At 44.0% G+C, this 72,089-nt stretch overlaps 1 protein-coding gene across 1 annotated transcript; it reads left to right on the top strand.

The window, feature by feature from the left end:
* The first annotated feature begins 15,386 nt into the window (after positions 1–15,386).
* On the top strand, positions 15,387–26,470 carry C1QL2 (complement C1q like 2). The gene is made up of 3 exons (XM_061612958.1): positions 15,387–15,409; positions 15,845–16,681; positions 25,145–26,470. Exons 2-3 carry the CDS (start codon positions 15,968–15,970, stop codon positions 25,322–25,324), a joined length of 894 nt encoding a protein of 297 aa, XP_061468942.1. The 5' UTR covers positions 15,387–15,409; positions 15,845–15,967; the 3' UTR covers positions 25,325–26,470.
* The last annotated feature ends 45,619 nt before the right edge of the window (positions 26,471–72,089 follow it).

The following is a 72,089-nucleotide window of genomic DNA, read 5'->3' as shown; positions in this document are numbered from 1 at the left end:
CCTTTTTTAAAAAAAGATGTTTTTAAAGTTTTTAAAAATGTTTTTAACGTCGTTTTGTTTTAATGTATTTTAAGGTCTTTTTATGATGTTTTAAAGTGTTTTTAGTGTTTCTGTTTGCCGCCCTGGGCTCCTGCTGGAAGAAAGGGCGGGGTATAAATAAAATAATAAATAAATAAATAAATAAATAAGAAAATGGTAAGTGCATGGATACATAATAAGCCAACATAAACACTCCCATTAGTGCAAATATATAGCCCCAGAACCTTTACATTTTCCATATGGAGCCTCTGCACCTAATGCCAATTGTGACCTTACACTGCATAATGTTTTGTATCTTGTTCCCCAGTCTCCTGGCTTTGAGACACCAAGAAGGAAAGAAGGAGTGGCTGCCACCTTGTACTGGAGTTTGATGGCTCTCAGGAAAGGCACTCTATGTGTCCCCCCTTAACATGGAAGAATTCTCAAATGCTCCTGCTGATCTTATTAGGTACTTTGTGCAGAAACAGAACAGTGGCTGCTTTGGTGTTGTGGCCCTGACAAACACCTGGCCTCATCCAGTTCTGTGGGAGCTTGATGCCCACAGGGGAAACAAGTAATGTCAAGAGTCCAAGCCAAGAAGATAGCATAAAAGACCTTGGACAGCTCCCAAGAAACTCAGCTAAGACAACTACAGGAGACATGGTTTCTGCAGGTAGCAAAAAACCCTATTGAAGCCTTATGGAGGCTGACCAGGCCTGAAGTGCAGTGGGCTCCACCTCTCTGGAGGAATCGGCAAGCTGGTTAAAGGGGCCTTACCTTCTTTCATAGTATTTGGCTTCTGCAAGGCTGAGGAGACAGAGGTAGTGAGTCAGAGAGTGGTGGCAGGGTTTTGTCTTCTGGCTGTGAGTGCTCAGAATAGGATATTGGTTGTTCCACTCCAAGGAAGCAGTCTGAACTTCATCCTCATCTGATCTTCCACCAAACAGTGCAAGGTCCCTGGGTACTCTAAAGTTTTCAGAGATGCAGAGTCTGCATTCTGAGATCAAACAAGAGGAGACAGTTGTACACCACTAGGCCTCCCTCTGAATGTCCCTAAATTTTCATATTAGCACTTTCTGGTGAGTAAACATGCCAGTCAAGATCCTGTACAGTACCAGAAAACCACACAATTTTATGGAAAGAAATCCTACTGACATTCTTCTAAGGCACCTGGAGTTCTTTAAACTGTGCTGTTACTGTATATGCCCAGTTTATGCCAGAGTAAGATTAATAAATCCACTTTTAACCCTTTCCTTTCTTTTCAAAGTACACTATCCTTTCCCACCAAAGTAGTTTTTTGGGCTTGTAGTATTTAATATCTTTTAATCAGTGCATGAATTATGTGTGGAAAGGCAGAGGGGCTCTGCATGAAATCCACAAGACCTATCCCCAGACATCCCAGATTTTAGTCAAAGCACGGTCCCCTTCCTGTAGCTTTCTGTACCAGTAGTTAAGGAGGGGCACCATGAAATGTAAGGGGGCAGCTCCACTCCAGGCATTCAGCAGAAAGTCTGAGCAAGGAAGAGCAATAAGAGTTGAAGAAAGGTATTTGGGTGTGGTGGAGCTGCTTTACCAAGCTGGCAGGGATTTGGAGGGCTGGATAAGAATTTTATTTATTTTTATTTTCTTACATTTATATCCTGCCTTTCTTTCATCAAGGAACCCAAGGCAGCATACATGTGGTTCCCAGGTGGTCTCCCATCCAGCCAACCTGACCAGACTCAGACCTCCTTAGGTTCAGCAAGGTGGTGGCCTCATGAGCCTATGATGATGATTTATCATTATCATTTCCTTACATTTCTATGCCACCTTTCTTCTATCATGGAACCCAAGGCTCCATATATATGTTTCCCAGGAGGCTGTCCATTCAGGCACTGACCAAAACCAAAATCAGCTAGGTGATGACCTCACATGCAGAGCTTGGAAAAGTTACTTTTTTGAACTACAACTCCCATCAGCCCCAGCCAGCATGGCCACTGGATTGGGCTGGTGGGAGTTGTAGTTCAAAAAAGTAACTTTTCCAAGCTCTGCTCACATGCCTTCACACCATACAGAGGAACCAGAGTTTGTCTAGTTTGGCCGTGCCTTGCTCTTCAGCCATAGTTTGCTGTTTGCTCCTGCCTCCAAGCCTGTGGAGCTTGGTCCATTAGGGCAAATGAGGCACTGCCCACCAATGTCTGTCTGTCTTCAGCCAGCCCCCACCTGCCTGCCTTCTTACTTACAACCAGTTGGGCGGTGGTTCTACCTGTCATTGGCTCTGGTTTCACCTACTGGTTGACTCCTTGCTTTCTGCCCCACTAGTCCCAATGGGCATCAGCCAGCACTGCTCCTAGATGACCTTGTTCTTCAGTCCTGACTACTTCTGGTTCCAAGGTTCTGGCTCATCTCAGGCTGTTGCCTATAGCCCAGCCCTATCAATTAATTGGCTAATATGATAAGAAAGAATAATCATAATCATAATTACATTTATATATCACCTTCCATACAAAGAACAAGGAACTCAAGATGACGGGCCAAGTTCAAGGTTCTAGTTTTGGTGTACAAAGCCCTAAACAACTCGGGACCAGGATACCAGAAAGACCGTCTTACTCCTTATATACCCAGTTGATCACTGCACTCTGCAGGTGAGGGTCTCTTGCAGATACCATCTTATCAGGAGGTCTGTTATGCACAACATAGGAAACGGACCTTTAGTGTGGCGGCACCTACCCTGTGGAATTCCTTCCCCTTGAATATTAGGCAGGCGCCATCTCTGCTATCTTTTCGGCACCTTTTGAAGACTTTCCTCTTTCAACAAGCCTTTTTAGTTGAGACCTATCCCAGTCTGCATCTGTGTTAGAATTGCTTCTTAATATATGTTTTTAAAATGTTTTTAACCCTTTATTAAAATATGTTTTTAAAGCTTTTTAAAAAATGTTTTTGTTTTGTTTTAATGTATTTTAAGGTCTGTTTTTATGATGTTGTAAAGTGTTTTTAGCATTTCTATTTGCCGCCCTGGGCTCCTGCTGGGAGGAAGGGTGGTATATAAATCAAATAATAAATAAACAAACATCAAACAAACAAATAAATAAATACAAACATGGTTCTCTCCCTCCCGATTTTATCCTCACAATAACCCTGTGAGGTTGGTTAGGCTGAGAGATAGTGACTGACCTAAGGTCACTAAGTGAGCTTCATTGCCAAGTGGGGATTTGAACTCTGGTCTCCCAGGTCCCAGGTTGATATTCTAACCACTATGCTGCAGATTGCTCTTCTGAAGGGAGGAACTCATTTAGGACTTAGAAGAGCTGCACCAAGTGGACAGTACTAAGCTAGGTGGACCAGTGGCTTGACTTGTTATAATATGGCTTTGAAAGTTTGTATGCATTTTAAAAAAAAATCTTTGAAACAATGCATGTAATGTTTTTGTTTCCTGCCCTTGGCTCCTACTGGGAGAAAGGGCGGGATATAAATCAAATAAATAAATAAATAAATAAAATGGGGGAATGAGTGTAAATTCTGATCATGCATGTATGCTGTGTAGTTTATGGTTGATATTTCAAATTTCTGCTGATGAAACCTAGATTAGAATCAAGCCTAAAATATGTTTATTTTTCCTTTCCTGTTTAATGAAATCATATTGATTTTTTCCTCTGAGCTTGCATGGTAGGAGTAAGCCAGAAGGGTAATACTGGTATGCAGCCCATACAACAGAGATTTTTGTTTTTGTTTTAAAGAGAGCATGGTCCACAACATTCAGAGAAGAATACTTGTTTCTGTTTCCTAGTACTCTTCGTCTGTTAAATCAAAAGAAAGTTTTGCTCTATGGAGTGAAACGAATGAGCCCCATTGCCTTTTCTGTTTTGCTGGATAGTGTTGCATATGCTATAAACATTAACAAGAAAGAATCAGCATTCCACAAGAAGATCAGGCATTTTAGCAGAAGAGTTCATTGTGCTGGCATCTGAGAATATGAAATTCCAAACACTTAATACTAGCAGTGAAAGTAAGATTTTATCAGGAGTGATGGGAGTTCTTTTTCCTCTCCAAACCTTTGGGCTGGCTTCCGACAGGAAGAAATTCTCTGAACACAAGGCTGTTTCCAGAATGTTGCTATTTTGAAGGTGGGATTCAACAACAAATCTGCAAAATCTGTTTTACTCAATTAAAGTGGATTGTCTGCTTTTGCACAACAAACCTGCTTCCACCCCGCTTTGACTTTTTGCAGTAAGGAAAGTGATGGGGAAAATTGACATGAAACTGAGCCTTTAGCATTATCAGCCTAGTCCTGTGGAATCTTCTTCCAATAGAGATTCAGCAGGTGCTTTCCATTTTAACCTTTAAACATTTGTTTTCTGTGCTACCAGGCTTATGCAGACAATTAAGAAGACATTTTCTGTAACAGTTAGTTGATCTGTGATTTTAAATTTTATGTGGTTTTTATTGTATATGTATAATTATTGTAAACTGAATTGATATATTTTAATGAAATGGTGGAATACACGTATTTTCATAAATAAATGAATAACATGCACTGGAAAATGTAGGATAACAATTGCTTGATGTGATGCCTTCTAACCTCCCTGCAAACAAATCAGAATGAATGCTCAAGAAAAGGTTATGGCTGCAGACAGTGGTACCATCAGGGCTGGACCTGGGAGGCAGACATCCAGGGCCCCATTAAGTGGAATGAACAGGAGGACGGCTGGTGAGTAAGTGGGGAAAAGGAGTCGCCTTGGGAAGGAGCCATAGCTCAATGGCAGAGCATCTGCCTTGCATGCAAAAGGTCTCAGGTTCAATCCTCAGCATTTCCAGGTAGGGTTGGGAGCGACCCATGCCTGAAACCCTGGAGAGCTGCTGCCAGTCAGTGTAGACAATGCTGATCTAGGTGGATCAATGGTCTGGTTCAGTATAAGACAGTTTCCTATGTTCCTGTGCACTTCGTCATTGTCAATTATCTGTAACACCAACATGGCAACAACATTATTTTTCCTGCAAAAAGAACAATTTCACCGAGTTCTAAAATCTTCCCTGGAAAAACTCACTATCTGACACTTCTCCTGTTGGCTCAGATTGCCCTAATTACAATTTTCCTAAGAGTTTCCATAAAATATACCTCCAAGCCTGTTGCCTTTTATTTTTTATTTGGTGACTGATACAAATAACTGATCCATGTCACTAAAAACTATTCCAGGTGTACATGAGAATAGCATGATCAGATCTGGAATATTATTCCCAGCTCCGGTAGATTTATAAAAAAGACATAATGCAAATCTAGAACTTGCAGGAGAGGGAAAACTGATATGAGACCTTAATTATTCAAAAAGGGCTAGGAAAGGCTGCAGTGCATATGATGTCTTTGGAAAACAGAGATTAAAGGTACCTCTTAGTGAGGCAGGCAAAAATCTGAAGGGAATACAGAGGCCTCATATTATGCAAGGGTATTCAAGCTGGCAACAAATGCCAGAACAAAAAGAAAATTAATTAAATCTTTGGAAGAGCTGATTGACAAAGCAGTTTAAATAAAATATATTTGTAGTCAAGGTTGATCATGTATGGGAAAATGGCCAAGAACAGAACTGAGAGCAGCTAGGAGAAAACACTTATCTATTTTTTTTTCTTCAGAAAAGCATATAAGCTCCACTAAGTAGGTGTAGGATTGCAGGGTAAGGGTGAAATGTTTATATTTTCTCCATAGATTGGTCTTGCTGTATTGTGAGGTTGTATGTGTATGTCTCATCAACTGACCAATAAACTTTTGCAGGTTCTGTTCTTAGCCATGTGTGTGTTTGTTATTAAGGCTGTAATCTTATATGCAATCCTTACCTGAGAGTAAGTCCCACTGAACTCAGTGGAACTTATTTATGAGTGTAGGATTGCATACTAAAAGTTGCTGTCACTGACAGCTGCATATGCAGCTTGTTATTACAGTTAAAAAACAATTTAGTACATGAAATTATTAGAGGAATGACTCTTTTGGTATTCTTTTGTTGTTGGTGTTAATATCCCAGTGTATCCCTAGACTCTAAACACAAGATATAGTTAGAGAAAAAAGCAGATTTTAGGCTATATGTGTTCTCCAGTTCCTGGTAAAGTCCTGTCGTAACTTCTTTCAAATAATTTCCACTGAGGACAGGTTTATTGTAAGCGCCTATTCTAAGTACAAGCCCCATATTCCGGTTGTCCAGAGTACAGGTCCCTATAATGACATTAATAAAGGAAATGAAACAAACAGAGCCAGAATGGAATTGACATGCTTTATCACAATTCAGCAACTTAATTTTAAAAAGCAACTTAATTTTCCATATTTCCATAGCAACTGGAGCTAACTTGAGGATCACTTCAACAGGGACATTATGGAGATAATCTCCTGGGGGAGGAATGAGAGTGAGTTTGGTACTGTGGATAGGGAGCTGTGCTCAGGCTATGGAGAGCCAGGTTCATCCCCTGCCCAGCTAAAAAGCATGCATAGCCTGGGAATAAGCCCCACTGAACTCAGTAGGACTTACTTCTGAGTAAACATGAAGAGGATTACACTGCATACAAATATGACATAACCCTTGCATGTGCTGCCTATTTTCTCCACTAGAGAAAAATAGCATATTTTTGTCCCACAGATCCCAGCAATAAATAAATAAATAAATAAATAAAAATAGCATGGTTTGGTCCGCAATTTAGGGACAAACTGCCTTTTGCAGAATTTGTTCTGAAATCAGGTCATATTTATTTATTTATTTATTTGTTTGTTTATTTTATTGCATTTGTATATTGCCCCATAGCTGAAGCTCTCTGGGCGGTTTACAACAATTAAAAACATTAAAAACAAATAGATGCTCCATAGGCAAAGAGTAGAGAAAGAAGGTAGAAGATATAGGGAGAAAAAAAAACAGATTTTAGGAGATATGTATTCTCCAATGCATATCTGTCACATTTATGTGCTTCTTGAACTAAATATTGATTTGAGTGCACTTTACATCAAACCCTAAACTTATCCAGATCTACAAGCTTTTGCTGCCCACCTTTGATGATGTACGGACCTTTATTTAGCAGTGCTGGAAAAAAGAAATCAAAGCAATTAGCAAATTGATTTCTTTTCAGCACAGAAATGGAGGCAAATTGAAATGTGCCCTGATAATCATAATTAATAATCACCTCCTTCTTGCATCTTGTGAATCAATTGTCAATCAATCAAATATATTGTAGTGATTCCCAAAGTTTGGGTCATGGGAAGCCTAGAAAGTTTGTCAAACATCACCCACTTCTGTTCATTTATAAGTCAGAGTGACAGAAATAGAAATAAGTCAGAATAATAGAAATAGCATTTCAAAATGGCAGAACTGAGTACAGAATGACACTGAACAATCAAAGCACTTGTTCAAATCACTTTGAATAATTATAATATCTAAACAACAAATGCGTATTAGAAATCCTCGGGTATGGTCTGAAGGCCACTGTGTAACTCAAGGTAAGCAAATCTGGGGCTGGTCTGTGCATGGATGGGTGACCACTTGAGAATCACATGTATGGTCGCTTGGGCTCCACGATAGAAGTAAGGTGGAAAATAAATGTAATAAAATAAATTGTGTGCCACACTGCTATGCGTTTTTGGACTGGGAGGTCTCCTCCATCTGATCCTTTGCTCTGTGATCGCTATATCTCTTTAACATACTGCATATATGCAGTTCACAATGCATATTTGTCACTTGATGGCTGCGACTGTGTTAAATCCAAGGCTTACAGATGACAAGTGTGTAGAGATCAAGACATGCATGTCTGAATTAACATGAAGATTTTTAGCCTTCAGATATATCAAGTGACAGTGCAGCTTCTTAACCACCGGCAGGAAGAACTGAGATCCAAATGCCTCTAACGAATATCACTGCAGAAGAATCCATTTGTATATATTTTCAGAGATCAACATTGACAGAATCTGAGCCATTTCAAGAGGCCTCCAAGCTGAATGCTACTCTTACTTCTACCTGAGATATACTATATTTAAGCTTATAGGATATGTATAAAAGAATAGCTAGATAGTGGCAGTGGTAAATCTACAATTTCCTCTTTTTCCCCATGTGTAAAATCCAGGTAAGATCTGTGGGTGAAATTTCACATTTCCTTAACATTACCACCAGCTCCTAAACTGGAGCATGTGAATGGTATTTGCAGGGGCAGTCGGTGCATGGGAGTGAAGTGCTTTAAACCTTCCCATGGCTACTAATGCTTCCCTGCAAATCCTCCAGTTGTTATTCCTCCTAGACAGACTTATTTCAGAACCTGGAGCTCAGGTTGGGAAGAAAGCAAATTTAAATGGCCTGCCCAAGAGGTCTTCTGTATCTTTAAAAGTTGTGCAGAGGGAAGGGAGAATTCCTCCTTGTGGTTTTTCTCAGTACAGGGTTGTAAGAACACCTGCACTTGGCTGACTTTCTCTTCTCCTGAAGATACAGGATCAGTCTCAGGCCATGAACCTAGCAACCCTAACACACACACACACGACTTCCAAACACCCACAAGCATCTCACTCTCCTCACCAAACCCCTATGCAATACCCCCAATGCCTCCAGGTGTTGGCGCACACTAAAGCTTCCTCTTCTCTCCCCCCCCCCGTCTCCAAGATGTCTCCTGTGCAGATGGTGCGGTACCGATGCTGAGGTCTGGTGGAGGTACCCCAGGTTGTTGCTTCACAACTCATGCAGGCTGCTGCCCACTCCTTTGATAGTCACTCAGGTGCTCCCCCCCATTTATCAGCAAGCTTTCCATACACACACACACACACACACACACACACACGGCGTAGGGTTACCAACCGTACTCTTTTAAGAGTACATGTACTCTTTTTAAGATGGTGCAACAGCATACTCTTACTTTTCACTTATCGAAGCCAAATGTACTCTTTTTGAAATGACAAAATGATGGTAACCCTACACACGGGTCACCAAGCTTGCCACCCTCTATGGATAGCTTTCCCCTGACGGGTTGTGAAGCTTCCCCGCAATGGGTCGCGAACCTTCTTGGTTTGGAGGCCTCGCGGTAACGATTCTGAGGCTTTCTGGAGGTGCCTCAGCCTCCTAGGCCGCCACCTCCTGCTGTTCCACTGCCCAGGTAATCATGCTGTAGTTTGCAGCGCCACGGGTCGTAGCGCTACCTACTTGTGGTGCTGTGAACTGCAATGTGACACATTCAGGGCTTACAAATACACACACACACTAGGGGCTTTGCCCCTGCATGCTTCATGCTTCAACAGGGACTCTCTTTCTCACACACGCACCACAGAGCTGCCACTCCATCTCAACTGCTTACCTGCCTCCTGCGTTGTTGCTGCTGCATGTCCACCTGTTCCCATGCTTGCTTGCCTGCTCACTCTTGTTCACCCTCCCCACACTCGCTTGCCTTCCCTGCACTTGCTTGCCCACCCCTATGCTCACTTGCCGGCCCCCATTCTTGCTTCTCTCACTCCATTTCCTTGCTTGCCTGCTGTCCTGCCACACACACACACTTAATATATATATATATATATATAAAAGACAGTTTTGAAAGCAACAAACAGAACTTCACTCATATATATATTATATATATATATATTAAAAATGCAAAATAGTTTGGAAAAGGGGTAAGTTTGAACAAAGCAATGGTGTGGTGAGGTGTTGACGTGGATTCATCATCATGTGTTTCCTTGCTGCTAACCACTTCCTTAGCTAATCCAGATGTGTGTTTACCATTGCAAAGACGGAATGCCTTTCTGGAACCCCTAAGGAGAAACAGCAGCTTAGAGTGACTATTTGGAAAAGAAGAACAGCTTGTAGGTAGGGAAGCTTCCCCTTCCCTGCCACGTTGCCACCAAAATGGCCCTCTCCAGAAGTGGCCTTTGAAGCTTTGTTATATTTGAATATAAATTGCAGTTTGCCCCGAATGTGCTGTTGAACAGAAATGAATCAATACTTTTGTGGTATTTCCACAGTCAAGGCACACACGTTTTGGCCAAAACCAGCCAAAAAGTGGCTTGCAACAACGATAAAACAGAGAGGGGGAAAAAAAGAATATGAGACACATCAACCTCCTCAAAGCTTGACTCTTTGTTCCTGTGCTTTGTGTCCTTCCCTCCCCAGACCCCTGGTGGTGGAGGCAAAAGGAAACAAAAATTAAAGCAGACATGGCACTGGGATGGGCAGAGAGGCTGAAGCTGTTTTGCCTGGCCGGTGCCCTGATATGGATGCGAATTACCCCCTTCTGGTAATCAGATTGATCATTTGTTGTGTGTGTGTTGTGTGCACATATCCTGTGTATTTGTGAGTGAGTGTGAAGTGGCCACACCTACCACTGGCATGTTCCCCCCCCCAAGGATTGGCAAATGGTGAATGGCAACTTTGGACCAAAAGCGTTTAGCCACCCCATCCAAACGCAAGGCCAGTGGCTCAGGTGCACTAAGTAAATATTAGGTAGGGTGCCTCCTCAGAGGGCTGATAATGCTTCTGCCTCCTCTCTAAATGTAATCAGGTTACAATGGATATTCATTGTGAGCCAAGAGGGTCACTTGGGTGGTTCTTAAGAAATAGTTGACGGGGTAACTGTAAGTGTGAGCAGCTCTTATGGTCACTCCACACCATACATTTGAAGCACATTGAATCCACAATTAAAGCACATGTCTTCCCCCTAAGAAACCTGGGAATTGTCATTTGTTAAGGGTAGTGGGGATTGTAGCCCTGTGAGGAATACATTACAGTTCCTGGGAGTCTTTGGGGGAAGCCAAGCACTTCAAACATAAATGTATGGTGTGGACATGATCTATTCTCCTGAGAGCATCTGAGTCTCAAGTGAAAGGGTATTTGGGAGAAAGGTGTGCTTGTCTTCACATTGGTAACATGGCCATTACTTCCCTTCGCACTAGGTCCAGAAGTGGTGGTAGAGGAAGCATGAGTCACTTTTGCTTTTCCTACAGCTGCAGAATGTCTGGCAAGCGCTCTCTCTCTCTCTCTCTCTCTCTCTCTCTCTCTCTCTCTCTCTCTCTCTCTCTCTCTCTCTCTGTGTGTGTGTGTGCGTGTGTGTGTGTGTGTGTGTGTGTGTGTGTGTGTATTGATGGTGAATACTAGTGGTGTCAGACTGAGAGCTGGACAGGAGCAGTTTAATGGATCCAGGAGTATTGCTGAAGACTACCTTAAGAGTCATGGTAAAGGTACCAAATATCTCCTTTGTTAAGGGCTTGAGTGCTGTTGTTTTTTAAAATGCTTCTAAGAGATTTTGCAACTGATTGGCAGATCAACCTGTTCCCCCTCCAGCAGTGGCTAATGGAAACGCTTTGATCTGGTGACTAGTGTTTATAGCCTAAAAAAACAAACACTCCAGCTGCTCCTACCAGGTTTTACAGTAAAAAGGGGCAGGGTTTGACTAGCTTCCTGTGCCCGTTTTTAGAAAAGAGAGGTGGAGATGCACTGGAACCGGCAGAACAGTGAGTGTGTTTCTACCCTCAATGTCAACAGGTGAAGAGAGAAGGGAGTTTTTGAATCAGCCACTGTTGAAACAAAGCTTCGACACAGATAGCTGAGTTTGAGCCCCCTGAGATCTGATGTGAGAGCAGTGTACCTTGGCTGCCTATTGAAGTCAGTGGTGGGCAACATGTCCATATGTGGACCTAGGCCTAATTTTATGCTGTTGTCAAAAGGGGGATGTGATGTGGAGGAAAGGGGTTGCAGAAAGAGAGAGAGCGAGGGATAGGAGTGCCCTGCCCATTTTTGGCTTTGACCCCACCCACCATTTGTTCCAGCCCCACCCTCTGCCTTCATCGCAAAACCTCCACCTAGGCTCAACCTGTATATTTGTAAATGAATGCAAATACTACAAAATGCTGCTAAGTCTCCAGCTGACGTCCTTTCAAAAAGAACTGAACCCTGGTAAGTGCTACTACAGTCCTGGAACTTCTCAAGAAGTGGGAAAACACAGCAGCATCTATCAGTCATGGCCCCTCACCTGTTTCCAGCGTTTCTGCACAGCTTTCCTTTTCTAAAAATGATGTAAGGCAGGAAACCAAACTGTGAATACAGATTTTAAAATAAGTAAAATGTTTTCAAAATAAACCTTGGACCTTTTCATTGTAATTTTAATTTAACACATCACAAACGTGTGTGTGTATCACAATTATCAGAAATTGCCTGCTGTAAAAGGAGCTTTACTACTCCCTTATAGGAGGAGGAGTTTGTTTATCTGAGCTTGGTGGTGTGTAAGCTGTGGGCACACCTTCCTATGCACTACAGCAGCTATAACTGCTGCCTAATAACTTCTGTGGTCCTTACCTGTGTGTGCCTGCTTTCAGCCAGAGCTGGCAATGACTTCATGAGGTTGTTGTGAGGGCAAGACTGTAAAGCATTTGGCAAACTGAAAAATGCTAAAGAAATGACAGGTGTTTGTACCTCTCCTCCCTTCGCTTATTTGCTTCATCACCAGGTGTTTATGTTGTTATGGAAATATATATATATATGCAAAGATCCTCAGCGGTCTGAGCTGCGTGTGTGCCAGTGTGTGTATTTACCTAAATATCAGGCTTTTAGTTCACTGAGACTTAAAACTTAGTAAAGTAAGAAAAGCTCTTTTGTTTATAGAAATACATAGTAGATAGGAAAGGCATACCTAATTCTAACTAACTAAGTTGGAGGCGCAATGCCCAGACGTGGGTATTGCCCTTATGGCTCAGGGGAGAGGGAAAAGACAGAGATGTGTCCTCTCCCCTCAGATAGCCAAAGAAGAAGACAAAGGCAGGAAGACCAGCTCAGCTTCCTGAGCATGCCAGTTTACAACGGAAGGAAGTTAGGCAGAGAAGAGCACGGATAAAGGTAGGCAAGCCTAGCCAGCTGGTGGACCCTCAACTCTATCTTCCTTCTGGAATACAAACAAAAGAACCCAAACAGGAGTTGCTCTTGCCCCCACTTCCAACATACAGTATGTTAAGCCTGGTTCTAGACAGAGACTTCATGAACAGAGTGAGCCCCATCAAGTGCGTAAATATGAGCAGAAATGTCGGAAGTTAGTTTTATAAGCAGATTGTTTCTCATCACTCTGTTAAGTGGCAATATAGCCAGAATAGTTTTTGGCTTTTGAGGCTGGGGACAGGGTTACACTCCTGAAGAGTTGTACACCCACAGAACACTTTACTGAGCTAGCAGCTGGATATCTCACATTTTGGACCATTAATTGTGGCAGTGAGGAAGACCCAGGACCATTATCTGGGCAGGAAGGTAAGTCTGAGGGAGAAGACACCACGAAACTTTAAAAGAGGACTGGCACAAATGCATTTTTGTCATCCATTTCCATGATCATCCGCATACACACATGCAAATGCACGGGGAAACAAAGCATGGAGCCATTTCACACATGTGTTGTCCATCAAGTTATGACTAGGAAGGCAGCATCAGGTGATGACTAGCAAAGAGAAATGGACCATCCTCCCTAGCCACCAAGTGATCATGTGTAGAGAAATTGAGTGATGTGTAGAGAAATTGAGTGACCTGCATTTCAGTGCAGACCAGCCCTATTGTGAGAAGTATACTTGGCAGCAATGCCTGCAATTGCACCCTTTCTTATTGGAGCTGCTGCAGCTGTGGAAAGTGGCTGTAAAGTGAACCAGCTGCTGCTTGACATGATACATTTCAATGGCATATGAGGGGATGATTTGGAGGGGGAAAATTAACAGCATAAAACAATAGGGTGGGAAGGAACAGGACATCTTCTTGCTAGTTCAGCAATCTCAGATGGGCTTCTTTATACACAAATATTCCTAACGCTGTCTTTTATCCTATGATCCAGAAGACACAAGTAAAAAGCAAATTCCCAATGAACTTTGACTTAGGAAAACTCCCACCACAATTAACGTGTCTCTCTTTAAGGTGTCACAGAACTCTTTGGCTGCGATGGATATTTACTTGGGAGTTTACCTCATTTCGTGTGTAACCTGAGCTCCCTGCAGGAAAAGCAGGATATAAATGCAATAAAGAAATAAGGTAGGTCAACATTCACAGGGCTGAGCTATGGTCACTGAAGTAGAGCATGAAGAAAGATGTCTGGCAAGGAAGTGTGCAAGAGGCCAGATCCCATAGATGCTTCCTTGGAAGGCAAGGGGACTTGCTCCCAGGCAAGTCTTGCGCCAAGCAGAGACTAATCTAATTTACAGAGCAATCCTATGTGTGTCTACTCAGAGGTAAGAGAATTCAGTGGAACTGACCCACAGATAAGTGTGTGTAGGAGTGCAGGAAGTCAGGTCCCATTGAACTCTGCCTAGGATTGTTCTGTAAGTCTTAGAACTCTCATTTTAGGACATTTACGAACCAACATCATATCCAGCGCTTCGTCTGTCGTTCCTCTCCCCTCTGTTTTGCATAACAGCCAGCCGGAAGAAGAACTCTGGGGAACTCAAAAGCTTGCTCGCTACCTTGTGACGTTTTAGTCGTTCCAAATCACGGTATCGCCCTGCTGCGGTTTTTAAGACTCCCAGGCAAGCGCGCATCCAGTCGCACCCTTCCTCCATCCAGTCCGTCCCACCTACGGGAGGCATCAGGCCAGCAAGCCATACCTGGGACAGAGGCGCACAAATAAAGCCAGCGGAAGAAAATTAGGCAGAGGTTGCGCGACGTAGCCCATGTGTGAATGCAGGGGAAGAGGGAAGGTAGAGCTGAATACCAGAGGCGAGGGATAGCCGGGAGATAAATGCATAGCTAAATAAATAGAAAGAAAAAGGTCTGCGAGGGATGAAACTGACTACGGTAAGAAGAGAGGAGGCACACGAAGCCAGGCTGTCCGTCCATGTATTCCCGTTCAACTCTGGGGCCAGGAGTAGTTGGAGGGGAAATTGACCGGCTTGGCAATAGTGATCCAGTGGCCTCGCTTCTCCTTCTTTTCCCTCTTCATCCCGGGCTGTGCAGCCAGCTCGCCAATACTGCCGCCCGTCTCTCCTCCAAGAGGCCTCATCGCCTAGTGGTCAGACTCGGGGCTGCCCCTTGACAACGACCTTGCCTTCGCCCTTCCCTCCACGCTGCTGGACAGGTGTGGGCAAAGGAGGACCCCGGCCGGGCGCCGAGTGGTTCCTGCCTGGGCCGACCACCGCTCTCGCATATACCTTCTGGCTTGCTTTGCCGTCAGGGGAGATCCAAGAGAATTGCCCTCTGCAAAGGGGGAGCGGGAACTTCCTGGGGGGGGCAAAACAGCTGATTCTTCTCGAAGCAGGAGGGAAGGAAGGGGCTGGGGTGGGAATAGGTCCCGGACGCGTTGCAAAACGGGGGAGGAGGAGGAGGAGGAGGATCAAGACATTTGGGGCGACAGTTACTCCACCTGTCGGCGCGACGCCTGCTGAAGAGCTGCGCTGGCCTCCGGTCTGCTGGAGGTGAAGCGCCGCGGGCTCGGAGCGGAGGATGTTCGAGGGAGAGCGCTAGTGAGTGTGCGTTTGTGTGAACGGCCGGTGAACCCCCCGGGAGCAGGGGCGGGGGTTGTCAAGCGCGGCATCGATGGGGGTGATGATAAGGACAGGGAAGAGGGGTGCTGTGGGTGGGCAGAAAGGAGAGGGAGAAAGGGGTGGGGTGGAAAGACCGAGGAAGGAAGAGAGCCTGGGTCTCCTTTACGTCAGGCTCCTCCGGGGTCTCCCCTCCTCGCCACGGATGAACAGCACCGTCCCCCCCCTCCTCCTGCTTTCCTTCTCTCTTGGCGTCTTAGTAATGCCACCATGAGGGGCATCAGCGGAGGCAGAGGCTCCCCCGGGCGGAGGCTCCCACCCTGACGGGCTGATCGGAGCCGGCAGGAGGTGGCCTCTCGTTTGCCCCGGGCTGGGGGCCGGCAGCGGCTGACTTCTCTTTCTCCTTGTTCTGCCCCAACGCAGGCAGGCTCGCCGTCGAGAGAAGTCGCCATTACTTCTCCCAGCAAGGAAGACCTGTTGGCGCTCGCTGCCCGGCTCTGGCAGAGGAGGAAGCGGCTGGTGGCCGCCGTCGGGATCGCCCTGGCCATGGGCCTCATCCTGCTCATCGCCGTCCCCATCCTGGTCCAGGTGCCGTCCAAGAGCCAGGCGCACTACGAGATGATGGGCACCTGCCGCATGATCTGCGACCCCTACAGCGCCAGCAACGCCGCCGCCGCCGCCGGACCCTCCAGCCGCCCCGGAGGCACCACCGCCGCCCTCGAAGCTATGCAAGAGCTGAGCGCCAACCCGCCTCCGCCCCCACCGCCCTTCATCCAGGGCCCCAAGGGCGATCCCGGCCGTCCGGGCAAGCCGGGGCCCAGGGGGCCTCCCGGGGAACCGGGCCCCCCGGGTCCTAGAGGGACACCAGGGGAGAGGGGCGATTCGGGCAAGCCGGGGCTGCCGGGGCTGTCGGGGCCCGGGATCGGAGCCCCCGGAACAGCGACGACAGCAGGAGGAGTGGGATCGGGTATGGGCAGCAGCAGCAGCAGCAACCCGCCGCCCGGAGGCGAGGTGACGGGCGCGTTGAGCGCAGCCTTCAGCGGCCCCAAGATCGCCTTCTACGTGGGCCTGAAGAGTCCCCACGAGGGCTACGAGGTGCTCAAGTTCGACGACGTGGTGACCAACCTGGGCAATCACTATGACCCTACCACGGGCAAGTTCACCTGCCAGGTGCGCGGCATCTACTTCTTCACTTACCACATCCTCATGCGGGGCGGTGATGGCACCAGCATGTGGGCGGACCTCTGCAAGAATGGGCAGGTGGGTGCAACAGCAGCGCGCCGGACGTGGAGCCCTTCCCGGTTGGACGGGGGGAGGGGGACGGCGGAGGCGGCAATGGTGGGGTGGTCTGGACTCTGTGGAAAGGGGGTCGTAGTGTGTGCGTATGTGGAGTGGGGATGGGATTCCTTCTGCCTGCTAGATCATAAAACCTAGGCTAGTTAGCTATACTGGATGGACAGGGTTGCTTCTCCTAAGATTTCACCCAGAAGAGATTCGGCTGGGAGAATTCAGCCAAAGGGACGCTGAAACTTGGGGACTTTTAAGGCTCGTTCCTGGGCTAGCTCCCATATCCATGTAGATCATTTGATGGCTGCAGCCTCACAGATCCAGCAATGACAACAAAATGAACTTTCCTATTATCCGATCTCAACTCAAAACATAGTTGTTTTCGGTGGAGTCGGTGTTGAAACATTCGTTCAAGCGGTTCAAGTGAAGGTGTGAAGGAGCCATGGAGATAGCCAAAAGAGGAACTTTGGTCTCAGGAAGGCATCAGAAAATGGAGCTCCCCCTCAAGATCTCACTAAATTAGATAATTTAGCAAAATGGGACACCAAGATGAAGAAATCCTTAAGAGGTGTCTATTAGGGGGTTATTTTGGTCTGAGGGAGAGGGATACATTTCAATAGGGGACTGTAACATCACCTTATCACCTCCCCAAGGGAACCCCAGTGTTGCAGTTAGGTAACTTTAGACTCTGGACAATGGTCTTATGGGGAAGGGGTTCTTTTTAGATTGTAATGGATCATATTCAACTAAGTTCTACGCAGAGTAAGACCCTCTGAAGTTAATGTCCCTACTTAAATGAATTTATTAATTTCAGTTGGTCTACCCTGAGCAAAAAGTAGTAGAATTTCACCCTATGTGTGGGAAACCAGCCCTGGTGCTTTTGGGGGCCCTCCTGCTCATTATGCTGTCAGGGGCCTTGGATTTCTGCCCCAAAGTCCTGCCCAGATGGCAATAAGAATTCTGACGAATTGACCAACTTCCTTCCTGAGATCAAGAGATCTTGACGCTTTAGCAGGTCTTGAGGGAGGAGAAAATGTGGCCAGGAACTTCAGAGGGGTCCAGGAGGAGACCTTGAGACTGTTGAACAGATTCACTTGGGGTCCTCTCTTTAGGCTGGAATGGTCACTAGGGACGGTTCATAGCCCCCTCTTGTGCCCCATTCTTACTAGTGCTTTGCCAAAACTTTGTTCTCCTCTTCACCTTGATGCATGACATCATTTCTAAATGATCCCATAGGCCACACAACACAGACTCTCCAGAGGGTAAACCCCTGGATTCTGTAGTCTCCTCTCCCATCTTTAGGTGAGAGGTGAGCAGGTTATTATTACTAACAAAGGGTACTAAGATTAGGGCATCCTTCCTTAGTCCTCATCAAGGTGAGAGGGTCACTGAGGTTGTGACGCTCTAAGAATAAGCATGGGAATCTAAGGTAGGATTAGATAGGGAACCCATGATCTTCCAGATATTACTGGACTACAAGTCACCTCATCTCTGACCATTGTACTTGCTGGCTGGAGTTGATGGGAGTTGTTACATCTGGAGGGCCACAGCTTTTCCATCCCTGATCTGAGGAATACCCCCCTCCATACATGCTGAAGATGGGGGTGGGGATGCAGAACCAGGAATTTGCTCCATGCAGCAAATCTTGCAGCCCCGAGTATCCTGGTGATATTTCAAAGGGGAGACCTCAAAGCATTCCTAAATGGAAACCATGAGACCAAGAGAACTTCCTTTCATGTCTTCACAAATATGACAGGAAATGTGCATTTGGATATTTGGACAATGCAGCAGGGTGTGTGGGGGAGGTAGTATCTGGAGCCAACAAATGGTTGGCAGAAGAAAGCTTTAGGGTCTCCCTTTCCACAGCATCTTCACCCCAAACAGCCTTCTCCTGTAGTGTCTTTTCCCAAGGAGAAAGAGGGGTGTGTATAGTACATTTTGGTTTTTATTTTTTATTTATTTATTTATTATTTACTTTATATCCCACCCTTCCTCCCAGTAGGAGACCAGGGCGGCAAACAAAAGCACTAAAAACACTTTACAACACATCATAAAAACAGACTTTAAAATATATTTAACCAAAACATCTTTAATTTTTTTAAAAAAGCTTTAAGAACATCTTTTCTTAAAAAAGAAAAGGTTTAAAAACATTTTTAAAATCAATTCCAACACAGACGTAGACTAGGATAAGGTCTCTACTTAAATGGCTTGTTGAAAGAGGAAGGTCTTCAGCAGGTGCCAAAAAGGTAACAGAGATGGTGCCTGTCTAATATTTAAGTGCATTTGTTACGTGCATTGTATGCAATGCAGTGAAACCCTCAGGAAGTCATCTAAGAGAATGTTTATGTGAGATCTTTAGCACTCAGACCCCATTTTGCGGCTGGTGGTGGAGACCCTGAGTGTAAAGAACTCTCTGTTCAAATGGAGGGAGCTGAGTACAGGAATTCACCCAACATGGAGAATCTTGACACACACACACACACCCGACAATTCTCCTTTCTCCTGCTCAAGAGCTCATCCTTGGACACTGAAACCAAGGCTCTCTCTAGTCCCACTGTCCTGAACCTGAGTTTTCCTTTCAATGCTGTGAGGGATGCTTGCTACATGTTGCACCCACCAGCCTTACTTCAAAGAGAGCATCATGGGGTGCTGCATCACAGCCTAGGGACCCTTACCCCAAAGGAGATGGGTGGTAGGCTAACATGTGGGCTAATATATGGTTGCATGTGGAGCGAAGACCTCCCCTTGCATTGCATGTTTGTGAATATAGGAGTCTCTTGGGCTGCTGTGTTTGCTACATGATGGGAACTGTGGCTGGTCCTCTCCTCCAGTTACATGTTCAGGATTTCACATCTAAGAGAGCATGACTCTTGGGGGCCTTAGTCACAGTGAGTCTTGGATCATATAATAGCTATGCTCACCATGCTTATGAGATCCCAAGAGTTAGGGCCAATTTGTGTATGAGTTTTTGTGGTTCCAGCGCATATGAAATAGCCAACAATGGGCAGAACAGGCACCTAAGACAATCCATTTTCATGGAAGTGCTCTTCACATTCGGCTCAGAGTCAGCAAGGCTACAGCACATACTACACTTGCTGTGAGGAGGCTACTGAAAGTGCCCCTTCCATGGTACATAATCCCCATTCTGGCTGCAACATTTAGAACAGGGATAAGGACCTTGTAGCCCTTTGGATGCTGTTGAAATCCAATTCCCATGAGCTCCAGCCAGCATGTTCAATCATTAGGGATGATGGGAACTGTAGACCAACAACATCTAGAAGGCTTCAGGTTTCCTACCCCTCATCTAGAAGTACCTACTGCATGGTTTGCCATCACTATGTTGTGAGTCTTTATGCTTCTGCACCATGTTCCTGGCTAGTGTGTGTAGAGACTCACAAGAAGATGGTAGCAATCCATGTGATAAACTGTTCTAAGTCATTACAGCCATGGTGAGGACCTCTCAGAACTTTGGGGACCATCTCCATGACAAGCAATTATTGAAGTACATGGGCCAGGGCAGAAGGGGTGCATCTCCTTTGCCTATTAGATGGTCCACTTAACTACTGTTTTTAGAAGGGCATGGAGGGATGCTTGGCTAAAATTGGGAAGAATTGGGATGGTTGGGTCTCATATATCACTTTAAGGTCCCCCTAACTTTGAACCCTTCCCTCTTAATTTGAGCATTGGTAGAAAGTATAACCTGCAGTCCTACCTCATGCGATAAGACAGTGAGTGTGGAACATGCATTGGCCCATTTTGTTCAGTGTTATCTGCACTAACTGGCAGCAGGTCTGCAGGGTTTTAGACAGGGGATGTTTGCAGTCCTACCTGGAGATGCTGGGGATTGAACCTGGGATCTTCTGCACAGTAGCAGATGGTGGTGGGGTAGTGATGCTCATCTCACCTCTGTTCAGTAGTTTTGCTACTGCTTATGGTGAGGTAGGAGTGAGATGGCATGAGGTGCAAACATACCATTAGAGCCAATCTAGTGCTCCCATTGGTGCATTTGCACCACACCAACCTCACTGCCTCATCTCTCCCCATCTACCTTCTGGTAAGCAGCAGAACTGCAACTGACAGACTGGAGGTCAGATGAGTGCCACCCCCCCCCCACCGTGTCATTCACGATTGCTTCTGCATGCAAAGCAGATCCTCTGTTACTGAACTATGGCTCCTATCCATAGTCACCACCATCCCAGTGAGACAGGGGAGTCCCGGTCTCTCATGCTGAGAAGGAGAATTCAGCATTCTCTTCCTCTGTACCCAGAAAGAGAACCCAAGACTGTACATTTGACCACCGTTTCTAGTGTGTGGGAATGGTAACTCAAGTTTGGAACTTTATCAGACCTTAGGTTTAGGTGCCTAATCTGTTTTTAATGGAGGCCTGGATCCTGCCAATCAAGGCTCTGTAAAGCTTTGCCGTAGCACTCTGAGATCTCCAGTCTGATTACCTTGGTCCAGGACCCAGATTCTGAGATGAAGCTGAGGGAAAGGAGACATTGTCATCTAGAAGGGAGGGGAACCCTTCATCTGGTATTCTTAATCCAAGATCTGCCACAGTCTGAAAGGGGGACAATCCCTGTGTCACTAAACAACTTCTCCTGAAGTCAAAACAGACACCTACAATCTGGGATCTTCAGCTGGAAGCTTGATGCCCCCCCCCAACTCACCGCCTGGAACGTTTTGCCTTTATGCTTTTCTCTTTGGTATCTTCTCCCAGTCCACACTGAAGCTGGACAGCCTAATTTCTAGCACCCCTAATGCTTCCTGGCTGCCTTTACCACTTGCTAGTACGGCGGCCTTTATTTTCAGAAGCATTTGTGGTTCTTTGGCTTCTTGATTTCCTCCTTCTCTGTGAAATGCCAGCTCCTTCAACAGGGAGGGTTGGTCCATCTGCCAAACTTGAGCAAAGGGGGAGTATGCTTCCAAGATCCAAGAACAGCAGCAACAAAATGATCCCTCTTATTCCTTACACCCAGTAGTGCAGCTAGAGTTGGGGCCAAAGTTGAGGACCGCATCGTGCAGGGTCCTCCCAAATGACCACCCACAGAATGGCAGATGATGGAGGCAGTGGCTAACAGGCACTGCATCAGGACCTGGACTGGCTTGGGCCTAACAGGGCCCATTGGGGCTGACATTGCTCATCATGGCTACCTTTGTTGCTTCTTAGTTTTAAAAACATTTTATAGCTGGGGGCTGGACATCTGTATGGTTACAGATGCTTTTTTTAAAAAATGCATATTTTAATGCAATTTATTTGGTGCTTATTCCCAAGTAAATGCATTTACCATCAGCGCAGCAGATGCAAAACCCCATTTTATTCCTGAAGTCATAATAGTGTTGTGATCGAAATGTGCCCTGATAAATAAAACAATAAATAAAACAATAACACAATAACATCATCATAAAACCAAACACTACCTTAAAATACCTGCTGGAACAAGAAAATCTTAGTTACACACCTTAAATTCAACAAGGAGGGTGCCTGCCTAATCTCAGTTGGAAGGGAGTTCCACAGGCTTGGGACCACAACAGTTTCTAGTTGTTATGAGCTATGCCTCGGGGCCATGGAGGACCTCCAACAGAGACTCCCGTAAAGGTCTTAGTGATTAGGCTGGCATATAGGGGAACAGGGCAGGCAGTCTTTAAGATGTCCTGGACCCAAGTTATTAAGAGCCTTGTAAATTAATAAAGAACCTTGAACCTGTTCCTGGTTACTTATGGGCAGCCAGTGCAAGCTTTTAAGCACCAGAGTTATGTGTTGCCAGTATTCTGGCCTCATCAACAGTCTAACCATAGCATTTTGCATCAGCTGGAGTTTCTGAATCAGGTGCAAGGGTAGCAAATATTTCTTTTTAAATCAGGGTTCACAAACTGTTTTGCTCTAGAAGAATATAAGGAATGTAGAAGCAGTTGTAAAGCACAGAATGGCACTGGCAGGGGGAGGAAAATGTTAATTGTATTCTTCACAACTGCATGACTATGCATGGCCGTCTAAAGGGAGGGCTGTAAGACTATAACGCGCATGATCTGAAGTTACCTACCTGTGCTACTGTTTACTCCTGCATGTCCTTTCAATAAGGGGGACAGAAAGGAAGATGTGGACATTCTTTCCTGCTCATTTATGCCCCAGGGCATTCCAAACCTGTAGAGGCCATCAGTCTATGTTCAAAACCCACTTTTGATTTACAGACTCCTTTTTCCAGCACCATGGATAGCTCTCTTGAGTCTGCCAGGATCATTGAGAAGGTGCAGGGGCTGTAGCAAAACCAATGAGTGGATTCTGTTCTCAAAATCTTCGGCTTCTCACCTGCTCCCAGTTGCTTGCTGAACCTAACAAACTGCAGCTACTTCAGCCTGTGATCTCACAGAAAGGAATTAGTAGGAAGGAAGGAGGAAGCCTCCTGACCCCAGTAGAGAGGCAGGCCTAGGGAAACATTGCCATCCCTGCACTCTTGTTGGCATAACATTTCTATCTTGGAATTCTTCACACCTGCAAGGCTTATTTGCTTATTACATGTATATCCCATCTTTCTTCCATTGTGGAGCCCAAAGCTGTCTACATGTAGCAAGTGGCTACCCTGACCAGGCTCAGACTGCAAGGTTGGGGCCTCCTATGCCTTCAGACCATACTAATTGCGACCCCTCATTTGGAATGCACTCTTAGCAGCAGCTATCTGAGCAAGGCTACAGCCCATAGAAGGATAGGCATTTGAGGGTGGAGACTTTGTTGATTAGTCTCTTGATTAGTCTCTTCTTTGCTGACACAAAATAGATTGGGCTATAAAGCAAGTATGGGGTGGTGGCGCAAAACAAACCAACCAACAAAAAAAGGAATGCAACTTGGGGAAATGGAACACAAAGAGAAAGAGGGGTGAGGATTTAAAGCATGGAGGAGAAAGCAAAGGAAAGGATATCAAGAAAGGAAAACAGTCATTAATTCACCTAGTGATGTGCTCTGACACATGCTTGACCATTTGTAAGGCTGGCTTACAGCAATGGCAAAAGAGATCAATACAGTGGCCTCGCCTTATCAGTGCTACATTAAAAACATCCTCCATGGGGTAATTGCAAAGGGGCTTTCAATCTTCAGGCTAAGAAAATGTTGTCCTGGGACTGCAGAGCTGGCCCCATCCATCAGCCAGAGGATTATGTAGGTTTCCATTTTTTTGTATCTGTGTGGGGGTGGGCTGGACTGGGCTGGGCTGGGGAGGGGAGGGGGAAGAGAAAGGTTGTTGGGTTTTGTATTGCTATCTGCTGCAAGTCTTCTTGAGAATCATTTCAAGAAAAGTTGAGGTATACATCTTCAAAATAAATAACACATAATAAATCTGTTGAATTGCCTGGAAGCAAGGAAGGAAAAAAGCATCTGGCAGAGAAGGAGAGACTGAATGTCAGAGGAGGATACCATGAAATGCTTTAGGAAGGGCCAAAGAAGCTGGAATGAGAGAGATTGTGGCAGTGAAGGAGAATTGGGAGGTACAGACAGGTGTGAGGGAAAAGACCACAGCCCAGAGGTATTTGGCCGTAGAATGAAATGGCCAGGAAAGTTAGGAGGTCTCCATCAATGATTGAGGGAAAGGGAAAAAAGGAAGAGATGCTGCTGGAAAGTATGGATAAGTCAAGGTAAGAGAATAACAGAAAGTAGGAAAAATGGGATTTCACTGTGATGGGGCAGATATATTATTGAAAAGAGAGTGGAGGTGGGATAAGGTTGTCTTGGAGAAGAACGTCAGTTGGGAGGAAGGGATTGAGGCAAATGGGGTGCATTAGAATGAAGGGTTTAGCATAGGATGATCTGACAGGTTCATATGAAGGGGTGGTAATAGGTAGGCATGGCCCTCCTCCCCTGAGAAATGCCACTGGTCTTATAGGCACTCTTTTGGCTTTCCTCAAACTTTCTTAGATGTTTTATCTGAGGAGGTACAACCAAATTTGCCTTGATGGGATGTGTGGAACTTTTGAGTCTTACTGAAACGGTCTTGTTGGCATTCCTTAGACATTTCCCAGGTATTTTGCCATGGGAGGCAGGAACACACACATTTGCTTCAAATCCAACCTTTAGGAGTCATTTTTGTGTGGCACATAGAAAGGAAGGTGAAGATTGGTGGAGTTTTAGTGAGAGAGTAGGGAGGTGTGCATTTGGTATGAAGGGGACAGGAAAATAGTTTTGCTTCTTTTGCCATTTGAGCCTACCTTTCCATTCTAAATCACACTCAAGGCAGCTTACAAATAAAAATATTGATCCATCTGCTGATCTTGAGCATTGGAAAGGGAAGGGAACTTGCATGAGAGGGAGAAGTTGTGTGTGTGTGTGTGTGAGAGAGAGAGAGGGAGAGAGAGGGAGAGAGAGGGAGAGAGAGAAGGCTTGGGGTAGACTATGGAAGCTGCAAGGATCTGAATCCATATCCCCTCTTGGCATGATGTGCTTTGCAGGTGCGGGCAAGTGCCATTGCTCAGGACGCAGACCAGAATTACGACTACGCCAGCAACAGTGTGGTGCTGCACCTGGACTCAGGGGATGAGGTGTATGTCAAACTGGATGGAGGCAAAGCCCATGGAGGCAACAACAATAAGTACAGCACTTTCTCTGGCTTTCTTTTATACCCCGATTGATGAAGTCAAGCATACCAAGACATGGCCCATCATTGCCTCGTCCCCTTGCCATGCCTTTCCTAAGGTCTGCTGTTCAGGTCACTTTAAACTTCATTCTAAACAAACTCTTATGTTTCATTGATTGAAGTGTCAGAGAGAAACAGTCAGCTTCTTCCTTCAAGCCATTGGCGTGTACTATCTTCTGTTGTGTCTGGTTGTTCATTACACTATGAGATGAGCAGGGCTAAAAGCATTAACTGGTTAATCAGCACCATGAATCAATGGATTCATTTATCACTGATTTTTTAAAAAAAAGTTAAATCCTGTCTGTCTCTGGTGAAAAAGGCGGTCCGATACTGATGGAACCTTTGTTGTCCAATTATCCACTTAACATCCCTCAATTCAGGTTGTAGATTGTAAGGATATTTTCAGAAACAGTATCAGACTTGCCTGTGTTGTTTAGTCATGAGAATATGTAGCCTTCATTAAATAGCCTTGTCTTAAAATGAGTGCTGGGATGTCACAATACCTGATTTTTGCCAATATGTTAGATAAAAATAAAACAAAATTGCATCATATGCAAACACATATTGTTATGCCACCAGTACAATCAAGAAATCTCCAGCTCCAGTTCCCCATTGATTTCTTGGTGCCTGAAGTCCCATTCTATTGTCTAATATGTCAGGATTGAGCCTCCAACCTCCTATGGGCAAAGCAGGTGCTGTGCCATTGACTTCTAATCTTTCCTTTGATTAAACAAGCTGTTAAAAACAAGATGTCCATTGACCCAACAAACTCCTTTAATCAATGAACATTACAGCCATCTGTTTTGAAACCAACCAGACCACTACATGTATATGAAAGATTCCGAGACAAAACCCATTAATACACAACCCAGAATGGATGAGTCTTAGCACTTTATTTCTCTTTATGTATGATTGTTGCTTTTACTGACAGTTTGGAGAATAGGACAGAATTATTGTGACACTGCATTGGCTGTGTGTTATGCTGCTTTGGTATGTAGGGGATTAGAATATAACCATTTTGATTTATATTCTATAAATATATATTTTATTTCTTTATTTCTTCCATCCACCCTTGTGCAATGCAATACTTGTGTGGGTGATGAAGTTGAAAAGTTTAATCTCCTGTCTTAAAAACAAAATGAATGAGCAAAAGGGGAAAAAAAAGAAATATCACATTAAATTATCTTTTCTGATAATGCTTTTCTACTGTGTCTCTCTTCTGATGTTACCTAAGGGAAGGGAGAACAGCTGGTGGATGGGGAGTGGGGATTCTTTTAACTCTTTAGGATATGTGGATTTGTTATATGAAATGCCTTGTCCTCAGTGGTTTTTTGGTAAAGAAATGAGGTGCCAGTCTCATATCTTGATAAAAGTGCAATGGGTGCAAGCACAAAATGGTTGGCATGGGAAGCAAAAAAAGAGGTGGTAGTACTCTGTGCCAGCGAGTATTGTCACAAAGAAGCCTCCCCTTTCTCTTGGTTGGTAGCACAGTGCAGTCTGGATCATATGGGCCAGACTATTAGCAAGATTAGTGAATGGAAGGTCCCACCTTTTTGTTCGGGTGCTGCGGTTTGATCAATCTGACCCTATGTGCTTATGACTGTAGACCTGGTAGAGGGACAAAGAGAGAGAGACCCACTGATGGTGCAGTTGGACTGTACTTCTTGCAGTTTGAGCAAAGGACTAGGGACAGAGCCGTATTTGACATTCATGACTGAAAACCTGGAGGTTTGCTTTTCTGGCTCCCTTGAATGAAAGCAAACTGAGAGACCCATTGGGACAGGGATGGGGACTGTTTTTCAGATTCTGGGAAGCCTTTCTGGTGCCACATGGCATTGATGGGAGCAACCAGAGGCCAAAATGGGTAAAGCAATGAATATCAGTTTTACTTTACAGTAGGCTAGTTTCTACACACACTCACACCTTCATTCTCTATCCAGGCAAGCCAGGGCATTATCTGAATTCGAGGACACATTTCAAGCTAGGCAAATACATTGGTGTGTGTGTGTGTGAGAGAGAGAGAGAGAGAGAGAGAGAGAGGGAGAGAAGCAGGGCTGGTGAGACTTGGGGCCTGGTGAGAGGAGGTTTGGCTAGGCAGGGCTGTGGCCTGGGGAGAGTACCAAGGGCTAGATAGAGAGGTATGGAGGGCCACATTCAGGCCCTGGGCTTGAACCTCCCCACTTCTGCATTAAAAGGAATATGATTGCCTGGCCTCCCTCTGTCTATCCTTCTAATCTGGAGCACAGAATCCCAATAATATGATCTGCAAGGGGGAAATGATGTCCACACCCTCCCAATTTTAGAAAGAATCAAACATTAAGGCTGCAGTCGTGTGCACAATTACTTGCAAGTAAGCCCCATTCATTCCAATGGGACTTACTTCTGAGTTTACACATATAGCATTGCGCTGTATGCCCTCAGAAATCATCCTTTGGGGTCATCTACTAAGTTACTGTACACGTGGATAAATTAGGCATATTGTGCTATTCATCGGCATAAAAAAGAACAAGGGCCACAATCCACCATGACATTCTCCTGTCAGCATTTATTAGTGGATTACAGTTTTCAGGTGATGTATTTTACACAAACTTTGCATGAAAAGGAGCACAAATAGGAGCCTGTTTCGTAAACAATTTAAGTTCTGATGTGGAATTTACTGGTACTTCCTTTTTAAAAAAATTCTCTTACAAGCAGTTTTGTTCTTGCAGGATCTTTGCTGGTAGTCATTGCAGCGTCTGTGTGAAGAATGAAGTGAACACATCTGCTCATGTGCACGTTCAGAGGAAGTGAGAAAAGAAAGGAAACAGAGGCTGACATTGGCTGACAGGCTTCATTGATGGGATGGAGGGGGGGGCAGCACCAAAAAGCAGAGAGAAAAAAGAGAAAGGAGAGAATCTCTCCCCCACAAACAGGTGCTAGGAAACCATTTTATTGTGGTCAGCCCGTTTGATTGTGGCTTACTATAATACACTGTTTTCCTACTATTGCATGTATGTATGCATGCATATATTCCTTCCTCTAAACGGTTACTGACCCTCACAACAGCCCTTTGAGACACACTAGGCTGAGTGACTGACCCAAAGTGACCCAGCAAGCATAATGGGTGACAGGGGAGATTTGAACCTGTGCTTTCTCAGTCCAAGTCCAGCACTTTACCCACTGCACCACACCCTGGCTCTGAAGCACCTGTCCTTTCTCCAATTACCCCCAGTCAAGCCCTGATTCATTCATTGTGTGCGGGATCCAGATGCCTTCCTTCAAGGAAGTGCTTCTTTTGTAGGAATATCATTTTCCCAGACCTCTTTCAAGCTCCCCCCCGATGTATATTTAGGACAATGCCTGTGGCATCAGTGGGACAAGCAACCCATCCGCTCTCTTACTATGCCATTGAGTTGTTTCATTTCATTTTATCATTTGTTGTTCATCTTTTTTTCTTTACTTTTGTTCTCTGCTTGACAAGAGACTTGCAAGTTTGGAGCCTGGTTAGGCACAGGCCAACCTAATGTTTTGATCTTACAATGTCAAAAAGAGCTCCTCCGTTGCTTCCATGTCCCAGAATGCCTCTGTGAAAAACGAAAAATTCTAATCTAAGTATGTCTGGAGGAATGGCCTCCATTATCATCTGGAGACAAGAGCTTAGTACCATAATGCCCTGACTTGGAAACATCAATTTCCTCCCATTTAAAGCACTGGGAGGTATCCAGTTAAATGTTCCCATTAGTGCAAGGAGTTTTAGCTATGCAATGTAACTTCCCTGACCTATCCTCTCCCCGTGCCTCCCCTCCCTCCTAAATGTATTCTGGGTTTTTTCCCCAACTCTCCAGAACAGATTTATGGGGCACATGAGGACAGGAAAAGGTGAGGAAATCCCATGGTACAGCTAAAACTCCTTGCACTAGAGCAGACGTTCCCAAACGGTGGTCTATGGCCCACCAGTGGCCCACGAACTGCATTCAGGTGGTCTGAGGCATGCCTACATTAAATAGTCATACTGATTTTTTAAATTGTATTTTTACTTATTTTATTTCTTGTATGGTATTTTATGGCATTGCCATCTGAATTCTAGGGAATGCAAATTGTAATACACTAAAATGCAATATAAGAAATAAAGAAGCAATGAAAATGCGATTAAAAATCACACAGCACCTAATACAGTGTGTTACGATTGCCACAACAGGCAGAAAAAACCATTAAATGGTCTGCCAAGACCCTGAGCAATGTTCAAGCGGTCTGGGGGGGGGAAGTTTGGGAAGCACTGCACTAGAGGAATTATTTATCTGGTTACCATTCCTTGTTTTATTCAGAGGAAAAGTTCTATATAACTTAAAAGCTTGCAAACGGTTTGGTCCTCAAAAAATTACTATTTTCTTGTGACGTTTGTTATAATGTGTGTGTGTGTATGAGAGAGAGGTGGTGGAAAGGAAGCTTTTCTACCCCCTGCCCTGCTATATCACTCATGCATGGGAGCACTTGTGTGACCCTTCCAAAATATGGCAAGCTGCAGTATGGCTATCTGTGTGCACTTGCAACAACACTCCATTATTTTGTGGATGTTTTCCTTTTAAAATATTTAGTATTGCTGGAGTAAGCAAGTATTGGATGGATGTTTCAAAGAGCAAACACAATCCTCTGCACTGAGGCTATCCCCACATGTATATTATTTGGGGACAGAATATCATCCTTCTGGAACTCAGTGGTGGCTAGGGCTAATATTGCACTAAATATTTTCTTTTAAATGCATGGAAAGCATGTTTTTGTCACCAGCAATTGCCAGATATTTTTCTACATCCTGGCAGGAAAAAAAATTATAATTGCAGAGTTGGCTTGCCATAAGGAGTCTAGCCACCATCACATTATAGCTGGCACCACTATGCTATAGCAGGAGTTGGGGAATGGATCTTGCTGGCAGGCCAGATTACTACCTCCCTATGGACCAAGTTTGACAGGTGAGTGGGGCCAACCACCCATCAATCACCTGAAATCACAATGACATCTGGTGACCCTTTTTTGCCTGCATGACTTGAAAGCAAAAGCAAAGCCTGGGCAAAAGCACAGCCTGCAAAGCACCATCACCTGATTGTTAGGTCTTATAAAGCCCCTTTTAAAGTGTTCCACAAGACCCGATGATCAGCTGATTGTTAGATCTTGCAAAGTGCTCAGCAGTTGTAAGACTGGACAATCAGCTTGGGTTTTGCAAAGCAAAGCCCTGTGCTGACTGGTGGTTCCTGCAATCCTTCTTTTGGCTGAACCAGGGTCTTTACCTGCCCCCCCACCTGACATCATATATCTCATCAGGTGTAGGGCAGGTGGGCATGGCTTGGCCAAAATGGCCTCATGGACCAAACTGGGAGGCCTGGCAGGCTTAATTAGGCCCAGAGGCCACAGGTCTGCTTGGGTACTCAACACCATTCTTATTTCTTCTGTTGCTGCGGCTACTAGCATGGCTGTAGTGATGTTTACCTGCAATCCTTCCTATGTCCATTCATAATGTTCAGAGCATGGTGATGGAGGGAGATGATTAAAAAACGGAGAGGGGGTAAGCCTGACAAAAGCCCTGCAGGGCACTATGCTAAGGGCTATGTGAGTCAGTTCAGAGCCCTTTTGTCAGCCCAGTTCTACATCTTTTCATTTTATTTTATAGTATGGGGCATTTCAGGCCAACCAAATTAGCGCAAAGCAGCTTTCCTAGCCATTAATAGAAGATGCCACTTTTAGCTATTATGTGAAAACCATGGTATGTACTGCATCAATTAAAGCAGCTACAGAGTATTGGATTGCTCACTCCCCCCCCAATTTATATTTGCATCCTCCTCTTTACTCTTCTGAAACTTCAAAATTCAGCTTTCTAAGACTTTGAAATTGGAAGTATGAGATGGTTACTTTTGTCCTGATTCTGATATGGCAAGGTACTAAAATGTGGGCAATTTGTAACTTCAGATCTTAATGTTACATATAAGCATTTGAACAGCTGTGCAAACAATTGAGTCTAAATTCTGTTGTCCAAAATTCAGAATTCCAAATCCATTTCAGCCTTAGTAACACTTGGCAATGAGTTCTTTCACTCAAACATATACTGAAATGGAAAACAGGCTGCATAGACATTTAAAACACATTTAAACATAAGAAGAGCCTGCTAGACCAGGCCAATGACCCATCAAGCCCAGCATCGTGTTCTCACAGTGGCCAACCAGATGCCCATGGGAAGCCTGCAAGGAGGACCTGAGTGCAAGAGGGCTCTCCCCTCCTGCAGTTTCCAGCAACTGATATTTAGAAACATACCACCTCCTCTTTTTAAAGCCATCCAAGTTGGTAGCCATTACTGCCTCCTGTGAGAGCCAATTCCATATGCACCATGTGAAGAAGTGCTTTCTTCTTCTTTCTTGAATCTTGCAGTGGGAAGAATGTTTTTGCACTCAGGTCAGGTCTTGCCTGCATATTTCCAATGGGCATCTGGTTGGCCACTGTTAGAACAGAATACTGGGCTAGATAAGCCACTGGCCTGATGCCGCAGCACTCTTCTTATGTTCCTGGTGAGAAATCTCACTGTATTTCAACAAATTGAATCAATCTCTGAGCACATCAGCTTCCTAATGTTCTGAAGATGGAGCTGGGGGAGCTTTCTTCCTTGCTCCAACTCTTCTGTACTCCTTGACATCCTTTTATGTTATATTAGCAGGGAAGCAGAGACTCTGTTGGATCTGTGTATATGCATAAGGCTTTGAAATGATCCTTTTGCAGGATTCTTCAGTAGGGATGGAGGAAACATATCCCCCTGTCATCCTTTGCATATCTCTGGGCCACATGTGCACATTTCTTTGTTAGAGCGGTGAGTTGTTAGTTTTCCCCAGAGAGATGAAAGACAGATTGCTGCTTGTAGTGTGTATATACTTTTGCTTCCATTAAACAGGTTGTACAGGTTTTTGAGTTTTTATTTCGTCTATGCAAGAATCTTCTCAGGCTGGCCATTTTCACAAATGGGAAACTGATACTGGGAGTGATTTGACCGAGGATGTCCAGTGGGTTTTTCCACTGCTGAGCAGAAAATGAAATTCAGGACTCCTGAGCAGAGAAAGCTGACACTCCATTGTGGGGGCTACACTTCTTAGTGGTCAAGCACACATGGCAATAACATTGTAGAGAGTATGGAACTGGTTACATTTCCTTGAACATGTCCTCTCAGGTTGTTCAGAGAGCCATTGCTATGCACGGATATTTACTTGGGCAAGTTCACAACTTTATGAGTTTCCTTATGCATATGGGAATTTTCACCTATTCCAAGAGTCACACACTTGAGGCCCCAATACGTGGATATCGTACCATCAAATCCACTGCTAAGTGAGAGAAGAATTGGTTTCTGATCCTACTGGGGTTAGACTGCTCTGTCTAATGGAATTGTGTCGCTGATAGATTTTTATTTTCCTGTAAGAGTCTGAGGTTGTATAAATTGCTAGGCCCTGGCCCACACAAGTGATGCTACTTCCTTAAGGACCTGATATGCAAAGGGGGAACTCTCTCTCTCTCTCTCTCTCTCTCTCTCTCACGCACCCCCCGATACCCCGACCCCCCCACGCTCCTGTACCCAACATGCCCTTTCCTCCCAGAGGAAATGGATATGCTCCTAAACACCTGCAGAATGCGTCAACATGCTTAATGATCCTGAGTATCTCCAGAATATGGTTGGAAACCAAGGTTTGAGAGACCCAAATGAAGCATAATTGCTACGGATGTGCAATCCCCACCAGGTTTCTAATCCTTTCTGACTTATTCCTCTCCTCCTTGTGACAAGATGGAGCTTAGGCACAAAGCCCTCAGTTTAAATTTCAAAAAATTAAAATTGACATGTGGCGGCATTACCGGGGAGCTGGGAAGAATTCTAAGGAGGTGCTTTGCACGTTGCCTTATCCTTTTGCATTAAGGAGCAATTTGTACTTCTAACAAAAGACCCAACCGTTCCCCCTTGGCAAAAGGGCAATGAAGATACCTTGCAAGGGAATTGCTGTTCACAATACTTAAACAAATTTGAATCTTAGATTCTCAAATCTGTATTCCCTGGTGGAGCCTGTGCCTTGCAATTCAAATGCACGGCTGGTGGTGAGTGCCTGCCAAGGTGTCAGCGGTTAAGCAGATGATGGATTGATGAGGCAATGGGAAGACACAGGCTTGCGATGGCACTTTGCCCCGACAGTGATCTATGTATCTGCACATTATCAATGTCAGAAAGAGGCTTGAACCACCTTCGCCAGACGTCTCATTTTCAACTTATCGCCCAATGTACTAATTATCAGTCTGGCTTGCACCCCAGGAAAGAAGCAAAAATGCTTATTGTCACTCCCGCAACAGTTTACACAATCAATCTTGTGGCTGCTTGTTGCTTTCCTCCTTTCTCTTCTGAAGCCCTTTGTGATCATATCAGGAATTAGGATGTAGGTGGCTCCCTCTTCATACCTGCTGAAGTGGCAATTATGGCCAGGTCCAGGTCCACATCTGAGTTTTAAAGTCATAGAAAACTAAAGAGGAATGAGTTATGAAGAGCTCAGACGATTTTCCCAATCCCATGCCCATGACTATGTGGAATCCAGTGGCCAAGCCTGCTTTGGGGTTCTTCTGATCCTTTAAAAGAGATTTCTAGCCCATTTTCAAATTGAAACCATGACATCTGGCAACTTGGTGGTTTTTTTAAAAATGAAGCCTAAGAGTCTCAGGTTTTTAAATTCTGCTCCTGATACCAGATGTGAATGACATTGCACACAAAACACATGACTTGGTTGGACTGTGTACTTGGTGTGAAGATATGAATCCTTTTTGCACAATTTGAAAACATGTTGTAATTGTGGGTTTGTTTTTGGTGTTGAAGACTAAAGATCCTGTTTGCAATCTTTGTGTGTGAAGGAGAGAACAGGAAGCATGAGTCCCCCAGATAATATTTGTCGGAAAGCCAACTACTTTCAGAATTTTGTCTGAAAGGAAGCAGTATCCAGTCCAGATATTTCCTATGCACAATTCTGAGATGTAAAATGGATTGATTAGATCTAATCCTGAATGATGAAAAGACCAATGTTTTAGGTGAAATGCCCAGAGTGTGTTGACCTCTTCAAGAAGCACCGCCCTTACTCTGTGCATTTATGAAGATTTGTGCTCATGATGGTATCAGGGCTGTTATACATGACTTCACTTTCAACACTTTTTTCTGCCTGCAGAAGAACATACTGCTTCATTGCCAATCAGCTCATGTCACATAACTTCCTGCTGAAATCCTGTAACTTTTTATACCACAAATGTTCCAGTTGATTTTTTGTTCCACTTTTGTTCCACCGTAGCATAGGAGTGGTCCTCCAGATGGCAATAATGCAATAAAACTGGGGAAGCACCACAGAACAACTAATAAAGTGGAATGATGTGTGGACAATCCAGTATAAACGTACCACAAATACATTATTGTTGTGTAAATTACATGTTGCAGAATACACCCACCCACCCGCACATACACAAAACCCATTCTGAAAGGGCCCACTGTCTGCTGTGCAAGACACAAAAGTGTCTTGCGGCACCTTGAAGTTTAACAGCTTTATTATGGCACAAGCTTTGGTAGACTACAGCCCACTTCATCAGATGCAGGAAGATCATCACTCATGTATCTGATGAAGTGGATTCTTGTCCATGAAAATTCATGCCATAATAAAGCTGTTAGTCTTTAAGGTGGCATAAACCTCTTTGTTATTTTGAGTGCAGTTCAGAGAAGGGTACGTTTTAAATCCCATTGAAATGGATGGGTCATCTGTGCACTAGGACTGCAGTCTTTTAAATGTGGGTGCCCACTAAGGGTTATCTACTCTACTCAGGTGTCTGATGAGGTATCAATTTTTCTGCCTGTTAGAGAAGTATTGCCAAACAATGGAATAAGTTTTGATGCTGGGGCTTGACAACTCTACCTGACTGGACTTAATTCATGGGCATGGAAATATTGTATCAAACCATTTCCCTGGGGTAGACTCTATTTCGTTCTGATCAATATGCTTCCTTCTTTGCAATGATGTGGGTACAAAGGGCATATTCTCCACATTTGGCAGTTAAAAAAAACCTGTCTTCTAACTTCAGGTAAAGCAAACAAAGGGTTTATGGTATGCTAGCAAAAAAGAAGTGTCAACTAAGCAAAGTCACTTCCACAGTGCTGGTGGAATGAGCTCCCAAGGAATTTCCAAAATAATAATAATAATAATAATAATAATAATAATAATAATAAATTTACATTTGTATACCACCCCATAGCCAAAGTTCTCTGGGTGGTTTACAACAATTAAAAACAAATGTACAAATATACAAATTTAAAAACACTTAAATTTTTTTTTAAAAAACACATGCTAAAATGCCTGGGAGAAGAGGGAAGTCTTGACCTAGCGCCGAAAAGATAACAGTGTTGGTGCCAGGCGCACCTCATCAACAAGATCATTCCATAATTTGGGGGCCACCACTGAGAAAGCCCTCTCCCTTGTTGCCATCCTCCGAGCTTCCCTCGGAATAGGCACCCAGAGAAGGGCCTTGGATGTTGAATATGGGTGGGTTTGTGCTGGGAGAGGTGTTCAATCAGGTATTGTGGTCCCAAGCCATGTAAGGCTTTATAAGTTAAAACCAGCACTTTGAATCGAGCTCGGAAACATACAGGCAGCCAGTGCAAGCGGGCCAGAATGGGTTTTATATGTTCAAACCGTCTGGTCCCTGTTACCAATCTGGCCACTGCATTTTGCACAAGCTGCAGTTTCCGAACCGTCTTCAAAGGCAGTCCCATGCAGTGTGCATTGCAGTAATCTAACTTGGAGGTTACCAGAGCATGGACAACTGAAGCCAGGTTATCCCTGTCCAGATAGGGGCGTAGCTGGGCCACCAACCAAAGTTGGTAGAAGACACTCCGTGCCACCGAGGCTACCTGAGCTTCAAGTGAAAGAGATGGTTCTAGGAGAACCCCTAAGCTATAAACCTGCTCCTTCAGGGGGAGTGCAACCCCATCCAGGACAAAACAGTAACTTCAAAAGGTAAGTCCTACCCAGAAAGCACATTCTTGCATTTAGATTATTTAGGATTTGTGCTTCTTCTTTTAAATGATCACACAGTTTGTCACTCTGGAAAGAATAATGTTTTTGGAACTTCAAAACTCCTATCCACATTTGTAAAGTTGTGTGATCCTGTTCTACAGTGTGATGCCATCCAAATAACAGTCAGCAGGTAAGCTCCAGTGTTGAATTCAAAGTGAATGCCTCCCCAAGCCTGTACACATAGTCTAGACTAGAGAGACTTATGTGTAGGACGTTTTTACATATGACTAATAACATGCAGAGGAAAATGTACACTATGGGCCCAGATAGTCCGTACCATGAGAATATGGCTCAGTCAAAAGTGAAGTCCTTTTTATGAATATTTTTAGGAGCAAAAGGCCTTCTTTTTAAAAATTATTTTAGAAGTGTAGGATGGACACAGTGGATGTAAAAAGAAGCACATGAAGGTCCAGTTCCTATGGGCCTGAATCTTCATCCATGAGCACTGGTTGGATGTATGTGTTGCAGCATCCAGTGCTGCTAATTTATGCATGTAGAAGGTGCATGTGGATCTCTGAACAATCAGCTTTTATTTCCTATGCATACATACAAGTTCTTAACCAAGGGTGCAGTCATCCAGGGTTGCAGGGTGTCTTAGACGCCTTACTTTTTTGCAAGCAGGGTCCCAGCAGGGTCCCAATATCTTCAGTGCCCTTTCTTGCTGATTGAAGCCAATCAGAGTGAAAGGAGGCGAGTTCAGCCACTGAGAAGACTCTTTTCAGAAGCTAACACACTCCCCTTTAGTCTTGGTATGGCAACCAAGAAGGGAATTCAGCACAGGAAGTTCCTTACCTTACAGCATCTTAGTACATTTGCCCATGTATGTGCACAGAAAACAGTAGGTCTAGCTGAAAGGCAATGCATGAAGATCTGCACTGATTGTTGCAATGCATCACTAAGGAAAAGTATTCCAAACAAAGTAAGAGACTGAAAGCTCATTTTATTGTATAATCTTAGAAGGTTATATAATCTTAGAAGGCGGGTGGCTGTGAGGTGGTGTGGTTCACTTCTGAATTTGCCACTACACCACTGCTCTTAACTCATCTATAGAATGATTATTGGACTGGGGCCACAGTGAGGAAAGACATATGTATTAAACAACTATGAAATGGGTTAGGATAAAACTGTAGAGAGGGAGTTCCATACATGCCACCTGCCCATGCATCCCCGCACACACTTATATATTGGCCATTGTGCTTGCTGTGCAAGGTGACAGTATTTTAACCACCACCTTTCAAACACTGAAACCATTTTGTCTGTGCTGGTGAGGGCTCTGCTCTGTAGCATCTTTCTCTTCTTGGTTAATTGAGCCCTAATCCCTTGTGCTTCCTTTGAGATATCCGGCACATCTATTTTGTTGAGAAAGGGAAAAGATGCGTGTTGAGAGAGACAGTCCTATATTTCATTTTTAGCCTTTAGAGAAACACACGGTGGTCTTTATGCTTAATAGTTTTGCACATGTGCATTGATCCAATCTCTGTTCAAATGTTTAAGTTATTTTTGAATCTTGCTTTGGACACTTTTCTTGGCAATGTTATGCTTGTTTATCTCTCCCCCCCCCTTCCGCTTCTCACTGGTGGGTTCCTGGGATGGGTTTAATCTGTGTTGTGAACTATAATGAAGAGCAACTGAAAGATTTTTGTTTCCGGAGGGGTGGTGGTGGTGAATTCTCTTGCCTCCTGTTTACTTCATAGAAAACTTAGATTAAAACACTTCCTTAGCCACTATTGATGTCCTCCGAGCAAATGGAAAACAGCATGCAGATGTATTTTATTGCTAGCTGAACACATTTTAAGCATTTTTTTTGGTAACAAACAACAAAAAGAATTGCTTATTGTTAGCACTTATACTAGCGGGACCAAATTCTCAAAAATGTTCCCTATGTACAGAGGTGGCCCTGCTGTTTGGAAAGATGAGGCAACTTTAGTACAAGAATTTGATGTGGTGGCAGGGGATAACCTATATGCCATCTTTCGGATCCCTTCCAGGCCTTTGTTTTTATATCTGTTGGGAAATAGGTGGCTAAAATAGTCAAATCCAGTCTCTTTGTTAAGGTAATGGCTCTAGCTGCATTTCTTAAGTATCTCTTTGCATGACTAAAGAGTATGGGTGCGGATAGCCACAGAAACTACTAGCTGGAGAGATCTACAGAAGGTGGTCTAAAGGGAGCAGGCTTTCCCCTCCTCCCTTGGCTGGAGGGGATGTCACTGGCGAGTGTAAGAAAACAATAGAACTGGGACCAGTCTATCTTGGACTGGGTTGGGAAGAGGACAGAGGCTTGACAGAGGGTAAGATGATGATGATGATAATGTTAATACTGTTAATGAAAATGGTAATAATTTTGATTCCTTCTCTCCCACAAGATCTGTTGGGATGTTAATGCTGTGAGTTCTTCCATCTTATGCCCAGCCTATACATACATGTGTGTGTGTAAATAAAAATATATATCACAAAGACACTACAGTCTCCAGGGACCTTCATTCCAAATCCAAAGTGTGTGCTGGCACCCCTGAAATTTCTCACTGCTTGGAGATTGTAGTGTGCATAACACTATTCTTAATACACTGTTTTTAAAATGCTTTTTAGATCTGATTGTTTTAAAATGTTTTAAATATGTTTTGTTTTATTTAAAATTGTATTGTTTCACTGCTTGGTTGTTTGCCAACTTGGGCTCCTTCGGGAGGAAGAGTGGGATAGAAAGCTAATAAATAAATATTCAGGTTTATCCAGAAGTAAATCCCACTATGTCCAATAGCTTTTACTGCCAGGAAACTGGACACAATTGCAGCCTAAGGATGGCAGAAAGGAAAAACAAATGTCTGGCCCGCTGGACACAATCCACTAGGCACTCCTGTCCTGTGCAAACCCTGCTGAAACAACCTCACAGTCATGTCAATGACACTTATATTGAAAATTTCGTTGTGCTCAATGTTAATCAGTGGGGAAGTGGGTACCATTTGGATTTTTCACCTATGTAGATTTTGGCCTCTTGATTTCTCCTTTTAACTTATTGGTATGACGGATGATCTGAACTTTGCAAAAGATATTTCATTGCTTCAAATAAAGATACGATTTCCTTCTCCCTCAAATTGCATCCTAGATGTCATATTGAACTCCCCCTGCCCCCACCAGGACAGAAGAGAAATGACCTCTGCTACAGTTGAAGTCAGTGTGTTTAACCTCCAAGAAAACATGGTCACAGTCCAGATGTAAACAAAATCCTTATATACCCAGTTGACCACTGCAGATACCATCTTATCAGGAGGTCCATTCTGCACAACATAGGAAATGGACCTTTAGTGTGGTGGCACCTACCCTGTGGAATTCCCTACCCTTAAATATTAAATGTTATCTTTTCGGCGCCTACTGAAGACCTTCCTCTTTCAACAAGCCTTTTAAGTGGAGACCTTATCCCAGTCTGCATCTGTGTTGCAATTGCTTTTTAATATGTTTGTAAACCTTTAAAAAAAAAAAAAACAATGTTTTTAACCTTTTTTCTTTTTTTAAAAGATGTCCTCAAAGCTTTTTTTAAGAAATGTTTTTAAATATGTTTTGTTTTAATGTATTTTAAAGTCTGTTTTTATGATGTTTTAAAGTGTTTTAGTGCTTTTGTTTGCCGCCCTAGGCTCCTGCTGGGAGGAAGGGCAGGATATAAATCAAATAATAAATCAAATCAAATCAAATCCTAGTTTTTTTAATATATATATATATATATATATATATATATATAGTTTACTTGGTTCATGAATACCAGGTAGAAGAGACTACAAATCCACTTGTGGTTGGGTTATATTGATGATAGCCATGACCAAAGCTGTGGTTAATCTCATTCAGTTACTGCATAAAGAAGTTAAAGAGCATTGGAGAGAAGACTGACTCTTACAGCACTTCACACAATAAGTTTCAGGAAACTGACACAGCATCTGAAACCATCATCCTCTATGTCCTCCAGGACATAAAGGAGTGAAAGCATTGATGTGCAGTTCCTAAGACATCAGCCCCAATGTATTAAAAAAAAGAGCCGTAAATATATGGCCCACCATATAAAAAGCCACTGAGAGGTCTAACAAGATCAACTGGACAGTATTTCTCTTGTCAGTCTCCAGATGGTAATTATCTATTAAGGCCATTAGCACAAACTTTGTCTCATTACCTGGCAGGTAGCTAGACTGAAAGAGGGTCAACGGAAGATGTATCATTCAGGAATGTCACATTCTCAGTCTCTGAAAAAAGGGAGACTGGAAACAGGTTGAAAACTGGCCTCTAAAGGTGGTTTCTTTAGACATACCACCAACTCCTTCAAAGTCCGAGGAAGTCTACTGTCGCTTGAGGAGTCACGGATGATCTAGTCAAAAGCCTACAAAGCTCATTTTGGCCGAACCAATTTTGATGGCTAAGGATCCCATTACAGAACCCTCACTGAGTCACCATAGCCTACAGCATGATTACTTTTGTACACTGTGGCTCTGTTTATATCCCTCTGGGTAGGTGCTGGATACCCCAGTTGAAAACTATATACTCTGGGTCCTGTTTTATATTGTACATGCATGCTTACTGTGCAAAGCAATTTATACCAAACAAACCATGGCTCCTGTTACTGCTTTACAGAACACACAACTTCCAGGGTTTGTCCCCCTGGTGTCATGGGTCCCGTGGAGAGTTTATGACAGAATGATCAGGAGGAGGAGGATGACTGGGACCCTGGGGAGGGACTTGGTGGGCTGTAGCGGGAGGGTGTTGAAACAGGTGATGGCTTCAGCAGTACAGACAGTGACAGATCACCTTCTTAGCTCTGAAGAAGTGCTGTCTGATAATGAACAGGTCCAGGTACCACCTCTTAGCCCTGCCTTGTCACTTGAGCTATCACTTGAGCCTCCTCCAGAGGACGAAGAGGTTAGAGTCTCAACCAGCTGCAGTGTCAGAGGAGGATCTGGTTGAAGTGCCACCACCTCCACCACCAAGGATGTGCTGGCAAATGTGCAAGCACAAGCAGATAGTGCCAGCTTTTCAACCTCTTCATAGGAGTGCTCACTTGCTCACACAGCCCCATTCAGAGAAACATTCCTCATGCCAACAGAAAGCCTGCCTCAAGCCTACTTAAAGGCTCTCAAGGGGTGTGTCTAATTGCTGAGACATCTGAGCTTGTGTAGTCATGCTTAGTTATACTGTATAGAGATGCAGAGTCCTATATACAGGGCTGGTTCCAGGTGTCCGAGGGCCCTTGGGCATAGGCAACCAGTGGGCCCCTTGTCCCTTTCCTCCTCAAATTACACTCCTCCTCTTGGCCCCAGCCCTTTTAAGTAAAAGAAATCTTGACGAATATAGAAACCTTATGTTGTCACAGTAAAACAATACAAGCCTTTGAATATCACTGGTTGGCTTTTTAACTTTTTTTGTGAACAATATAATTTGTAGGTATAGGTTAATCAGCAATCCTATACTTCCTTACCTGGGAGTAAATCCCATTGAACTCAGTGGGGCTTACCTCTGAGTAGGCATGACATTGTTGGGATTTTTTATTTCTGTTAGAAATCTACATTGGGGAGCAAAGTGTGGATAACCCCCCTTCTCTGTAACAAAGTCTCAACTGATCCGACCTCATTTTTAGGAAGAGTCATAGGTCAATGGTAGAGCACCTGCTTTGCATGCAGAAAGCCCCAAGGTCAGTCCCTGGCCTCGCCAGGTAGGGCTTGGAATGTCCCAGTCTGAAACCCTGGAGAGCTGCTGCAAGTCAGTGCTGACAATATTTGGGTATAAGGCAGCTTCCTGCGCTCCTATATCCTGGCTTTTTTTAAAAAAAAGATTAATAATATTCTTAAAAATAAAATGCAGATACTCTGCCTGGTTTCTCTAATTTGGGAAAGTGGGAGGGCTGGAGAGAGAAGATGGAAGACACAGAAACCAAAGTTTAAAATTTTTTTAAAGTGTGTTTTTAAATTGGTTTTTTTTGTGTTTTAAAATTTGTATATTTGTTTTTAATGTTTTTAATTGCTGTAAACTGCCCAGAGAGCTTTGGCTATGGGACGGTATATAAATGTAATAAGTAAATAAATAAGGGGTAAAATGATGAGGGAGAGGGAAGGTTAGGGGGAAATATGGCAAAAAATAAAAATATCTATATATAGCTGAATGTGTGATGGATTTGACTGTGGGAAGCATCAGCTACTAGCCCCAAAGTCCCCACCACTGCATTTCTGTCCTATTTATCAGAATATGCCAGCAAAGAAGCATTTTTTCATTGGCAATCACTCGTGACTGAGTAAGATTGTCTTCCAACATAAGGTCTTTAATGGTGTGTCAGTAAGTGACTGTGGAGGCCAGTCCTAGATCCCCACTGCCTCCCACAGTGAGGACAGAGGTTTCCAAACAGAAGACAGTCATGATGAAGATTTGCTTGCCTTGCCTTCTGCTTAGCTCGTTTGTCCCTTTCACCCTGTATTTGTGCTTCTCCTAAGTCCATAGCGCCTTTGATAATAGCCAACCTCCATTTGGGACGTTCATGGGCCAAGACTTTCCAGTTCTCAATGCTCATGTTACATTTTTTAGATTATCTTTTACAACATCTTTAAATCTCTTTTGCTATCCACTGATATTCTGTTTTCCATCCTTAAGTTGGGAGTAAAGTAGCTGCTTTGGAAGATGGTGTTCAGGCATTCAAACAACATGGCCAGTCCAAGTTGATGTTGAAGGATCATTGTTTCAGCACTGGTGGTCTTTGCTTCTTCCAAAACACTAACATTAGCATGCGGGAATAAGCATGCAGAATGGGAAATGAGATAGGTGTTGAGTTCTAACACTTTACACTGCAACCTGAAGCATGTTTACACAGAAGGAGGCCCCATAAAATCAGTGGGGCTTAGGATAGGATCGGATCGGTTAGAGAGCAAGGTGAGAGTGAGGCTGTAGCAAGAAAGCTGGAGGGGAGGAAATGGATGGCGGATGGTCAGAGGGGCCCTTGGAGTGTAGGACAGGAAGAGAATGAATGGGAAGGAGGGCTGCAAACGGGACAAAAGACTGGGGAATCAGAAAAGGAGACATGCTAGGGCTGCTGCAGGTTCTCCCACCTCCATCTCCACCTCCACCCCCCCTCTCTCTCACACACACACACACTTCAGCCAGGCAGAAGAGCTGGCTGGCTTCCGACGCTGTGCTCTCTTGAAGGAGACCCTTTGTGTGTTTTCTGTGGCTATCACGGCAGCAGCACCTGCTGCTGCCTTCCCTGCAGGTTCCAAGTCCTGCATTCTTCTCCAGCTCCTGACACTGCAATCACTCCTCACCTTTCCAAACTATTCTGGCCCTACCCCCTAAGTTTCTCTTCACTCACTGTGGCTCGCTCACACTCCAGACAAGAACAGCAGCACCTTCTCCTTCTATCCAGGTCTTCTGTGCACGCTGCTAATCGGGGCCTGGGCCATGAGCCACCTGGAGATTTCACTCATCGCCTGGGCAGCCCAGAGCAGACAGCAGGGACCGTGAGGGTGAGGGAACCCTGTGAGCTCCTGCGCTCTTGGCCAGTGCCCCAACTGGCTGCAAGGGGTGTAGTTGTGCAGGGTCTCCGGGAGTCTTAGGCCCTTTATTTTTGAAGGAGCAGGGTGTCTATGTCTCCAGCATCCTAGGAGCTAATCAGCACGATAGGGGAAAGTGTTCGCCACTGAGAAGAGTCTTCAAATATGCTTCCTTGTCCTTTCCTGCTGATTGGAGCAAATCAGAGTGAAAGGAGGTGAGTCAACCACTGAGAAGACTTTTCTCAGTAGCTAACACACTCCTCTTCCATGCTCATTGGCTCCTAGGGACATCTGTTGTGGTGGGTGAAGGCATTAACAAGGATCTCATTCTCAACCCAGCAGCAGAAAAGGAGGGGGAGGGGAGGGGGTGTGGCTGTGAAGGAACCCTGCACTTCTGAATTTGCCACTACACTACTGCTGGCTGCTCACTAGCACTGGGCCTGCCTGTATAATCTGTAAAATGATCTATGAAATCCTCTAAACTGTGATTTCACATTAAACACATAATGGAGAAAAACGTACAAGTGAGTCCAAGTCTAAATCCAACAGAGCTGGCCAGGACATCTGGTATGATCAGACTCCATAGTACTGTGATGCTATGGAGCTCTTGGAAATGTGAGCATCGAACAGGAGATTAACAGACATCTCATTAGACATATTGTTTGAAGAACATTGTGTATGAACATTAGATTAACCTTGGTGCTTTCCAAGTCAATATATTGTTGTGCCCCTTTTTTGCGTGCAATTATTATGCAAAATCCCATTGATTCCAAAGCCAGCGTAATTGGCAAAGCAAAGCATTCTTATTGCATATTGATAGCACACTCTAATGTTTCCCAAAGATGCTGCTGTGCATAGTAAGAATGCCACACTAATCCCAGTTAAACCTTCTGAGATTGAGAGAATCACATTGCTACATCGCTCTTTTAATAATAATACTGAAAAAACTCCACTCTCAGGGAGCAGCTATAAACCAGTTAATAACTTGTACCTATAGAACCTATGCAGTCCATCATGGTGGTGGTGGCTGATTTTGATCCTGACTGGCTTGTTCCTAAAATTAATGAAATACAAATTTCCCAAAGTGTGCAAATGTATATATATGTTTCCAAGTAGTCTGCCAGTCTGATACTTAGCTTACTATATCACATCACCTCCTGTGCCACTTTAGTTAGCTATTAGCCTATTCACAAAATGCTTAGCGCATTGGGCCTGATACGTGCATATGGATCATGCCAAGGTTCCCATTCCTTTCAATGGAGGTACACAAGAAAGGGATGAATTGGCTCCTTCTATTGAAATGAATAGGAAGCCATTCTAGACTGCAGAGTTTCACATGTGGGGAAATCAGAGCTCCCACGCCAAGAACAGTCCAATGTATTGGACCATTTGCCCAACAAGTGCAACAGAGTGCTTTAAGTTATGACATAGTAAAATTAATCACATATATAGAAAAACTGGTTACAGAGGAAAACAAAAGTTTACACTATTGCGTTGAAAACATCATGACCATGTTTTGGGATGATCTATGAATTTTACATGATGCGCCTGATCAGAAGGGAATGATGGAAGTACGCTTTCTTATATCTATAGCTTGCAGAAGCAAGGTTAGGGAGGCTGGTCTTGAGGGACTGAAACAAAGTGCACGAGCCATGGAAAGCAGAAAAGGGAGGCTATTCAGTAGAGCAAAGAAAGCTTCCAGTAAACACCAGAAGGCCAAGCTAGATACAGATTTTTTTTCCTGCCCAAGGTGAAGGACAATATGAACACCCTTCATTCCATACACAGGCTAGTTTAGGGGTTGCAGGGCAGGCCATGTGGTGTACACAGCTCTATCCTCCAGTCCCTGATCCCCACCATCTGCTGCCTGGGGCAAATACCACACTCTGCCCAATGGTAGGGCTAGTCCTGATAGGATCTTCTGCTTTTTAAACAATGACACTGTGTAGGGGGATTTAGCCTTTCCCTGTACCATTTTGCAAATTGAAATTACCCTTGAAGCTATTGTTTGCCTTGGTGTGGCAAAATATACAGGTACCATGCAACTATTCACACTTTGTGTGGTCCTGGGCAAATTATTATCTCTGAGCCTCGCTAATATTGAAAACGGGAATGGGCAGGGAGAGACTGCAAAGCACTTTGCAAAATGATGAATCAGATCAGAACTTGGAAGATTTCTTTTAAAAAGAAATAACTGTTTTAATTATTGTTACATGCCCCAAAAAGGAATAAATTACCATTACAATTACAATTGTTCTGAAAATAATTGATTACTTTACCGTTATTCAAATGTAATCACCACAATTACAGTTAAGTAATAATAATAATTAAAAAAACTAGGGGATTGGGTGGGTGGGCACTGGGCAGAGGGGAAACCCCTTTCCTTTCCAAAAGGAAAATATTGTGAACAGTATCATTCTTTTTCAGGGTTTTCCCCACATTTTTATTCTACAGCAGGCACATGTAGCCTCCCACACAAATTTAAACCAAAGCTGTCCATGGCCACATCCACACCAGGCTTTTATTTCCCTTTAGATAGCCATGGTTTCTCCTAAAGAATCCTGGGAAGTATAGTTAATGAAGGGGCTCAGAGTTGCTAGGAGACGTCCTGTTCCCCTCACAGACCTTCAATCAGAGCGGCTGGCTGTTAAACCACTCTGGCCACTGGAGCTCTGTCAGGGGAATAGGAGTCTTCTCTCAGCACCCTTTACAAACTACACTTCCGAGGATTCTTTGGGGGAAGCCATGACTGTCTCAAGTGAAATAAATGTCTGTTGTGGGTGTGGGCCCCTGATTAGGCAAGCCAAGCAGCTGTGAGTCTGGCTTTTTGAACACTGACAGTTGGTTCTTACTGAGCATTCCTGATGTTATCATTGAGTTCAATGGTAAATTTCTTATATTAATTAAAAATCAGCCAGGCATTTCTTTAACTTTTAAACTGCAGGAGATGAAGGTCAGAGTATGGAGCAAGGTCAGTAATAGGATTACAGGTACTCTGTGAACATGGCTGATTTTTAATTAATTTCAACAGATTACTGTATGAGAACTCTGACAGAAAAAAGTCCAAAAGGGGTCTGGTCTCTCTCTCTCTCTCTTTTTACACTTTGAACTCTCGATTCTCTCTGACTGTTGTGTGTATCGCCATGAAAATTTAGAGGTTTATTAAGCAAGCATTTCTGAGTTCAGGCCTATAAGTTTTGTAAGGTTTTGTTTTGAAATGAGCTTATGGGAAGCACCAGAATGACATGGGGGTATTTTTGATTTAACATTGTGTAATGCGAAAAATCCAGGCTGACTATAGTGTACAGCCACATTCGTGACAAGATTCATTGGGTCACCATAAGTCGTAATCGACTTGAAGGCATATAACTGCCGCAGAGTGAGAAATTGGCAACGGAGAGACTGAGTGAGCCTTTATGTGTTTGAATCTTTGCTAAAGATTACACCTTCCCTGCAAATTAGTCAGACAGAGACTTTAAGCTTTAAAATAAGAAATAACTACTTTATTCTGGAAGTACATACTTGATAGGAAAGAGTTCTACATCTAGCTAACTAGCTAAGTTGGAGATGCAAACACTAAGCCTAGTGTTTGCCCTCATGCTTGGAGGAAAGGGAGAGACAAAGAGAAAATGTCTGCTCTACCTCTCAAGAGAAAGAAAGAAGAAGGAAGGAGACCGGAAGATGTGGACAACATCCTAAGCATATCAGTCTAGCAGAAAGGGAGAGTCAGCAGGAGATCAAAGGATAGGTATTAGCCTAGCAATCAGGAGGTCTCCTCTCTAGCTACCCTTTTTAACCCCATGCAGCCTCAACCCACCAGTTTGAGTTGAACCACATATTCCAACAATAACAACAACTATTATACTAGGATCACAGTTTTAGTGGCTAGTGACTGTCTTCATTTTCAGATGGATGCAGACCAGATAGCTCCTGCTCAGGTTGGCCTTGAAGCCGTTGATTGTTCTTGGCTTGGGGCTGGAAAAAGAAGCAGCAGAAATGCAAGGCGTTACCTTCCTTGTCACTCCTGATGAAGCAGCAGAGATCTTGATAGCTTGTCTAAGCTAATTTACTTTCAAAGTTAGCTCACTACCTACCCACCTAACACTAACCAAAAGCTGTCTTGTTTCCATTACCAGACTAATGGGAATGGCAAGTTTCACCTTCTTTTTTGGGTTTTAAAGTGGCCAGTAATTGGTGCAGGGATGGAATAATGGAGGAAGAATAAGGTTGGGGTCACCGATAGCCATTTTTAACAGAAGCAATCCTGCATACTTCTTTGAATCAAAGAGTGCACTGCTCTTCATAACTAATTTCTCAGCCTGAGATCCTGGGCAGGAAGAAAAAGGAGAGAGGGATAGGACAAAAATATCTATGTGTAAAGTTCAAGAGTGCAATTGTGGGGAAAAAAGAAAAGAAATGAAGGTCCTTAAACTACTTAAGCCAATTTCATAAGGGAGGCTTGATTTGCATTTTGCATTTCCTGTGCCTGTAAATCAAATGAAAAGAAAAAAGCCACATTTGATGCACATTCAGTTTCAAAAGGACTCTTCAGCTTTCCAGAATGCATTAATAGCTTTCAGGGATGCATTCCAGAGTAAAAGGCTCTCTTAGCATCACTTGACAAAGCACCCTTCTACTAAGGACGCAATGCTTCCCATATAGAGCGGTTTCTCTGCGGATGTCACAGTGTGGAGGGTTACGTGATTTTGTGAACCCAAATTACAGGTGCACTGTACTGTCTTATTGATTTCTGGAAGTGGTGTCAGATGTACAAAATGCTTCCAGTCTGCCCTGATTTGCCATTGGGAAGCAGCACCTGCAATCGTGGGCGTGATGAATCAAATCCTATGTCTTCCATGCGGTTGTTTGTGCCACTCCTCATGCAAGAATTTTTCAGTCGTCTGAAATGGCCTGAAACCTATGGTCAAACTATTTTATTCTTTAACAAGAGCATTTGCTTCAGCGATGTTGAAAAATGGCCCAGAGAATCACCACATGGGCTTGGATCCAAGCAACCACTAGCGGAAGGATTAAATGTATTAGTGCTGTTCCATGAACATTTACGCCAAGATCTAGCAGAAGGTGTCTCTCAGTCAGTGCAGTGCCACAGTGTATCAGGGGTTGTGTTCCAGTCTAACAGACTGCAGGGTATAAATTCTAGTAGGCTACAAAAAAGGTCTTGTGAATGAGCATGTGCAAAACTGTATACCAGGGATGGGGAACCTGTGACCCTCCAGATGTTGTTAGACTCCAGCTCCTATCAGCCGTAGCTAGTGGCCAATGGTCAAGCATGGTAGGAGTAACAGTCCAGCAATATCTGGAGGGCCTCAGGTCCCTATCTGTGCTGTACATGAATGTCTGCGCAAATAGAGAAACACATCTGGATTTAGCAACAATTTTCTTATATGACATACTTCACTTTGGCAGAAAGATCCCTTCTGTGAGCAACAGAAGGTTTCTGCTGGAGCAAAGGAACTTTTCGATTCAACCCATTTTATATTTATATTCTAAGTTTTTTTTTTTTAAGTGAAGTGCTTTAAGCTTTGTGGAAAAGTGGTATAAAATAACAAACAAACAAACAGCCAAACAAACAGATAATAGAATGCATTTCCACCATATGCGCCCATTTCTTATTCCAACTGGACAGAAATAGAGTGGCACACAGGAAGCAGCCTTATACCAGGTCAGACCTTAGGTACTGTCTTCACTGACTGGCAGCAGCTCTTCAGGGTTTCAGGCAGGAGCCCTTCCCAGCTCTTCCTGGAGATGCTAGGGATTGAACCTGGGACATTCTGCATGCCAAGCAGGTGCTCTACCACTGAGCATAGAGAGAAGTGCACGGTTGCCACTTAAAAATGTTCCAGATGTGCTACATGGGTTGCCAGCCATTTGTAAGTTCTGCTCTGATCTCAGAGGGTTGGGGTACCAAGGCTTACAATATGAATTAGTTTGACAATACAGTGTCCATAAAGCTCCTCCTCACCCCCACCTCTTGCTACAAAGCTTCTTTTGGTCCAATGTGGCAAATTATTTCTTGTAGCTTCCTCTAGGTGACATTTAGATTTACAAATAACAAAAGGGCTTACAAAAGAATAGTAAAATGCACCTTGCCAACTGCAATTTAATGTAGATGAAAACCCCAGCATAATACTCTGGCGGGGTCACAATGGAGTTTGTAAGCCACAGATATACCTATGGAAAAATAATCCAATACACATATGCTGGCTGCATTTTTACTTGCTGGTCTTTTCAATGGCAATGCATTACAGGTAAAAACAGATCCATTTTCTCTGTTATCTCTAGCTCTGCAAACAGATGGTATGTCCTCCTCTGTCTATTATCACAAAAGGAATATGCCAGTCTTGGCCAACAACATGGCCAGAGAATGGATCGCTCAATGCTTTTGGTATGAAAACCTGTCATTTGATTGCATATGTTGTGATAGGCTCTAGACTTTGGCACCTGTCCTCATTTTCTATGTGTAGAGGTCTTAAAGATATCTTTTAAAACTGAGATGATTGTGCATACAGTATGCTAGAGTAATTCGGTTTTCAGCCAATTCTGCTGATGCTCCAGTAGTTACATCTTGCGGTGACTGCATATTCTGTTTAGACATGTATATATGTGCATATATAGCCACAAAATGCATGTGCTGTGCTGCTACCTCACATAACATCCACAGACGTTGAATGTATTTAAATTACAACTATTCTAAGAATACTGCCCAGACCCACTGAACGATGTAGAATTCCTTTGTTTATTTTTTTTAATAGTTACTTATTAATATGGGAGGGACATAGGTCAGTGGCAGAGCATGCACTTTGCATTTAGAATGTTCCTGGTTCAATTCTGGGCATCTGCAGTTAAAAGGACTGGGCAGCAGCTGATGTGCAAGACACCTGCAACACCAGAGAGCTGTTGCCAGTTGAAAGACACAACAAATGGCTAGAATTAGATAGATAAATAGCCTGATCTGCTACAAGGCAGCTTCCTTCCTAATACACCTGCTTCAAAAACCACTGTAGGACAGGCTACTGCAGAATAAATGAATGCGGCAGACAGAGAAGAGCATCCCATATAGTGTGATGGGGAGCAGGGACAGGCAGTGAATCTTGGTGACGGCTAGAAATGCGGCAGTACACAGGGGCGTCTTTCTGTTTACCCGTGAAATGTTGCATTTAGTTGACCCAGCAAGGGAGATCTAGCAATGTCTTCTGTAAATGTGATGTAATTTCCCCCCAAGAACTAGTAAGATGGTAGACAAACTAATGGGAGCCATTGACAACTGTTGGGCCTAGTGCATCTTAGGACCAGGTCTTCTGTGAATGAAAACCATGTGAAGTTTGGCCAGACAAAATCATCATGTTTTACCACTACTGTCAGAGGCAACATGCCCTTGAGTATCAATTGCTGGGAATCACAAGTGAGTATAGAGTGTTGTTGCGCTAAGGTCCTGCTTTTGAGTTACCCGCAGGCATCTGGTTTGCCCGTGTGAAAACAGGAAGCTGGACTAGATGAGCCATTAGCCTGATCTAGCAGATTCTTCTTATGTTCTGACAAGGATATGTCAAAAGGACTGAGACAACACAGCATAATTTCTTCAGCCAACACTGCAATCTCTTAGCCATGTAAAGCATGTGATAAGATCAGTGACTTAGCTCTGAATCAGTAAATCAGAGTTTACACCATGATAATTTGGAAGAAAAGTCAATAGCTATGTAAAGAGTTCTAGACGAGTTGAAAAAGGACCTGATTGACAAGGCTGAGGCTGTGTATTGCATCAACCCATTCAGACAGGTGAGAACTGAACCTTGCATTGCCTCTGGCTCACTTGTGAGGAAGTAGCAATATGGTAGGAGGAGAGAGAATTTAGATGCCATAGACAAAGAGTGGGGAACCTGTGGCTCTCTAGGTGTTGTTGTTGGACTCCAATTCCCACCAGCCCCAGCCAGCATAGCCAATGGTCAGGGATGATTAGAGTTGTAGTTCAGCAACATCTGGAGGCATTAGAGTCCTCAATCCCTCATGCCTGCTGTTGACTATAACCCAATATCTATTGACTGTACAACAGCTGTATCTACCAGTATCCACTGTATCTACCAGTAAGACAAACAGTTCATGGATTGGTGAGTGCCCTCTAGGCAGGGCCCCTAACAAAGCCAGATTTAAAAGAGAAATCTCACCATGTGATGATATGAAAATAATAATTTTGCCAATATTAGTTCCCACAATCTTGATGTTTACCGACAGATCAGATCAGAACAGCAGTGGGTCGAAGAACTCTGAAATGAGATCACTGGGAAGTAAAATCAGACTCACTTGCATTAGCAATTCATGCCCTGCAAAACCTCCCAAGTTTTTCCAGGAGTAATAGCCCAGTTCCTTTGCAGTGCTGTACAACTTCATTGTGTATCCACATTAATTTAAATATGAACCCATTGTTTCTTCCTGCTGCCAGTCAGGTTCCTTTCTTTGAAATGTTTGGGTCTCTCTCTCCATCTCTCTGATTCAATTTGTGAATCCATTGCTTGCAGAATTATAGTGAGCAAGAGACAGCATTAGATAAATAGTGGAGAAAAGTGGTGGACAAATTCCCCAAGTAACTCTGGCAGGAAGCCTTAATCCTGAATATTATCATTCTGGTCCATGCATTGCTCAAGATAAATAATTCCAAACTGGGCTACATTGGATGCTGCTGCCATGTACAGAAATTCATGGTTTAATTTATCACTGTGGCTTTTGCAAAAAGATAGCACTTTATGACGAAAACAAACAATATGTCATTATTATAACATTAATTCTGTAACTTCAATGCCATTATTTGATATTGATCATATAACGTGCTCCCCTGTCTAGTGAGTTGGATCCTTGGAGCTTAGCAATCTGGTAGCAAGAAATGTTTTTCTTCCAATGTCTTGCCAAGTTAACCTTGGGTACAATTAACAACTTGGTGATTTTATTTCTGGTACACAGATTTGAATCTAAATTCCTAAAAAATACACCAGTTTAGTGAAGTATTTATTCAAGGTGCTTTCCTTGAAAATTCAGACTAAAACCCGGAGCGGATTCCATTGCCACACTGACATGGAGTCACCAGCTGCCATTAGTTTTATTAATATGTTCAGTTTTCTTTCTTTCACATTATGTATTCCTTGGGTGTATATTCAACTTTTGTTTCATTGAATAGCATCACAGCCAGAGGGGTAAGGGGGGTGGAAAGCAAGAATTCAAGAGTTGCTATGTTCTCTTCTGCTACAGGGTAGTGAGTGAACTTTGAGATCTCATTAAATGTTCATGAAACAGTGACAACATTTTGAAAGATTTCTTTAAAAAACAAACCAACCTCGTGGTGGTAGTGGCAGGCTGCTGTGGAACTGAAGCATAATTAAATTTTATCAGGAAGTTTAAAATGAGGCAGAGATGCACACTTCAGTGTAGTATGTGTGATAATCTGACTAGCAGAGAAAACAAACATATGTGCTAGTAGCTAAAAAAAGGGCAAAGGAGACCAAAAATATGTCACATTTTCTGAATTACTAAGAGGACCTTGATGTTGCTTCCAGCACAGTAGGTAAACTTTGGCCCTGGAGTTCAGCTGCCATGAGCAATTAATTTAAGCATGAAAATAGACCCATGGAGATACAGCCTCTTTTGAATCACAAACTCATACAATGATATAATAACTGAGTTGGCAGGACCATCCATCCCAGTATTCTTCAAACCTGAATCCTCAGACGTTGCTGGACTACAAGTCCCATTGTGGCTGACCATTGGCTAAGCTGCCTGGGGATAATGGGAGCTGCAGTCCAACAACATCTGGGGACCCAAGGTTGTAGAACACTGATCCATCCTGTCAGTCCTTTGGGGTTTGTATTTGGATGAGATGGGAGAGGCAACCCTGGCATATGGAATGTTAAGGTACGCAGGTAGAGGGAACTGAACAGAGCATGGAATGACTATCAGGGTCATGGTGGGAATTTTAATCAGTTGATGGTTGGAAGAGGGAGAGGGAAGAGGGTGAAAGGCAAAGGGGATTAGTTGGGTGGGAAAGCTGAGTGGTTTGGGGGATTACCAATTCTGGCATAAACACAGCTGGGTGGTTTAGGGGATTACTTGTCCTAACTGCATTCATCCCAAAATTCAGTTCAATGTGAATTTGTTTTCATGATCCGTCAAGTAAACACTCTGCCTGTTGTTTACCTGGGTAATTGTCAACAACAGCCACACAAGAGTTTGAACACCTATCCCATACCTACATAGTGTAATTGGCACAATAAGACTGTGCCACTCCCATGGGTTGGCTTGTGGAACCCAGATTGCAGTACACTACATGGAGAGAGCAGGCGTGCTACTAAAAACAGGTTGAGCAAATAGTTCAAGCAGACAAGTCCACCTGTGTGTTGCCAGTGAAAGAGAAATTCCTCAGAGGCACTGCAAATCTGGCATAGGGGAAATGTTTTACCAATAGCAAAAGAGGAGAAATTCTGGCATAAACCATGCTCATCCACTAAATTACATTAACCCGAAGGGAAATCTTAATGGTTCCTACCAGGCATCACTTTCTTTCCCCCAATACCAGTTTTTCTGCATCCACATCTGAGGGTCCTCTTCCCACTTCTCTCCCTTTGCCAGGGGCACCATTTTAGGATGATCGCCCTGTTCCTGATCACATGCAATTATTGCTCAGGTTATACTATATTAATAGCATTAAAAAGTAATGGTTGCAATTCCTCTTAAAGTACACTGAGTATGGGCAATTTAATCTTGAGTATATCCAAAAGCAGGCCTTTGAATTCTGCTGTGAATCCTACTCCTTTTGTCATGCAGAATTTATTAGGGTTTTCACATTATTACAACAGAAACAGTATACAGTCGATTAGTCCCTCTCCACCCATCCCTCCCAGTTCCCTCCCCTCCCTCTCCCCTCATGTCCTCTCTTGTATCCTGATGTTCAGTGGTTTGGTGTGTGAATCTTACTCCTTTGAAAATATTTTGCCTGCCCCTATTGAACCCCCACCTTGCCTTTTGGTGGCATCTTTTCCTCCATCGTCATTAGCAACATCACTATTATTTATTATTTATCAAAGTACCTAACATACATTAGGCAATGCACTGTACCCACCTATCTCAGTCCTTGTTATCATCTCCAGATTCTAATCCCCTTCTAAGACAAATCAATGGCAGTGGGCAGGATGAAATCCATGTGCTTTGTTCTTTGGGCGCATGGCCAGGATTGCTAGATTGGAAACCTAACGCCCATCACCTTGTGATGAAGAAAGCCAAATTTTGCCAGGTAAAGGTAAGCAGGTGAAAATGATACTGATTAGAAAGATAAGGCATGCCTGACATGAAGCCCTCCAGATGTTGCTGGACTCTAACTCTTCTCCATCCCAGGCAGCATGAGCAACAGTCACAGGTGATCAGAGTTGTAGTCCAACAATAGTGGGAGGGAGTCCAACAGGTTAGCCATCTCTGAGCTACATTATGCATAGGAACATAGGAAGCTGCCTTATACTGAGTCAGACCATTGGTTTGTCTAGCTCATTATTGTTTGAACTGACTGGCAGAGGGTCTCCAGGGTTTTAGGCAAGGAGTCTCTTCCAGCCCTACCTGGAGATTCCTGGATTGAACCTGGCAGATGCCCTACCACTGAGCTACGGCCCTTCCTCAAATTTTAAAAGTTAGGTAAAGGGTGTTTGTGAAATCAAATAATTGATCCAATCTGTTAGGTGGATAAATGAAATTATAGATTCAGACTTTGTCCAGGAATTGTAATGACGGATATTCTGTTTCAATTGCATAGTAGTGCAAATGAAGGAAAAGTAGAACAACTTGGGGAAAACTTTTCTCTGCATCCATGAGGACTAGAAATCTGAATATTTTGAAACATGAAAACTGGAAATGACAGGGATCTCAGGGATCTCTCAGAGGGAAGTCTAATTCCACATTTCATTCTAGGAAGAGAGCCATCGAGAGGAAAATTAGTTTTTCAGAAAATTTGGAATTTCTTCTTGCAGATTTTGGATTTTGATTATGCAAAATTCCCATGACAATGGCACTCCACCTTCGGCATAATAATTGTTTCTAATCATCTTCCCTATGGGTCATGTTGATGTCGAAAGCATTTCCTATAAATATTAATCAGCACTCTTCCTCTCCTGCGCTGCTGCTGGCCTGCTCAGTACTGAGGTAGAGCTTTGTCGTGTCTTTCATGCATTCTGATGAAGGGGACAGACATCCCTCACACCTGCCTGATTTTTTTTAGCTCCTTGAGGATGCCAGTCACATCTGAACGTTCAGGATACTGCAGCTGCTAAAAATCTTACATGACATGCTCAGGTGTGGCAGGATACTGTCTGAAGTTGAATGGGATTGCTCAGCAAAATGCAATAATATGAGAAAGTTCTGATGAGAAATTTCCCACTCCTGATTTTAAAGGGCGGGGGATAATCGTTATGAGCTTATGACGACAGTTGTTGTAATGTCATTGCAATCTTCCCTACGCCAGCTCCTCAGACTTGAAGGAGATACTCATTTATCAAGAGTCTTCTGCTCTTTGCTTTTGCTTACATAGGAACATAGGAATCTGCCTTAATCAGACCATTGATTAAGACTCTTGATAAAGACTCAAGCTAAGTATTGCCTACTCTGACTGGCAGCAGTTCTCCGAGGTTTCATATAGGGCATGCTCCCAGCCCTACCTGGAGAATGAACTCTATAAGCTCTACTCTGAATCCCCCCAGTTTTAGCCAAATTACACTCCCTCCTTGTAACCTTTTAAAAAGAGTCACTACCAAAGGTGATGGCTGCTCCTACACACCCCCTGATTCTCCTCCGCTCACTCAACTCCCATTGAACAATTTAAGGAAGCCCCTTCTGGTACTTCTGGGAAAGGGCTGTAGCTCAGTGGTGGAGCATCTGCTTTGCGTGCAGAAGATCCCAGGTTCAATCCCTGGCATCCCCAGATAGGACTGGGAATGTTCCTGGTCTGAAACTCTGGGAGTGTGTGCATGAGTGTGCACACTGCCAGTCAGTGTAGACAATACTGAACTAGATGGACTAATGGTCTGACTTAGTGCAAGACAATTTCCTATGTTGTTTTCTGGGAAACGAAAGATGGCACCATCCTTTTTTATCAACAGACAAGCTCTGCCAATGAATGGGTGCTCGTCTGACACTCCAGTCAACTGAATTGACAGTAGCTGTAAAGTTTGTACTGGTAGCATATTGTCCTTGCCCATGGAGACAAGAGGTGTAGGGAAGGATGCTGTTCCCATTGGCAGTGTTTTGAATGCTGGCTTGATGGCAACTGAGGGCAGCAGCAGGAGAAAGCCAGTCTGTAGAGAATAAACTGTGCCTTTGCCATCACTGCTGTGGCTTGAACAGAAGAATAATGTGTTTTGACTGTTGCTGGGTCTTAAGAAGTAATTTCATCAAGCGACGCTTCTGCTGGCAGAGTGGTCTAGTGGAGAGATGGGATGGAAAGAGTGGATTTGAATTAATTTATTTAGCCTTGGTTCAGAATAGTTTCATGAATGAGAGGAAACAAAAACACTAATGAAAAATTCTCCTGCTAGAGACCAGATATGGGAGGGGGGGGGGCTATTGCCCAGTCTTACATCCCGGTTGTAGGCTCCTAATTAGTCACTGTGAGAAACAGGATGTTAGCCTAGAGGGGCCTTTGATCTCATCAATCAGGGCTATTCCTATGTTCTTACATTATTTAAAGTATCAGATGTATCAGCATTGGGAGAGGCTCTTCAAGCCGTTGAACGGTGCCTGGACTTGGTGATGGGGTGGATGAGGGTCAATAAACTGAGTCTGAATACCAGCAAGACAGAGGCACTGTGAGTTGGTGGTTCCCTAGCTTGGATTAACTGGTCAGTTGCCTGCTTTGGATGGGGTCATACTCCCTCTGAAAGAGCAAGTCCGTGGTCTGGGGGTGCTCCTGGATCCATCCAGGTGCCTGACTACTGTTGTCCATGCACTGGTAACCTCCATGCTGGATTACTGTAATGTAATCTATGTGGGGCTGTCCTTGAGGTTGGTCTGGTGCCTACTAATCTTCCTCTTTCAACAAGCCTTTTAAGTAGATAGCTTATCCCAGTCTGTATCTGTGTTGGAACTGATTTTTAAGATGTTTTTAAAGCTTTAAAAAATATGTTTAAAAAGATGTTTTAAAGATGTTTTGTTTTAATATATTTTAAAGTCTGTTTTTATGATGTTTTAGAGTGTTTTTAGTGTTTTTGTTTGTCGCCCTCGGTTGTTACTGGGAGGAACAGCAGGATATGAAGGAAGGAAGGAAGGAAGGAAGGAGGAAGGAAGTTAGTTAGTTAGTTAGTTAGTTAGTTGCTGACAAGGATAAGACAAGATTTATTACAGGCACAGATTTTGACCAGCAGCCTCAATGGCAGAAAAATGGGCTCCATTTATAATGGAACACAAATTGTAACTTTAGTAGAATTGATAGAAATCCTTTTGTAGCCATTATATATCAATAAAAGTTGAACAAACCCATAATAGAACAGGCAAATTACAAGAGTATATGTCTATATTCATGTTTATAACCTATCTAATGGCTAACAAGGATACTTAAAATCGCTTCAGTGAAGTGAAACTCAGTAGGCGTTAAGAGAAGCTGGTCTCAGAGTCACACCACAAAGTTAAAGCTAAGACCAGTTGAGAACCCAGTGAAAAGCTGCCTTGAATACTACTAATGCTGCTACTATTGCATTATAGCCCACCTTTCCTTTAAGGATCTCAAAGTAATGGTTCCCTCCTCTCCCTTTTACCCTCTCAATAACCCTGGGAGGCAAATTAGACTGAGAGAGAGAGAGTTCTTAGCTCAGGGGCAAGTGTCATGAGCCAGAAGTGACCAGGACACTGAGTCAGAGGCTACCGTGGTGCTGACTTAGGAGCAGGGCAAGGTTCCTGGCTCTGCACCTGATGCTGGTGATCAGGGGCCCACTGAATCTGAGGCTGGACCGATTGAACTGGATCCCACAGCACCTCACAAGTATCTTTCTCTGGGCCCAAGGAACCAATTATCTCCCACGCTATCTTGCCAGGTCTGGTGGCACAGGGAGGGCACCAGTCAGGAGGCCATGGAGGGATGGAGAAGTGACCATCTTCAGACCTGAAGGTTGGCCCTTTAAGAGCCTGCAGTCCTCCAACAAAGGGGATGGAGCACGGGAGTGGTGGACTGGAGGCAGAGACTCCATTCACCCCATCTCTTGTAGAAGCAAATTGCTACTAGCCACTCTTCTGGGTGCTGGTGTGTCTTGCCCTGCTGTGTCTTGCTGTTTCCTGTGATTTTTCTCCACTTAGGACAGAGATGGAGAATCTCTGGCTGCAGGCTAACTGCAGCCCTCAAGGTCTTGCTGACACTCAGGGCTGTTGCCAGGCCACTCCTCTCCCTAGGTCAAACCCTCCGTCACTAGGTCACATCCTCATGGGCCCTTCTTTGCACCCTCCTTGAGTGTTTTTGCCTGGCTGGAATGTATCCTTGATCGTGCCTCTTGACGGAGGATAGAGACGGGTATGTGAGTGTTTGTAGAAACTGGCCTTGTGTACAAAGTAATGTTGCCATTTGTTGCTCCACTCACTTTTGCCTCTGGCCCCACCCACCAGTTCCCAACACTTGGTATCCTATCAGTCGAGAACAACATTGCTTAAACCCTTGGTCTCAGTCACTATGCAAGCCAATTTGCACAAGCCAAAACTTGAAAAGCCACATTCTGAGCAGTGGCAGCGCACTATGCAACACAGCACAACTGTCTGCTGCCACAGCTTTTAAAGTAATACCTCAGTTAACAAAGTAGATGCATTCCTGGATGTTACTTCTTTTAACAGAAGAACTTTGGTACCAGAGGTAGGAATAGCATGGAAAGAATAGGGATAGATGGCTCATAGATGGTGGGAACAGCTTCAACAGGGAATTTAAAGGGTGCCTACCTGGCACCCCTCCCCCCCTTTTCCTCCTCTGAATCTTATTGGATCCTTCCCTCCCCAGGCGGGGGAGAAAGCAAGAGATCACTTTAATGCAAAGCAAAGACACAGGCTGATCAGTTTCACACTAGCAAAGCAAAGACACAGGCTTGAAAGTGTAGTAAAGCAATGCAGATTAGTTTCACCTTAAAAAAAAAGGCTTAGTTAAAAGGAGAATTCCTTAAATGAGGTATTACTGCACTTTTTTTTTTTTTGTAGCAGTTCTTATCTTTTAGTAAGCATTCTTTATAATGCTTATAACACTGGATTCAGCCAAGGCCTGAACCAAATCAGGTCTATTAGGAGGGACTCGGGCATTGAACAAGGCGAGTTCAGACAGCCACGGATTGCTATGGGTCAGGTTTGGTAACCCAAAGCAATCTGTGGCTTTCAGGGGGTGGGGCATCAGGGAAGGAGAGCCAGTCAGGGCAGAAAAACCTGTGAAAAGGCCAAGATCTACCTTGGGAGAAGGTAGGCCTAGCTTCCTGCCTGCCTGATGCCTCCCCCCACAGGTGTATTCCTCAATAATTCTGCAGGATGCGGATGATGCTCTGCAAGTGACTCTCCTAAAGGAAAGTTGCTTGTTGAGCACTGAACATCACCCGTGTAGGAACGGTCCCTCTACTCAATAACTGTGCAGCAGAGGAATAGATTCTTCAGGATGCTGCAATGCCTTCCCCTCCCCCAGATCAGTGCTCTGCAGAATTAACCCCCTATCTTGGTTGGGAGTGGGGGGAAGGAGACAAACATCTACCCTGCTCCTGAACTTATATGGGACTGGATCTGGGGCATGTTGGGGTGGTGGTAGTCCCCAGGTCAATCCAGGGCAGGTCAGCCTGATGCTCCCCAAATCAGAACCATGGGGCAGATGAGGGCGCTATACACAATCCTATTCTTTATTTTAGTATATCCATTTTTTTAAAAAAAGAATAATTAAGAAAATTATAAATAAAAAGGTATCCCACTGACTTCTTACAGCTTATGGCTTTGTTATTATTTATATAGTGCTTATAGTATTTAAAGTGTTAAGTGCTTGGTAACATTGCCTCAAAATAAAGCTGTGTTCCACTGATTTTTACCTAGCGCAAATGACATCAAAGTGGAAACTGAGAAAGAAGCATACCTTAAAGTTAAATGAAGGAAAATAATTTTTGTAGTTAGTACCCAATCAACTTGTAGAACTTTGATAAAAAGTTTGCTTTTTGCCACCCTGGCTCACTGCAGACAATATATTCACACACACACACAGAGAGAGAGAGAGAGAGAGAGAGAGAGAGAGAGAGAGAGAGCTCTCAGCTTGGCACCCTCCCATCTTGGTGCCCTAGGTGATTGCCCAGCCCTGCCCACCCACCACTGGCATGTGGCTCCTGGAAGGCTTCCCAAAAGCAAATGTGGCCCTCAGGATGAAAAATGCTCCTCATCACATCACTGTCTGGGGATCAGACCAGGGCAGCAGGTGTCCAAGTTGGGTCCAGCCAATCTTTATTGTAATTTATTCTGTTTCTCTGCAAGCTGAGCTTATTCACTTCCCAGCACTGGCTTTTGTGACAGGAACAGCCAGCAATGAGGGATAGCAGTGCACACCTTACCTCCCAGGACCAATATTGCTATGGCTTGCTTGGAGGGGCGAGCTGATGGGGATGTTTGGGATGATGATGCACTGGCAGGAGTGCCAGATTTGCTGTGCCAGGGTGTTTGCAGAGTGCTGACCTCCCCGTTGCCCCCCCATCCCAGCAAGCTGCAGTGATATGCACCACTGCCCCTCCCTGCTGGCTCCTCCTGTCTGTGGAGCTGCAGATATGGACTGCTGCAAGTGGTTTACAAGAAGATCATTTAGAATGATCAACTTTATAATGGTCTTAAAACCCTATTCGTAGAGTTGCCAGAAGTCGGAATCAACTTGAAGGCAGTAGTACATTCACATTTTTTAAAAACAAACAAAAAGAATTACATCCGACTTCCACCGTTAAGCATTATGTTCTTCAATGATGTGACAAGGAAGTGAACTTGCTAGATCTGGCAATATAGAGTAAGCTGGCAACAATTTGGAGATGAAGTTATTATCATCAGCTGCTCTGTTCAAATTAATTTTTCCACGTTCACTGTCAACAAAAGTGGAGTGACAGTCCTTGGGATGCTTTCAAAATAATTAGCACCATCACACAAACGACAATATGAATCACAGGGGGAGAAAAAAGAAGAAGAAAACTACGGACATGTTATGCAACTGTGTCTTCTGAGGTAAAAATTCTCCGGCTGGAGGATCTTTTTTGCCAAAACCATGGTTCTTCAAAGAGGACTTTACATTAATTGGATGTGTCAGTTATTCTGTGAGCCATCGTTGACAGTGTGAACCTTCAGATAACAGGGTTGAACATATTTGCACACCAAGATGTGAGATAGCTCTTATTAGGGAAGAGTGAGCTATGAAGAGTGCTTAATGTTAGCAGTTTTTGTGCAATCAAGTGGCCTTATCTGAGGTGGATGAGCAATTGAAGTGCAAACTGGTTTGGAACTGACTGATAGATGTGTGTCTATGGAAGGGGAATGGGCAGGCATTTAAACTAGTAAGTCCAGGACTCTAGTTACATAAATTGGATATTTGTGTAACTGAATTACACATATTTGCATTTGCTCATATTGATCCTTGGAGAGATAATGTCTTTTAACATTCCTTGCATTCTTCCCTTGTTTCCTGCTCTATCAAAATTTAGATCACATGGCACAGGTATTTTAAAACATCAATATCCGTCCGTCCGTCCGTCCATCCATCCATCCAATGAATTCTATCTGCTTAAGAATAATCAAAGGTTCAGCCAATATGAGACCCAAGATCTGTTTCCTAGACCAAATCACATTGGTATTTTGCCCAGATATAAAAGCCTGGCTCACATCCCCGCTGCAAGGAAACACCTCCCCACCAGAACTCAATGCTCCCAATTTATTTTCCAGATATGATCTAGGTATTGGTATTTTATTTTCTCTATTTTCCCTTCTCAGATACAGACACCATGTATGCACTGTTTGAAATGGCCTCCAGACTCAGTGCTCCCCACTAGCCCAGGGAAAAGGGGAAACCAACATTTGATATATGGCTGAACTGTCTATTAAAGACAGCTGTCATTCTTCCATTTCATTGGTGCTCTGGAGAGAGGGACACAGAAACAGCACAGGAAAGTAGCAAAATATAACATCTGGCAACTAGGTGGTGCTGAAAATCTACTGATGGGCAAAAAATGCAAAGTTGGAAAAAAAGGAGAAGAAAAATATCCGCATAATAGTGAGGCACTAAATGGTCAGCTAATTGAAGCCCTGAAGTGCAGATAGGAATTAAAGCTATAAGATACAGTCATTGGCTAGAATGAGTAGCCACCACCGCAAAGATCCTTGATCTATATGAACTACATTTGAATAGATTTGGGCACTTGTTTTGCTATTTCTCAACTCCATTTAGTGCAGTGTTAGGCTTCTTTGTATAATTTTCTGTTGCCCTTGGCTCCTGATATGATTGACTTTGTTTCAGCAAAAGGTGATAGATTATATCTCATTAGAAGGACTTCCTCAGCTAATTAGTCAAATTAAACTAAAGCTTAATACAGATAATATAGAAGTCCTATTAGAGGGTGTTTTTCCTTTCTTTCCAGGTGGATGTTATTTAACTAGTTCTGAAGGGGGCAGTTTTTAAGGACTGGGTGTCCATTTTTTGTTTTTGTTTTTAGTTTGAACTACTTTAGCCTCAATCCAAAAGTCATGGGTGGTACATGGTAGAGAGATGTCTGCCTGCAAATTCTTCCAAGCTACACAGGAAGTGGATTGGACTATGAAAGACCAACCCAACTTGTGTTTGCATTTTTACAAATTTGTAGGTGAGTACAATATTTCAGAGAGGAGGTCAGGTCTCCTGCTCCCCTGGTGCATTCACTATAGCTGCCCAATTTTTCTGTTTTTAAAAGTTTGATAGAAATATCACTTGGCTATAGGTACATTCTTAAACTGCAAGGGTTTTTTGCCTATTAGTGAATTAAGGTCTAAAGGCCTGGGGTGAATAAGAATAAAAAACAGATAGTGATGGCACCAGGCATGCCTCCTTGGGAAAACATTCCATAAACAGGGAGCCACCACTGAGGAGGCCTGTTCTTATGTTGCCACTAAGGTAAACCTGAGTTCCTCAGCTGTATCCTAAAGTCACCCACCAGCTGCTGTCATACGAAAGTGTTTTATAAATGTTAGCATTTGGAAATGCCAAAGAAGCAGATATGGCTGCCTCTTCACACCACAATCATGTGGAAGATACTACTGTACTTTCTACAAGCTGACATTTTCCTGAGAAAATTGTTGATGTGTGTGCAATGAAAAGCTGCTGTGCAAAACAAATATAAGGACAGGTACTTGTCCCACCCCCTGAATAATCAGGTGTGTTCACATGAAGGCACATCAGAAATCTAGCAGTGGAACTGAAAAATGGCTGGGTATAAGGAAGGTGTCATGGCCTTGAGGTCAGAGGAGCAGCCAGCCAAGTCCAGGGCTGCTGTACCACCACCTACGGAACTGGACCAGGTTTTGGAATCAACAGGGCCTAGGGCTGGTGGTTTGGAATCTACAGAATCTGAGCCTGGTGGTCTGGTGCCTAACAGAGTCTGAGCAGGGACCATCACAGATGTTGTCCCCTGATCTGCAAAGGTCAGAACAGAAGGATAATGTTGTTAAGTACATGGTGCAATTGGTGCAGAAATCATTCCTGCAATTTGTTTATTGTTAATGTAAACACACTGTATTGAGCTCAGAAATAGACAGCCAGTGCACATGCTCTAGAACAGATGTAACAGCTGTTCTCACAAGCCACGTTGAACACCATCTTGTTTACTGCATTCTTCACCAATCGCAGCTCTTGAATCTTCTTCAAGGGCAACCCCACATAGAGTGCAGTTAGAAGGGGCCATACCTGGCAACAAACCAGCAGGAACTGGAAATAGACATTCTGAGTCACTGAAACCACATGAGCTTCCAGTGATAATGTTGGATCCAGGAGTGCTTGGAAACTAGTACCTGCTCCTTCCAGGGGAATACAGCTCCATCCAGAACAGGCCGCCTCACTACATCTTGGACTTGGGAACTCAGAATACATAATACCACAATTTTGTTTGGATTTATTTACAATTTGTTGAATGACAAATCCTCTTCACATATTAAAGTGCCTGTTTACACATAACCAAAAAAGAAGACAAAAGAGGATATAAAATGTCAGGTGACTAAATTTTACATTTTGTCGTCTAGGTGCTAATTGTTGATGGGTAACTTTAAGGCCCCTTCTCACCCTACTTAGGATTTTTTATCTTTACATCTAACTTGGGCCAGACAGTCATTCAAACAGAGGATTCCTTCAAACAGAGGACTGTCCTCTGACAATTCTTCAGATGACTCTCCTTGTTAAGGTTGGACACAGGAACACCCTACTTAAGCTGTGCAGGCTTGATCTAAACAGTCTCTCAGTTATCTCCATTCTGACCAGATACATCATCTATACTTCATATGTCACTCACCCATCCACCCACCATTCTCTCTCTCTCTCTCTCTCTCTCTCTCTCTCAATCAATCAATCAACATGTGCAATCCCAACAAATGCAAGATTTGCAATTAAATGATGGGATTTATTAATACAAAGACACTGTTGAAAAGGACAGAGGCATATCTTAAGTGTAATGTGAACTAACTTTTCTAGACATGTTAAAACCTGTTTCCAAATCTAGCAAACGTTTAGTAACATTGAAGTTTAGTAATACTACATCACTGAGGTACAGTGATTAAAGCAGGGGTTGCCAACCGTTTTTGGACCAGTGGACAGATTTCAAATTTTGAGAAAGCACTGTGGGTGCCAGTCACAAAATGGTTGCCCTGGGAGGCATGGCATAATGCAACATGGCTGTTGTGGGGGCATGGCATTACACAAAAATAGAGAGAGTACAGTAATTGCTGCTCCCCCCCAACAATCTCATGCTTACTATGGGAAGTCAGCTATGTCCTGCTAATTCAGAGATCACATAATACAGATCCCCCACCACCACACACATACAATGATGCAGTTGCTATCTAACAACAAAAGGAAGCATTCCCCAGTTCCAGGAAAAAATGCCATACCACACTGGCTGCATACACACCATACATTTAAAGCACATCCAATGCATGCCCCCCCCCAAGAATCCTGGGAAACGCAGTTGGTTTTCTGAGAATTGTACCCTGTAGCTCACATGTACTCACTGCACACATACAAGCCACAGACACCCCCCTTCTCTCACAGATCACACATACACACAGTCCACACATTCATACATACCTCCCCCTTTCTAACACACATACTACATATACATCTCTCTCTCTCTCTCTCCCTCCCTCCCTCCCTGCACAGGTGCATCTTTTTCAATTGCACACACAGAGCCCCTTAATGGGGTGAAGCAAGTGCCCACTACCAGCTCCAGTAGGCAACAAGTAAGCTAACAAGATGGGCCACTAGGTGAGCAGGTAAGCCATCCCTGTCACATCTTCCTCCCTCCGCCAACATCCTTCAAAATCAACCAGAATGCAAGGGGACGGGCTGCAGACAGACAGACAGACAGACAGACAGACAGACAGATAGATAGATAGATAGATAGATAGATAGATAGATAGATAGATAGATAGATAGATAGATAGATAGATAGATAAATAGATAGATAGATAGATATTGTCACCATCTCGATGCCTGTGGGCATCATGGTAATCAGGGGCACCAAGGAAGGCCTTTGCAGGTGCCATAGAGCCCATGGGGGTGGGTTTTTTGGTGATCCCCAAGTTTATTTATTTATTTATTTTATTTATTAAATTTATATACCGCCCGACTAGCAATAGCTCTCTGGGCGGTGAACATAAAACAGCATAAAAATAAAATAACAAAACAATACTAAAATACAAGCAACAATCCAACACAATAAACATTTTTAAAATTAAATCAGTGTAACTTAAAATGCTTCAGAGAATAGGAAGGTTTTGACCTGGCGCCGGAAGGAGAGCAGAGTCGGCGCCAGGCGTACTTCCTCAGGGAGACTGTTCCATAGTTCGGGGGCCACCACTGAGAAGGCCCTAGATCTTGTCATCACCCTCCGGGCCTCCCTGTGAGTTGGAACCCGGAGGAGGGCCTTCGTAGCAGAACGTAGTGCACGGGCCGGTTCATATCGGAAGAGGCGTTCCGCAAGGTATCGTGGTCCCGCACCGTATAAGGCTTTATAGGTTAATACCAACACTTTGAATCTAGCCCGGAAACATATTGGCAACCAGTGCAAGCTGGCCAGAACAGGTGTTATATGCTCGGACCGCTTGGTCCTTGTCAGCAATCTGGCCGCCGCATTTTGCACTAGTTGTAGCTTCCGAACTGTCTTCAAAGGTAGCCCTACGTAAAGCGCATTACAGTAATCCAAACGTGAGGTTACCAGAGCATGTACCACTGATGTAAGGTCCTCTTTACTCAAATAGGGACGTAGCTGGGCTACCAACCGAAGTTGGTAAAACGCATTCCTAACCACCGAGGCTACTTGAGCCTCAAGTGAGAGGGAAGAGTCTAAAAAGACTCCCAGACTACGAACCCGGTCCTTTAGGGGGAGTGTAACCCCGTCCAGGACAGGGTATATATCCACCATCCGATCAGAGAACCCGTCCACCAACAGCATCTCAGTCTTGTCTGGATTGAGCTTCAGTTTGTTAACTCTCATCCAGTCCATTGTCGCGGCCAGGCAACGGTTCAGCAAATCGACAGCCTCACCTGAAGAAGATGAAAAGGAGAAGTAGAGCTGCGTGTCATCAGCATACTGATGACAACGCACTCCAAAACTCCTGATGACCTCTCCCAACGGCTTCATGTAGATATTAAAAAGCAGGGGGGACAAAACTGACCCCTGCGGGACCCCATATTGGAGAGCCCGCGGTGTCGAGCAATGTTCCCCAAGCACTACCTTCTGGAGACGACCCGCCAAGTAGGAGCGGAACCACTGCCAAGCAGTACCTCCAACTCCCAACTCCGCGAGCCTCTCCAGAAGGATACCATGGTCGATGGTATCAAAAGCCGCTGAGAGATCAAGGAGAATCAACAGAGTTACACTCCCTCTGTCTTTTTCCCGACATAGGTCATCGTACAGGGCGACCAAGGCTGTCTCAGTGCCAAAACCGGGCCTAAAACCCGATTGAAATGGATCTAGATAATCAGTTTCATCCAATAGCGCCTGCAGCTGGCCAGCAACCACCCGTTCCAAGACCTTGCCCAGGAATGGAACATTCGCCACTGGCCTGTAGCTGTTAAAATTGTCTGGGTCCAAGGAAGGCTTTTTCAGGAGTGGTCTCACCACTGCCTCTTTCAGACAGCCCGGGACCACTCCCTCTCGTAAAGAGGCATTTATCACTTCCTTGGCCCAGCTACCTGTTCCATTCCTACTAGTTTTTATCAGCCAGGAGGGGCAAGGATCCAGTACCGAAGTGGTTGCACGTACCTGTCCAAGCACCTTGTCCACGTCCTCGAGTTGAACCAACTGAAGCTCATCCAACAAAACAGGACAAGACTGTGTTCCGGACATCTCACTAGGATCTACTGCTATAACTTGAGAGTCTAGGTCCTGGCGGATACATGAGATCTTATTCTGGAAGTGATTGGCAAACTGATTACAGCGGGCCTCCGATGATTCCACCGTGTCCGGAGGGTTTGAATGGAGAAGCCCCCGGACAACTCGAAAGAGCTCCGCTGGGCGGCAAAGAGATGATTTAATAGTGGCAGCAAAATGATGTTTTTTAGCTGCCTTCACTGCTCCTACATAGAGCTTAGTCGAAGCACTAACCAGAGCATAATTGTATCCGTCGGGAGTTCGTCTCCATTTCCGCTCAAGCCTCCTCCTATCTTGCTTCATTGCTCTCAGCTCCGGAGTATACCATGGAGCTGTATGAGCTCTACACAGGAGAGGGCGTGCAGGAGCGATCGTGTTTACAGCCCGGGTCATCTCCGTATTCCACAGAGCGACCAGGGCTTCAGCAGGAGCGCCAGTCCTATCAGCCGGAAAATCCCCCAGAGCCCTTTGAAAACCTTCAGGATCCATTAGTCTCCGGGGGCGGACCATTTTAATAAGTCCCCCACCCTTGCAGAGGGAAGAGGTTACTGAAAGTCTAAACTTCAGCAAGCAGTGGTCTGTCCATGACAAAGGGAGTGTTGTAAAACTCCCCACATCCAGATCACTTTCCCCATGCTCAGTAGCAAAAACAAGGTCTAGAGTGTGCCCCGATACATGTGTTGGACCACTAACATATTGAGACAGCCCCATGGCTGTCATGGAAGCCATGAAGTCCTGAGCCGCGCCAGACAAAGTGGTCTCGGCATGAATGTTGAAATCCCCCAGTACTATTAGTCTGGGGGACCTCAACAATATATCCGAGACCACTTCCGCCAGCTCAGTTAGGGAAGCCATTGGGCAGCAAGGTGGGCGGTACACCAAAAGGATTCCCAGCCTGTCCCTCTGGCCCAACACAAGGTGCAAACACTCCAGGCCAGTAACTGAATGAACATGGTGCTTGGTGAGTGAGATGGAACTCTTATAGACGACAGCAACCCCACCTCCCCGACCCTCAGATCTACCATGATGCTGAACCAAGTACCCCGGTGGGCAGAGCTGAGAGAGACCAACTCCTCCCTGCTCACCCACCCAGGTCTCGGTTATACATGCCAGATCGGCTGCCTCATCCACAATCAAATCGTGGACGAGGGAGGTTTTATTATATACCGATCTGGCATTTAATAACAGCAACTGGAGATCTGAGAGTTGGCTGATAGGACTACCAACGACCTTGCGGGTGTGGGAAGGACCGGAACAAGGCACAGCCACAACATGTCTGGACCGCGTTCCCCTTACCTGGCACGTCCTTCTCACAGCGCCATACCTTCCTTTGCCCGTCACTACGGCAATTGGGGCCCCCTCAAGTCTCCCCGCCTGATGGATAAAACTCTCTCCGAAGCACATAATACAACTAAAATATACAACAATTAAACGTATAAAAACAGCTATATATACAGCCATATATACAGCATATAAACATACACACTCACTCAGACATACATTCATATAATCAGGCACCCATTCATCTCAAATTGCATCAACACACCAACAAAAAAGTAAAAAAAATAAAAAAAATAGAGTTAGAGTATTGGACTAGGAGGACTAGGATTGAAATCCCCCCTCAGCCACTAAGCTCCTTGGCGACCTTGGGCCAGTCACTGTCTCTCAGCCTAACCTAACTCAGAGGGTTGTTATGAGTATAAAATGGGGAGGGGAAAGAACCATGTAGGCTCCCTAGAACTCATTGGAGGTAAAGTGGGATACAAATGTAATAAAGAAAATAACATATAATGACGAAAGAAAGAAAGAAAGAAAGAAAGGAAGGAAGAAAGAAAGAAAGAAAGAAAGAAAGAAAGAAAGAAAGAAAGAAAGAAAGAAAGAAAGAAAGAAAGAAAGAAAGGCACTATGTAAAACAGATCATGAAGAAACATGCTGGACTTAATTTGCCAATGGCTGATTATAAAATAATTATTTCTTTATTGCAAAGTGATAGAAGTATGAAGGTTTCTACTCATAGTGTTTCAAATGTAACAGCGTATAATTAACCCAGAATATAAACAAATCAACATTTTAAATGTCAATTTAACTGAGTTCACGGAAGGGAATTCTCCTGCCCCCGCCTTCCTTTGTGCCCCACCCCACATTGCTGAGGAGGCGTCCTGATTCTCCAGAGAGACTTTCCAGGGTTTGCGCATGGCTGCAGTGGGGAGAAGGGGATAGAAAAATCCCCTTCCATGAACTTCCTTAAATTAACCTACCTCAGGAACCAACTTAGTGTATGAGCAAAAACTATTTCTCACCACTTGCAATGTTCACAGTCTTTGAGAATATATGCTGGATTGTCCACTTCCAATTAATTCAAAATATTGCACCACCTTGAGAATACCTTCTCCCCGCTGGGCCTAGATCCCTTGGATTCACGCTACCTAGGAAGAAGTGGAGCAAAGCAAGTTGCCTTGCTACCTGGGGACGAAGCGGCAAGGGCTGGATGTTCCCCCACCTCCTTAACTAATATTAATTGCTTTTAGCTTTGAATGGGTTGATTGATTGAGTTTATTTATATGCCGCCTTTCCACAGCAAGCTGTGCCCAAAGCAGTTTACAACAAATATTCAAATATCAAAATACGAAGTTTGGGGTAGGGAGAGAAGCCAGTCTACAAAACATAACAATAAATGGAAATAAGAAAAATTGCAATTACAATTATGAAATAACTTTAATATTACAAAAGAAATAATCTAGATTTAAATACATAAGTAGAAAGTGAAAGAAAGAAAGAAAGAAAGAAAGAAAGAAAGAAAGAAAGAAAGAAGCTAGCTAACCAACAATAGAACTCCAGGTGCTTGTCTTGCTATCCTCCAAGGTGCCTCAGCAGCCTGGCTTAGATATAGTTCAAAGAAGAGGGGTCCTTTCCCCAGACTGGATGGCTTGCAGCTGATTCCCTCTTCTCTTCTCTCCTCTGGAGGAGGCCCAGACCAGCAAAAAGGAAAATGTTGATGATGGTAAGTTCTCTTCTGCAGCCTCCTGGGACTTCCGACTGCTAGTGCAGGTCTTATGGCACTTGTCCTTGTCTGAAGGTCAGAGAGAAAAAGAAAGGGCTGGTGGCATGTATAATGGTTGGAGACATGATCTGCTCCTGAACCAGGGCAAGGAGAGAGGGAGCGCTCAGGCTCTTCACTACCGCCCCAGTCCCGTTATGTTACTTCAAAGGGAGCAGTGGCTCTCTTAGGTAATCTTAGACTCTGGACTTCGTGCATTGTGGGGCTGTTTAGATGACAATGCATACTGCCTCACTTACTTCAAAATGTGGTAGGCCAGTTCTTCCTATGCTTGATGGGGAGATCCTCCTGCTTAGTGGGGTCCTAGAGAGAGCAAGCCAAGGAGATGATGAACCAGGGAAGTTGAATGCTGGCAGATCCCTAAATGTGGAAACTGACCCTTCAGTCTTACTGCTACAATTGTGAGTCAAGCTGACTCACCTGAGCAGAGTAATATTGCAGGTTTAACAGTTCCTCGTTCACAATGAGAGCTGGCACCAGGGCCGGTGACTGATATGACTGGGCC

Source organism: Rhineura floridana, chromosome 2 (assembly GCF_030035675.1).
Source record: "Rhineura floridana isolate rRhiFlo1 chromosome 2, rRhiFlo1.hap2, whole genome shotgun sequence".
Classification (NCBI taxonomy): Eukaryota; Metazoa; Chordata; class Lepidosauria; order Squamata; family Rhineuridae; genus Rhineura; species Rhineura floridana.
This window is presented reverse-complemented; position numbering and strand designations above follow the sequence as displayed.

What these genes read in the sequence shown, in the direction of transcription:
- C1QL2 (XM_061612958.1), top strand. Translation starts at nt 15,968, where the DNA reads ATGGGCCTCATCCTGCTCATCGCCGTCCCCATCCTGGTCCAGGTGCCG. An exon ending in ACCTCTGCAAGAATGGGCAG is followed by an intron (nt 16,682 to 25,144) that starts GTGGGTGCAACA and finishes TGTGCTTTGCAG; the next exon opens with GTGCGGGCAAGTGCCATTGC.